At 42.3% G+C, this 64740-nt stretch overlaps 1 protein-coding gene across 3 annotated transcripts; it reads left to right on the top strand.

The window, feature by feature from the left end:
- The first annotated feature begins 7572 nt into the window (after positions 1-7572).
- On the top strand, positions 7573-60370 carry LOC147886405 (ATP-dependent RNA helicase HAS1-like). 3 transcript variants are annotated; one of them, XM_087395336.1, is made up of 14 exons: positions 7575-8264; positions 29394-29579; positions 49237-49422; positions 51313-51396; positions 51584-51625; positions 51715-51786; positions 51957-52055; positions 52259-52459; positions 52682-52720; positions 52887-52991; positions 53080-53148; positions 53335-53460; positions 59874-60086; positions 60211-60367. In XM_087395336.1, exons 1-13 carry the CDS (start codon positions 7656-7658, stop codon positions 60081-60083), a joined length of 2028 nt encoding a protein of 675 aa, XP_087251462.1. In that variant the 5' UTR covers positions 7575-7655; the 3' UTR covers positions 60084-60086; positions 60211-60367. The 3 variants fall into 3 exon arrangements, with proteins under 3 accessions (XP_087251463.1, XP_087251462.1, XP_087251461.1); XM_087395337.1 differs by lacking the exon at positions 60211-60367 and having other exon boundaries at positions 7573-8264; positions 59878-60065; XM_087395335.1 differs by having other exon boundaries at positions 59874-60370.
- The last annotated feature ends 4370 nt before the right edge of the window (positions 60371-64740 follow it).

The following is a 64740-nucleotide window of genomic DNA, read 5'->3' as shown; positions in this document are numbered from 1 at the left end:
GTGACCAGCACTTTAATGGATTCAACATTTTATAATATTTTTTCTTAAAAAGTGTGTGTGAATATCTCAGTACTTCACCACACCATTCAAAATATTACTTTATAATACAATGTTGAGTAGCTTGAATAGCAAAATTTAGATGTGGCTTTAACTTTGCAAATTGTAAGATTCAAGCAAAAGTACATCCTTGCATTACTCAATTAGCATTTTTTACATTTCTAGAAGTTTGTGCAAAGCTTGTTCCACAAATTGAATGGGAACTACTACCTACGACCATAAAACACAACATTAAAACATTCATGTTATGATGGGTAGGAAGGTTTAGGACACACTTCACACTTTTAGATGTCTTGTGTCTAATTGTCATTTTCTTTTTTTTGGCCTATGTTTCAGCAGTACTACAGTACATCTACAATATGCCCAACTTTAGTTGGGTACAATTGTACCTTATCTAGAGCCATCCTCCTCTATTTGTTAATGTAGGTCTAATAAATGTGTGTATTGTCCTCCCCACTATGAGATGGGGTTTGTCAAATCTCGACATAATGACATGAAAAATTTTGAATTATCGAACCAATGAATTTTGCTAAATCATGTGCAAAATTTTTATGGGTTCTTATACACTTTGGTCAATGTGAACAACACAAGGACAAAGAACAAAAACTGCTTTATCCCACTAGATGAACTTGAAGATAGACATAACATAATACCAATAAAAAAATAAATATCAAAATATAAAGAAAGGCTAAAAAGAAACAAATGAAATAAAAAAGACCTAGAACAGCATAATTAAATAATTAAAATTACTCTGACATACAAAGGAAATGGGATGCTCTAAGCACCCCTTTAGAAGCATGGGCTCTGTCACACTTCCCTTGCGTTCATTTAGTGAGATAATTTTTCATGCTTGCTTACCTCTATGCATTCGGGCAATTGCAAAATAGTTTTGCCTTAACATAGAAATGGTTGACACGTGCTATCATTACTTCCTATGTATTGCTTATTGCATGTTCGTTCATCCCTATTGTGTACCATAGCATTGGTTGGTTGTGTCTGCATGCCAGTGATTTGTGTATAAATTCTCATCTGGATCAACTGATTAACTAGATGGGTTACATAAGTAATTCGCTTGACTAACTAGACAAGTTACATGAGGAATTCCTTTGGCTATACACCAAATAGTCTATTGCATGATTTATGAAATTTGGTGTGAGATGGTTTATTTTTCCCTTTTTCTTTTGTCAAGGATTAGCAGGGAAATGGTCTAATTATATGAGTTCATTAGTCTACAGGCTCCAGGGGCTGAGTCTTGTTTTAATCTATGGTCATGGGTGACTTATGTTGTGGTTGGATATAGATATATCCTAATTTCTATTTAACTTTCTTGAGTATGCTTCAATGCTAACTTGTGTTTAATCCATGACCATCTCTTTAACTTATTGTTTTTTGCAATCATGCATTAATTTTCTAATCTCAATTTGTGGGATACTTGTCCGCGCAAAAAAATGATTGCACATAATCACAAAAGGCTAGCTATAAATGTGGTTATCTTTGTCTCATTACAAGGGTGGTGAATTATCATTTGTGTTTTTCCAAATAGAATTATCAGCAGTAATTACTATTCCCATCCTAAGTAAATTATCACTCATCCTATCCTAAGTAACTTATTTGTAGTAATTTCTATTCTCATCCTAAGTAACTTATCACTTGTCGCCATGCCCTCATGGGTTCCTTTTTCCTCTCCCATTGACTTATTGTATTTACTTTATTTTATGAGATCTCTTGGTAGACTATTGGATCATATTCTTGACTGTGATAACAAGCAATAGTAGAGTCAGTGGTTTAGGACACCTCTGCAGTCCCAAGGTGTAAGGTGTGCCATTTCAAACATCACCCTTCACTTGGATGGATGCAAGTAACAATTCCCAACATTGGAGTACGTCTCAATGTAGCCACCAATGAGATCAAGTCTTCATTGCTCTACGTGCTCATCATCACCCCAAAAGGTTATTCGAATCCTACCAAGGTTTTGTGGATCCTACCACTTTCAAAGGAAAATGTACATTGCATCTTTGCTCTACTCTTTCTCCTTGCCACTGAAGGTAGGAGGCTTTAAGTGTTTTAAAATAGTATCGACATCTTTCAATTTGTTGAGCACCTGCAAGACTATGGAAACTACATGATTGACTAGCAGTCCCACCCTAGTGGTAGGACAATCCAATGTTTTAGCTACATGCATAGACTCCAACAATGAAGTCAATATGCTCTTTTGAATTTCATGCAACATAAGTAAGGATGTGGACAGGCATGGCATGCCAAGGAGGCTATATGCTTGGCATCCAATAAACATCCAAGCTCTAAGGCCCCACCAAAGACCACCATAAGAAATACCATTGCTTGAGAGGAAACTTACTACCCCATATTCACCGAAGACAACCCTTTTCACCAAGTAACGAGCTTGTTGAGATGCCATAACTGATTTGCATGCTCTTGAATCCATGCCTGTGGTATTAGGCAAAAGATTAGCAAATGAAAATAAATAATAGCTTTGAAGATCTCCTCTCTCTCTCTCTCTCTCTCTCTCTCTCTGTCTCTTCTCTCTCTCTGTTGTCTCGTGCCACATAGATTTGAAGATCTGTCTCTCCCTCTCTCTATTGTTGTCTCTATGCCAACATAGACTTAGGTAGCAGAGAATGTGTGTGTAGAGTAGTGGCAAAGCTTCGCTTGTAATTGCATAAGGCTAGGAATAATGTCTCTTAGGAATCCTCAACATGCATCTTCAACATATAAGTCCTACACGCAAGTTCTGCATACGATTCCTACATGCAAGTTCTACATGCAAGTTCTATATGCAAGTCCTACATGCAATTCCTACATGCAACTCCTATATGCAACATGCAACTTGCAACTCCTACATGCAACCTTCTATATGCAAGTTCTACATGTAGAGAGAGTATGTCTTACAATTCCTACATGCAGAGAGAGAAGAGCTCTCCAACTTGTATAAATACCCCATAATGGAATGAAGCCCACACTCTTTGGGGCATTGTGTTGAGTTCTACTTCGGTATTCCAAGCAATTGTCTCCAAGTGTCCATGCTTCCTTGCACTCCACGGCCAAAAGCATGCCCTAACCTTGCAGCTCCTCCTCCCCTCTCCCTCTCCTCCTCCCTCCTCCTCCCTTCTCTCCTCCTCCTCCTCCCTCTTCTCCTCCTTCTCCTCTCTCTCCTTCCTCCCCATGCTCTTACACCTTCTTCCTCTCCCACTCCTACACTCCCCCTAAACCCTTAGTCCCTCAACCCCTTGACCTCCATGATCTACGAGGGAGAGAGTTCTCCACCATGTACTCTACGCTAAACCTTGGATCCTCCTTCTAACCCTTAAACCCCTTCCTAAACCCAGGATCCTCTTCTAAACTCTGGAACCTCTTTTTGAACCTTGGAACCTCCTTCTAAACCCCTAAACCTCCCTCTAACCCTTACTCCTCCTAAACCCTTCAACCCCCCATGAAGGCGAAAGCCTTCATTACCCCAACCATGATGATGCACATTCCTTTCACACATGCATGCACTATGTTTACTTACCACACTTAAGCCTATGTCTCTCACCGGAATACAACCCAAGGTCCTAAGCTACACTTATACTTCTACAAACGACCACACTGATATATCTGTAAGGTGACAAAAAGCCTCAAAACCCTGCATATTGAGAATACCCTGCTCTTCCTACGGAAGCTGTGTGAAAGAGCCAACTCTCTCTCTCTCTCTCTTTCTCGCACGCACGCATGTGTGTGTACGTATGTACATACGTATGTATGTATGCATGACTAAGATTCAATCCCTAACTTTGGAGCCAAATTGAGTGCCCAACTTTGTGATTAGACTTTGTCCTTGAAATCTTATTTGCCATTTACCAAGGCCCAAATTTAGGGGGTCAATCTTGGGGCCACGTACTCACAAAGAGCCCTTCTATGGGTTCATGAGACATTGATCGAATGATAAAGGAGCCAAGGATAGGTCCCCTTTTATTTAGAATAGACAACCAAAGAAGTCAAGGGTAGTCCTCTTGACTTCATGACAACCAAAGATAAGTGTCCTTAAATCACAACCATGCTTGACAATTGCATCTTACGGAAGATGTAGTGGATTATGAGCTGATAGAAGGAGTCACATTATCAAAATTGGAGTTCATTGATAGAGGGAGACAAATGCGATAAGGCCTCCTCCACTAAGTTTGGTCTTAATGCAGTATATTATATCGTCCAAGGGGAGATGTCAGATGTGATTTCCACTACCTCATATGACAAAGCCCTAGAGTTGCATGATGATGGTGTTTTAATAATAAACCTCAAGACTATTAAGAGTCCTAGAGGCATCTACATTGAGATCTCCATGGAAGTTCTCTTTCCAAACTAAGGTGGGAGCTTTGAGATAGTGAGGCTATCATGCCCTTCAAAGATGCATTTGAGGGATCTTGAAAGAAAGGTTCATGAGGCATAGTATTGGATTGAACACACTCTTGGATCTTTTAGGAGGTGGGGCTATACGTAGAAGGAGCATAGTAGGTTTAAGTTGGCATCTCGGATTGGAATCTCAAGCCTAAGAACACATTGGATCTTGTCAAAGTTGTGGCAACTATACAACAAACAAGGTAGAAGGGAACATGGTAGCAAGGCTACACTGGCATCCGAGATTGGAGTGTTAAGATTGAGGACAATTGAAGACACATGCCATTTATGGATTGATAGTCAGTCTATATCTACATCAAGCTAGAAGAACGAAAGACAAGCTCTACATCGATCTATATTTACATCAAGCTGGAAGAAGGAAAGACGAGTACTCGTGATGCAACTACAAGCTTAGAATTGATGTTTGAATCACATATTCCTTCCACTACACTAAACTGTTCACATCAAAGAGAGTTCTAAAGGATAGGTTCCATGTCACTTGACAAAAGCATATTTGCAGATGCATTGATAATGAAGATATTTTGTAGGTTGCATTTGCTATCATGTATGTGCTAACCTTTCCTTGCAGGTACTGAAGACCAAAACAGAGAAGTGCATAAGGGATTTCACTAGTTCTTTGCTTGAAGCTTAAGACGACGAAGCTTAAGACAAGCTTGGCCAGCCAAGAGTCACAAGATGTTGGCACAATGCGACACCCACAAACAAGTAATTTGAGTAGAATTAAGTGAAGAACACTCACAAACAAGTAATTTGAGTAGATTTAAGTGAAGAACACTCACAAACAACACAACCATAATGAAGGTGACATCAAAATCAACTCTAGAGAGGCCTCGACACATACATGTAGAAGAGTGTTCAGGGCCAAATAGGTCTCCAAGTTCATAGTCTAGAATCCAAAATCAACCCAAAGGATGAACTCTGAAGCCTAGGCCACATTTGGGATTGGAAATCCATAGAATTGGACCTAGGAGTCCTTGTTCAAAGGCCCAACTCCAGAACTCATATGTGTAAGCCTACAGTTGGCAGATCACATTTTGGCGCTATGTCCAAAGGCTGGTCTCATGAGCCTCATTCGATGACCTTGATTTGGTGCCCAATTTTAACGAGATTAGACTTTGGCATCCAAATTGCAAATAATATTATATTGAGTTTTATAAAATACTATGATATATTTTGTATCATTAAAGCTATATAATTATTATTACATTTATGTATCTTATATTAATTCTATAATTTTATATTTAAATTTTTTAAAAATAAACTTATATGCAACAACACACACATTTGCAATGTTTGTGTGTGCGCACATGTGTGGATATGCACACACACACACACACACACACACACACACATGTACACATACATACATACTTACATACATAAATACATGCATGCATGTAGGCATAAATACATACATATGTATATATAAGTATATGTAGATACATACATAAATACATGCATGCATGTAGGCATACATATATACATACGTATATGTATATATAAGTATATACATACATACATGGATGGAGGCATACACACACACACACGCACGCACGCACATAGAGAGAGAGAGAGAGAGAGAGAGAGAGACGCACACACACATGTATGTATGTATGTACACAAACACACACGCATGGGTGTGCACACGCACACACACATATATGTATGCATGTATATACGTATGTATATAGATAAATAGTAGATAGATAGGTTAGAGAGATAGATAGATAGATAGATAGATAGATAGATAGATAGATACATTCATATACACATACCACACACACACACACACACACACACACACACACACACACACACACACACATATTATGTACATACACATATGTATGTAATGTGTATGTACATATGTACACAAGTATGCATGTGTGTGTGTGTGTGTACAGACGAGTAATTGGATTATAAACATATCTTTGTGTATAGAGCGTTATAATTTCCTATAATTTGAATTGCCATCCAGAATTATCATTCAAAACTGTTCAACCTTGTGTGGAGATTAATGGAAATATGAATTGTCTGAGGTTGCATAGATAAGAGGAAATAGAGAGCATTAGAGGAGGATAAGTGTAGCCTTGCAATTGGAAGTTAATATCTATAATCGTGAAGAAATGGAGGAATGGATTTGTAGATTAAATAAAGCTAATTTCTAAAATTGAGAGGATGATAAGAGGGCATTTAAGAGGTCACTCATTTCCCCTTAAGCTACGTATGCTACCTCCTAAATGTAAATTAAGTTAGTGGAAGATGCTCTAATGGAGGCCAAGGAGCAAGGGGAGCTTTAAGAAGTACAGAGGAGGAATTCACTTGAGGTTATCCAATTGCATGGTGCATGTAACTCTTTTTTATTTGGCTTTGAGGGCATGGAATATAAGGTTTTTGTTTAATATAAGCCTTTCAATGTAATTTGGGCACGTTTGATTTTTGGACTAATGATAAACTTTATGAAAGGATACCTACATTAGCGTCAAGGATACAAAGTCTTTTGTTTTGTACTAGGACAATTTTTTTCTTTCGCACCCTTCCTCCCATGGCCAACTTTGAGATGTCATGGTGTCCGTTGTTACAACAACAAAGGAGCATGCTTGGGGATTCGAATATAGGGAGCCTACTCAGGTGGACGAATGCCTAAACCGCCTTAGCTCCCGATAATCTACAAAAGGGTTGGGTCAAGGATACAAAGTCTTTTGTTTTGTACTAGGACAATTTTTTTCTTTCGCACCCTTCCTCCCATGGCCAACTTTGAGATGTCATGGTGTACGTTGTTACAACAACAAAGGAGCATGCTTGGGGATTCGAATACAGGGAGCCTACTCAGGTGGACGAATGCCTAAACCGCCTTAGCTCCCGATAATCTACAAAAAGGTTGGGTTCACACCAATCGCCTGCCATCTTCCAAAAGGTGGTGTGAAGGGTTGCTGTCTTAATAGGAGCGACAAGCCCCGCTCGGACAATGACACGAAAGATTTGTGTCCGAGCCACCCACCTAATGGCGAACTCCTCCAACCGCTACATGATTGCCGGCAGGAGGCGTGACCTTGAGTTTACGTTCAACATTTGTAAGCGTAAGGCCATGTGTGAAATGGCTTAAACACTCGAAGCTTTAGTATAGAGTGTATAGGTTGATTACAAAGATGGGTCTTTTAGGCTGAACTTCGAAGGTTTAAGCTTTCATGGCGAACCATTCTGGCATTGCCTCCCCTCTTCGGATGCTCAAGCGCAAGAAGAAAAGGCGTAGTACTTCCTCTCAGACTCCCGGAAGCCCACAAACCCCTTCCCAAATCGAGCTCAATCCACATGAGCTCGTTGATGCTGCACACAACGGCGCCGAAGAGCGCATTCAAGATCACGAGGCGAACTTGGTGCAGCCTGAGTTTGATAGCGACGTCGTCAGTAACGGAAAGTCGATTTCCTCGTCGGAGAAGACGGGAAAGAAGGAGAAAAAGAGGAGGAAAGCTCTGGAGAACGGAACCTTTCATAATGGGCAGAGAAACGAATCGGCGAAGAAGAAACGGAAAGCAAGTCAGGATGGTGCAACTTGTGACACGCCGCAGGAACAGGACGATTTGGAAGCTGACAAAATCAACGCTCCTGATGAGAGGGCGGACTCGACCGATGTGGAGACAAAGTCAGCCGACGAGTCTAAAAAGTCAAATTTTCAGTCGAAGGGAGATATTGCTCAGGTTTTAGGAATCATGAGCAGCACTGGATTTGAGACACTGCCCGTGTCTGAACCCACACGAAATGCAATTCAAGATACTGGCTTCAGTCACATGACCGAGGCGAGTTTAAACTTTGATACTCACTCCTCAGTTTAACAATATGATTCAAATCTTAAATAAAACCCAAAAAAAAAACAAAAAACGTTTGCAGGGGGCAGAAATACTTTCAATTTGTGTAGTTCACGAAAAAACGTTGTTGAAGGGGCCAAATTACATTCCCTATGCATTATTTGCTTCTTCTCCTAGCCCATTAAGAGAGAGTGTGATAATGTGGCCATGGTCGCTGTGGCATCACTAAAGCATATGCATATTCACACCCACCCAAAGATAAGTAGGTGTATACATACGCATGTGTACACAGAATTACACATATTTATTTGATGGATTGATTTTTAGGTAGACAGTACGACAAGTTTAGGTCCTAATTTGCATTGCAGTTTACTTTTTAGAAGGTTACCAGTGTGAAAAGGATTTATAATATCGCAAAATTGCCATTTAGTTCGTATGGCATGTACTGTATTCATCACTAGTCTATGGATAAAGGGCTTATGGGCGCTGATGCAAGCAACGATGAATGGAGCAGAAATAATTTGTGAATTGACTGGCAATACACTGTATATGACCTTTCCCATGCTCGAGTGCATGCACGTTTGTGCATTTACAAAACTTTGGTGGTGCAATTGACAGGTTTGCATGTGTGCTATTATACTCTGCATGCTTGTGTTATGACCTGTCCATGGTTCACTTTTGTAAGCCGGTTTATGACTTGTTCTTTCTTGTTCTGCTCCAAAGAAAACTTTGGTGGTGCAATTGACAGGTTTGCATGTGTGCTATTATACCCTGCATGCTTGTGTTATGACCTGTCCATGGTTCAATTTCGTAAGCCAGTTTATGACTTGTTCTTTCTTGTTCTGCTCCAAGGTCTCACTGTGTCGCTTATTTAGATGCTTTTAATTCTAATGACTGAGTTAGCAGAGGAGTTTCTTGGGCAGCTGTCTTTGCATTTGCTTGTGCCCATGATTGCAAGGTCAGAAAGAGGCAGTAGTTTAGGTGAGCGAGTAGCATCTTGAAGTAACAATTTGCAGGGCTAATTGGAGTCCATCCTCATGGACATATAGGGCCCACAAATAGTCTGCTTACAGTACCAACGCCAATCACTGGCCAAATTGGGGCTGAATAGGTTGACTCAGTTGAGGAGGTCAGGCCACTGTGGTCAGGCTGGGGCTGGGTTTTTGTTATATATGGTGAAGGCAGTTATGTGTGTTTGGTGACAGGGCTGACACCGTGAATTCTGAAATGGAAGAGGAACAGGTGGCAGACCCAATGAGATTATAGCCTTCCTCTATAAGGAAGTAGGTGAAACCCTCTGATATTGGCCATCGCGATTCTCTCCATCCCATGATAGATAATCTGCTCCAAAACTGCTTAACAATAGTTAGTGCTTGTTGTATCCGTGCCCGCTGAGTGAAGCTCTGTACCAACAGCCGTGATAGCTGAATCAAATGTATCGGGCATGTTCGTGATGTTTCTAGACCTGAATGATCCTCTGTAGATTGAAACAGGACAGGCATGGCCCTGGAGTTCTCTGTTAACTCCCCCATCATCCCTTGCCTGAGCCCAAAAAGATCACTCCTATGTGTATCCATAAACTAGTGGGAGTGTTGGCGCGTTTGTGTGTAACAAATGATATATTTCCTTGCAAATCTGTCAGGGTGCCATTGCGATTCCAGATGACAGACCCTCGGAGGAAAAAGAGAAAGAATGCTGAGTCATCAGTGGAAGGACTTCTTAAGGATTTATTATTGGAAGAACATGTGAAATGGAAAGAAGCCCTGATGTTTTTAGTCTGCAGGTAGATCTGTGTTACACGAAGCATGGAGAAAATCTTAACAGATTGAAGAAAAACTTGGCAGAATGTTTGAAAAGGAAAATACTTAAGATCATACCAATGTATGCTAGAACACCCGGGTCTAAGCCTTGCACTTTCCCAGACTTTATCTACTCCATACCTGGAATACCCATGGAACCGGACCAGAAATCCTAAAACGAACTGGTAATCAGCCTTAAAACCCTCAAAATGAATCAGTTCTGGTAGAAACGCAGCCTGGATCCTCAATTCGCAGCAGATATTCACCAAGATAGATTTCGAATTTCAAAGATATCAAGGAAAAACAGCATCTGATAGCTTTGTCTGACGAAGAGCAGCAGTCGATTTCTTATGGGAAACAAAATAAACTGAGAGGGAGAGAAACAACAGAGTTTGCTACTTCTGCGCGATACTTTTTGCAAAATTTCACAAGAACTTCGCGATAGAAACTGGAGAACACAAATTGAAATCTGAAAATCAGAATTGCAGCACTTATCTCAAAGGTTCTTTGCGATAGAATAGAGGGAGAGAAGAAGGAGATGCAGCATGCACAACACGAGGGACCAGAAATAAGGGCGGGACCCCCCCGAAGGTCTTTAAAATACTTTGTACAACTAGCTCTGAAAAGAGCATGAAGCAGAGTACAACTCTTGAATGAATCTGGGAGGCCTGGGCCCTTTCTTTTATAGACTAGGCCTAGCAAAAAGCTAGGGCCTGCTTTCTAAAAGCTACTTTTACAAAAAAAAACCAAGCTTTTTAGGCTTTCTTTTTAAATTTGGTGCTTTTAGTGCCTTTTTATCTCGTGGCCCTCTTTTTAAAGAGGTGCCCCCTTGTCCATGCTTTTAGGCCTTGTGGGACATGCTTTTGTGCTTTGCTCCCCACTCTTGGGTACTTTTTGCCCTCTCTTAGGTCCTACACATTGCACAAACAACTTCCAACACTTTAACCCAATAAAGGTTAGCGAAATGCATGCATTCCTAGTTCTTGGACTAATCCTAGTCCCTTGTGGGCGTCCCCACTCTTTTACCAATGCAAAGCAAAAGCAAAAGCAGTAAAACTTATTCTAGTGAACCAAAGTCAGTTCTCGTCAATTTGACATAGACTCTTCTTTATTTCTTGGGAGAAATACCAATTGATGACAACCCATCTTGAGTAGGAGTCAACCATGCTGCCCCACAGCCTGGCCACACAAAGTCTCGACTTGCACAAGAGAGGAAAGCACGAGGATGAAACCCTAATGGGGTGTCCTTCATGAGAGGATACGCTCCGTCACGAGATATTGCAGCTCACCACCCAAGATAGACTAAGTGCCCTAACTAGCCTACAAGGCCAAACCAGGGCTAAGTGGCAACAAACTCCCCTCCATGGTATGGCTGAAGTATCTTAGATATATCTCAGGTATACCTGCAAGCTAAATCATGGTCGCACATGTACGTCCATGACGGATATAGCAGCCTATAATAGTACAGAGAGATCAACATGACATGACGAAAGCTACCTAGTGCAAAGCGTGCCTTTGCCCAAAAAGCTTCAAACTCGGTTGCGATATAGCCTTTGTGAAAAGGTCCACTAAGTTATCCTCTGTAGGAGAATGTAGTTCATACGAAGCACATTAAGGTGCACTATCACTATGTTCGAGAGCGACTATCAACTATAGACATACAATTGCCCTAAATTGCAAATACAAGTGGCCTGTCTGATGAAGGCTGCCTTGTACTCAGCTGCACAACTAGAAGTAGCAATTTGTAGGCTGCTTCTTATTGAACCAAGAAATGCATTAAGAGCATTGGGAACATGTGGGTGTCGAAAATACCAGCCTAGTCACACTGTTTGTGAAAGCATGCATATCCAGTGAAGACTTATCATCTTATAACAATCCCGAATGCTACGTGCCTTTCAAGTCTCGGAAGACACGGTTCACTACTTGCTTATCTGAGACACTGCATACTACAGATCAAGCCTGGTGTGACATAAATAGATAAGGCTGCTGGTAAAGGGTAGCATTAAATGGGTCACTCCCATCCTCGTAGGAGAAACAGAAAAGCCAGGATCCAATGGTGTAGAAAATGGCTTACAATCCTTGAACTGGAAGTGCTGTAAGAGCTATCCAATGTAGTTGGATTGGCTCATCATTATACTGCCCATGGTGTAGAATCTGGCTTACAATCCTCGAACTGGAAGTGCTGTATGAGCTGTCCAATGTAGTTGGATTGGCTCATCATTGTACCCCCCTTAAAACTAGCAAATTGGATGCATTCTCTTTTTGTTTTGGTGCCGGGGGGGGGGGGGGGGGGGGGGAGGGGGTTGAACTAGCAAAGTGGATGCCAAGATCCTATATATCCACATATAAAATAAAAAATAAAAAAAATCTGATTCACTTTCTGGACATAAAGAGTGGCTTCTATGGGGCTGTTTTGAAATCCAAGGCATAACAAAAGTGAATGTATTTTCGCATACCATGCTTGGGGGTGCCTGCTTCAATCCATAAATAATTTTTTTCAGCCAAAGAACCTGATTTCAGAACATTCAACCTCACAGCCTGGAGGTGGGCTGACATAGTCTTCTTCACGTAGAGGAAAGTTGTGTTAATGTCAAGTTGGTGAACCTCCCAACGCGTGTGGGATGCAATGGCTATGACACATCGAATGGTCATGATGAGTGAAGTCAAAGTCATTGCAGTGTTCTTGTGCATAGACTTTCGCAACAAGGTCGGCTGTAGCGGTCTGCGCTGCCATTAGATTTCTGTTTCACCTTGTAAACCCATTTAGTGCTAATGGCAGGCTTGAATGGAATCAAGTTCAGCTCTCATGGCATCCCACCATTCCTTGCTATCAAATGCATCCCTATGGCGCAAGGATTCTTCATTGCAAGTAGTGGCAATCAATGCGACATCAAGCAAATTGCAATTCATCTATTTCTGACCAGCTCTTGTGTGGGCAGCTGTCCTTGAAACTCCAAGAGCCACCTTGGGGCTGTTTTCTACTGTCTAATGACAGCCCTCTCCTCTGCAACGGCATGTTCAATAACATGGTCATCAAGTTGCTGCAAATCAGGTTGGACATTGGCATCGTGAGGAGGCTAAGAACTGCTAGAAGCATTGGGATTTGTACCCCACAAAATCTGATCTGAATCTGTGTTTGACTGGAAGAGGGGCAGCAAGGAATCAAACTCATTGGAGGCATCTACCGATTGCTGTTTTTTATAGTCCAGCCAAGGTAAAGCTGCATTTTCCCCAACACCACATCTTTCTACTGACAATAACCTTGCCTGTGCTAGGCTGATACAGCTTGTATCCTTTGCTTTGTGAGCTGTAGCCAATGAAATGCATTTGACTGCCTTATCTTCCAGCTTATACCTCAGTTGAGAGAGAACAGGGTGCATATGCCAAGGACCCAAACACCCGCATGTGTGAGATCACAAGCGTCCGGCCTGTCTATGCTTTCATTAGGAGAGATGGTCTTGTTAGAAACGAGAGAGTGAGAGAGCAGGAAGCAAGAGAGCTGAACGTAGTACTTGCAATAGAAGAAGTGACTAATACAAGAAGTGGGATGGGTTTTGTCTAAGTGACAAAACCTTATCCTTCACTAACCGTACGGTTAGTGAACTAACTGTGGTTAGGGGAAAAACCTCTAAATGAGGGAAAAGTGCCCCTAACCTACTTATTACATTACATTGGTCACTGCTGAATTATAATAATAATTCTAACACCCCCCTGCAGTGCCAATGTCATGTACAAGGAAATGATCAATCACCAAAAGGAGATAAGTTTAGGGCACTACGAAATGCCTCAAACTTGTCACGTGGAAGTGCTTTGGTGAAGATGCCTGCAATATTGTCATGTGTTGACACATAGATCATACTGATCTCTCCTGCATGCAACTTCTCTCTGGCATAGTGATAGTGAACCTCAATGTGCTTCGTGCGAGCATGAAACACAGGGTTCTTTGCCACTGCTATAGCACTCTGACTATCAGTGAGAATCGGAGAAGGATCCTCCAATGAAAGATGAAGATCAGCAAATAAACGACGCAGCCAAACACATTCAACTGTCGCTGTGAAAGTTGCCTTGTGCTCAGCTTCACATGAGGAGGTAGCCACTGTAGACTGTTTCTTGCTCAACCAAGAAATGCAAGCATGTCCTAGAAAGAAACAATTCCCACTGGTGGACTGTCTAGTATCATAGTCTCTAGCCTAATCTGAGTCACTGTAAGCATGTATCTGCAAGTCACCCCCCCTGGGAAATATCAAGCCAAAAGACTTTGTACCTTGCAAGTAATGGAAGATGCGTTTTACAGCCTGCCAATGCATAATCTTTGGGCTGTGCATATACCTGCTCACCTGAGAAACTGAAAACTGAATATCAGGTCGTGTATTGCAGAGATAAATGAGGCATCCAACAGCCTGACCATAGAGTGTGACATCAATTGATTCACTCGCATCATGCATTGTAAGCTTCAGCCTCGGCTCCATGGGAGTGGACATAGGCTTGCAGTCATGCATGTTGAATCTGTCCAAGAGCTTTTGAACATGCTTGGACTAAGACATAACAATGCCACGTTTCTCTTGAATAAACTGGATCCCCAAAAAGAAATGTAACAAGCCCAAGTCTGACATATCAAATGTAGCTTTCAATTGGGCCTTGAAATCTGCAATTACTTCCTCATTTGATCCGGTGAGCAGCATGTCATCTACATAAAGAATGATGACCAGAATATCCCCCCCATCCTTCTTGATGTAGAGGGTATAAAGAAAATACTTGGAGACAAATAAAACAATACTGAAGACAATCAATGGCTGAAGAAGATATATATATCACAAACGGAACTTAGTACAAGTGAAGAGAAGCTCTGAAACAAACTTCAGTCCTGACAACTGTAGTGGACTTCTGCACTAGCTCCACAAGTTGGAACTGAACCAAATCTGAGACAACAAACTGATGAAGGGGTTGCTGCAGATTTGGAATAGAAACGGAATCTGGAGCGGAAGTTGGAGGTAATCTGATGCAGAAAGAAGAGCAGAACTGAAGCAGAAAGGAAGGCTGTTCTGGAGCAGAAAAGTGGGCAGATCTGGAGCTGAAAAAGGGGACAGATCTGGAGCAGAAAGGAGGACAGATCTGAGCAGAAAGGAGGGGCAGATCTGGGGCAGAAAAGAGGGCAGATCTGGAGCTGTAAAAGGGGACAGATCTGCAGCAGAAAGGAGGACAGATCTGAGCAGAAAGGAGGACAGATCTGAGCAGAAAGAAGGAGCAGATCTGGGGCAGAAAAGAGGGCAGTAGAGGAGGCAGCCAGGAGGCAGAAGTTGAGGCAGCAGAGGAGGCAGCCAGGAGGCAGAAGTGGCTCAGGGTGTGCAGGAACCTCTGGAGCTGGAGAAGAGATAATGTGTCAATACCTAGCCCCCCCCCCCCTTTAAATAGGAAGGGGCAGAAAAAGTCAGTCAACCTGTAGGTTGACCGACCTGGTCAGAGTTGACCGACCAAGTCAATCTGGTCGGCCAGATCTGGTCAGACCAGAAAAACATTTTTTTAAATAATTTTTTATTTTTGTTTCTCCTCTGCACCGGGGCTTTTGACATTTCTTTGGTTGTGGTTTTTGCCTCCGATGCGAGGTTTCTTTGACAGGATTTGGAGAGGCACCAGTGGTGTTTGTACCTGTTTATCTGGTCCTGGAGAATTGGAGATTGCCTGGCTTAACACCCCCTCTCAATGTCCAATGCAGACAGGAGAAGCAAAGAGGTGTTCCATGAGTGATCTATCATCTTCATCAGCCTTTTTTTTTTTTTTTGGTGGGGTTTTCATTTAGATGGAGATGCCTACAGAGTAGGTTTTCATCTTCACTAAATGCCCAGATGATGGTACAAAAAAGAAAGACTTGAAGGAGTGCCCTCGCAGGGGATTTGTTCACTTCCTTAAGTACACAAAGAGAAAAAAAACTGTTAAAGAGGAGGAGGTAAACCAATCCCCAACCGTGAGCAGAGATGCTCAAGAGTAGGGCGATTAACCGGCTTGGTAAGAATTTCAGCATGATTATTGGCAGCTGGAACATAGATCAACCGAATAGTACCTAGTTCCACTTGCTCGCGAGTAAAATGAAAGTGAACACCAACATGTTTGGTGCGGTTGGAAAAAATGGGATTGCCTGCGAGAGCAATGGCACTTTTGTTGTCGACGTAGAGGATCGTGGGTTCAGTACAAGGAAAGTGCAATTCTGCCAAAAACTGTCGGAGATATATGGCCTCTGTGGTACAATCATACAAGGCCCGGTATTCAGCCTCAGTAGAAGAACCAGCAACAGTCTCTTGTTTACGGCTAGACCAAGAAACAGGTGCCGAGCCAAACGAGAAAATATAGCCGCCATGAGAACGACGATTGTCCGGGTCACCAGCCCAGTCAGAATCAGTGTATCCCTGTAGGGTTAGTCCTGGTCTGAAATGTAAACCATAAGAGTAAGTACCACGAATGAACCGCAAGATACGAATACATGCATGCCAATGAGTGAGCTTGGGTTCATTAAAATATTGACTGAGAATAGAGATGGAGTAAGCAAGATCAGGACGAGTGTGAAGGAGCCAGAGGAGTTTGCCAACAACCTGGCGATAGAGATGTTCATCAAAGGGAGGAGACTCCAAGTCTTTTGAGAGCTTTACGGTGGGATCTAAGGGAGTGGCAGCCAGCTTAGGCTCACGAGGAATGATTTGATCAAGGAGTTGAAGAGCATATTTCTGTTGAGAAACAAAAGTACCACCAGAATGTTGTACAACTTCCATGCCTAAAAAATAGGAGAGCCGACCAAGATCAGTCATTTCAAAAGTGATGCTGAGTTGAGTTTTAATGTACTGAAGTGTAGTGGGAGTGGAGCCTAAAAGCAAAAGATCATCGACATAGAGTAAAATAAAGCAGACCCCCTCTGACGAATGATGGATATATAAATTTGGATCAAAGGGAGTAGAATGAAAACCATTAGTTTTGAGGAAGGTGTCTATTCGGTGGAACCATGATCGAGGTGCTTGTTTGAGACCATAAAGAGCTTTGCGGAGACGGAAAACCTTATTTTCATGGCCAGGAGGAGAAAAACCTGGTGGGGGAGTCACATAGACTTCTTCATCAAGGTAGCCATTGAGAAAGGCACTCTTGACATCCATTTGATAGATAGTCCAGTGGTGATGAGCAGCTAAGGCAAGAAGAAGACGAAAGGAAGTTAACCGAGCAGTAGGGGCAAAGGTTTCCTCATAATCGATACCATGTTTTTGGCGGAATCCTTGCACTACTAAGCGGGCTTTGTATTTGTCCAGGGTGCCATCGGCTTTGAGTTTTGTTCGGAAGATCCACTTGGTTCCGATGACCTTTTTGTGAGTGGGTCGATTGACCAAGATCCAGGTCTGATTGCGATCAATACTTTCAAGCTCCTGTTCCATAGCACGATGCCACGCAGGATTTTTAACTGCTTCCTGCTAAGTGGCAGGTTCAGAATGTATGATATAGGCCGTGGTAAAAAAAGAGGCAGTGGCAGTAGAAGAAGTTATTCGAGTAGAGCGGCGCGGACCAGAAGGAGGAAGTTCGACAGGAATAATCCCGGAATCCTTCATAGTTTGACGATACCAGCGTGGCAGTGGGTCGTGAGGAGAAGCAATGGGTGGGGGGAGAGATGTTTCGGGAGGAGAGGAAGGAATTTCGGGTGGAGAATTGTCGGAAGGAACTGGAGTGGAGACGTCATCTGTAGAGAGAATAGAGGAATTTTTAAGCACTGCTCTTTCATCAAAGACCACATCTCGGCGAACCAAAACTTTGTTTGTACGAGGATCAAATAATCGATAAGCTTTGGCTTCTGCCGAGTAGCCAACTAGAAGAAAAAGTTCAGCACGAGGTTCGAGTTTACTGCGAGTATCATTGGGAGTATGAGTGTACGCGCGGCAACCAAAGATTCGAAGATGAGAAATAGAAGGACGATAGCCATAAAAGGCCTCAAAAGGCGTCATGTTCGGGATGGGTTGAGTAGGACAGCGATTAAGGATATAGACAGAAGTATTGACGGCTTCGGGCCAGAGACGTTCAGGCAACTCGGCTGCAAAAAGCATGGAACGGGCCATGTTCATGACAGAACGTTGTCGCCGTTCGACATGAGCATTTTGGGAAGGCGAATTTGGAGATGTAAGATGGCGTTGGATACCATGCTCTTGAAGGAATTGAGTGAATTCATGGGAAATGAATTTACCACCATTATCACTACGAGCAATCCCAATAGACTTGCCTGTTTGGTTCATAACCAAGCGAGCCCAAGTAGCAAAAAAAGAAAAAGTGTCGGATTTCTCTTTCATGAAAAACACCCATTGATAGCGAGAGTAATCATCCACAATTAAAAAGAAATAATGTGAACCATTGAGGGACGGAACAGGAGATTTGCCACTAATATCGAGATGAATTAGACGCAAAATCTCACTGGCTCGAGAAGTGGAATGAGAAGGAAAAGGAGTGCGGCTTTGTTTACCTAATTGACAGGGATGACAAATATCTTTAGCGCGCGATAATTTAGGTAGGCCATCAACTAGATGATCCCGAGACATTTCATATAAATAGTCATAGGACAAATGTCCCAGACGATAATGCCATAATCGTTCTGTGTCAGTTGGATCTTTTAGGGTAGCATTACCGTAAAGCCGATGAAACTCAGAACCGCAAGGGGAGGGAGTCGCAAGAAATTGATTTATAAAGTACAGACCATTAGGTTGAGCATCACCTCGAGCTAGAAGGAGTCCCGAGGACTCATCTATGATGTCAACATGCATCTTTGTAAATAGCACTGTGCGACCAAGGAGGCAAAGTTGATGAACAGAAAGAAGATTGACCCCTAATTGGGGCACATAAAACACTTGATCCAATTGAGCAAGTTTGGGACCTTTGTCAGTATCAAAAGTTATTGAACCAACACCATGAATAGTAGCAACAGAGTTATTGCCACAACGAACTCCCCCTGTTGCCGGTTGGCGAGAAATGAAGAGATCAGGATGAGGGGTCATATGATGAGTGGCTCCACTATCCACAATCCAAGAAGATTTAGAGTCACATGAAAGAGTATGAAAAGCTGACCCAGATAAGGAAGAGGAGGAGTCAAGCTCGGTGATATGGATCAAGGCTTGAGAAGTGAAGTCTAGAGAATCTCCGGTGGACCAGTTAGACAGACCTTCAGGAGTTATAAAGGGAGGAGAAGGAGTGAAGTGATTAGTGACATGGCCCTGGGGTCTCCAGAGACCAGTGTTCGAAGGAGGAGGAGGAGGACCACCCCTAGGACGCCAACGAGGTGGCTGAGGAGTCGTGGTAGGGGGCTGTGGAGTCCAACGGGGTGGTTGAGGAGTCGTGGTAGGGAGCTGAGGAGTCCAACGGGGTGGTTGAGGAGTCATTGTGGGAGGCTGAGGAAGAAGGCCTTTGGCTTTGGAGCGACATTCATCGTCAATATGCCCAACTCTTTGGCAATGCTGACAAAATCTATTCTTTTTGGGAAGGGAGTGCCAGGCGGGTTTACTACTAGAAGGGTTAGGAGTAGGAGAGGGCTTTCCGGAGCTAGGTTGATCTTTTGGAATCCCGGAGAGAAGAGCCCCCTCTGAAGCAGGAATGCTATGTTTTTGGTGGACCTGAGAGTAAAGACGAGCATAACGCAAAAGTTGACATTCAAACTCATAAAAAGTAGGAAGAGAAGGTTGAGAAATGATTTGTTGCATAAAACTGAAATACTTGGGCGGAAGTTTATTTAAAAAGAAAGTAACTTGGTCATCCTCAGATTTGGGAGGACCAGTTGTGGCAAATTCAGCAACTAACCGCCGGTAATCGGCTAGTTTAACCTTGAGATCATCGTCAGCAAGAATCTGGAATTGTTGGAGATCATGGTCAAGATTGATACGACGAGTACGATCTCGAGCTGCATAGCGGTCAGTGAGATGTGCCCATCGCTCAGAGGCAAGATCAAAATGCTGTAATTGAGAGTGAAATTCAGGTAAAAGACCTTGCATAATTTCAACAATGGCAGTGGCATTACGATGTCGCCACGAACGAACTACCTGAGGAGGATAAACATGAGGATCAGGTGGCGATTCGGTACCTTGAACGAGTTCCCATAGGTCTTGAGAATCAAGCACATGGCGCATAAGATTGGACCATGTGGTATAATTAGACCCGTTAAAACGAGTCATATCAGTGAAAGCATGTTTGGCTGTTGCAGAGACAAGGTGAGGGGAAGAAATAGAATGATAGGGAGAAGCAACCGGAGGAGGCAGAAGAGAATTGGGAATAGTAGCAGAGTGAGAAGAAGGGAGAGGTGGCATCATCGGAGGAATAAAGGAATTTGAAAAAGGTCCTGAGGGGGAGGGATGAATATGAGAGGCGGGATAAGACATGAGAGGTGAAAAAGAGGCAGCGGGAGAGATAGAGGGAAATAAACTATAGGAATCCAGTGGCATGGGAGAAGGAGGAGGATGAGAAACCACTGGAGGAAAGATGGCAGCGGAAGAGATGAGAGGGAAGGGAGGGAGGGAGGGATGTGAACCGAAAGCAAACTCATTGTCAGACGCATTTCTTCCTTCTCGTCTGCGAGTGTTCACATGCATGTATGGATCTGTGTCCTCGTGATTACTTGTTCCTATGCCTTGCATAAGAGGAGGAGTTGCACTAAGGGAATAGGGCATAATACCTTGCACTGATTCTTGTGGAATAGGCACTGTTGAATAATCCAATGTTCTCATGCCGGCCTGTCCTCTTTCGTCAGGGGATACTTGTTCTTCGTTGGCACCGAACTTGAGATGTTGCTCAGCTTCTTCTGAGTTGAATAGAGGTCCTTGTTGACGTATTGGAGAGAACCGTGGAGAGGTAGAGGCACGAGGTGTGCGGGTACCTGCTTCAAGTTCCTTCCATTTCTGGAATTCAGCAAATTCTTTAAAGAGTTTGGAGAGGTATTCATCACCTTCAATCCTAGCAGACTCTCTCTCGACATATGTCGAAGGTGATGGTTGAATAGAGGTTGATTCAGGCTGAGATCGCTTTGGAGAAGAGGGAGAAGACATCTTCAGGTGATGATTTATCTTCCAAGCTTTCCAGATCAAGGCTCAGGTGTCGATTGGCACACCTGGCTCTGATACCATATAAAGAAAATACTTGGAGACAAATAAAACAATACTGAAGACAATCAATGGCTGAAGAAGATATATATATCACAAACGGAACTTAGTACAAGTGAAGAGAAGCTCTGAAACAAACTTCAGTCCTGACAACTGTAGTGGACTTCTGCACTAGCTCCACAAGTTGGAACTGAACCAAATCTGAGACAACAAACTGATGAAGGGGTTGCTGCAGATTTGGAATAGAAAGAACGGAATCTGGAGCGGAAGTTGGAGGTAATCTGATGCAGAAAGAAGAGCAGAACTGAAGCAGAAAGGAAGGCTGTTCTGGAGCAGAAAAGTGGGCAGATCTGGAGCTGAAAAAGGGGACAGATCTGGAGCAGAAAGGAGGACAGATCTGAGCAGAAAGGAGGGGCAGATCTGGGGCAGAAAAGAGGGCAGATCTGGAGCTGTAAAAGGGGACAGATCTGCAGCAGAAAGGAGGACAGATCTGAGCAGAAAGGAGGACAGATCTGAGCAGAAAGAAGGAGCAGATCTGGGGCAGAAAAGAGGGCAGCAGAGGAGGCAGCCAGGAGGCAGAAGTTGAGGCAGCAGAGGAGGCAGCCAGGAGGCAGAAGTGGCTCAGGGTGTGCAGGAACCTCTGGAGCTGGAGAAGAGATAATGTGTCAATACCTAGCCCCCCCCCCCCTTTAAATAGGAAGGGGCAGAAAAAGTCAGTCAACCTGTAGGTTGACCGACCTGGTCAGAGTTGACCGACCAGGTCAATCTGGTCGGCCAGATCTGGTCAGACCAAAAAAACATTTTTTTAAATAATTTTTTATTTTTGTTTCTCCTCTGCACCGGGGCTTTTGACATTTCTTTGGTTGTGGTTTTTGCCTCCGATGCGAGGTTTCTTTGACAGGATTTGGAGAGGCACCAGTGGTGTTTGTACCTGTTTATCTGGTCCTGGAGAATTGGAGATTGCCTGGCTTAACAGAGGGTGCTCTCAGTTGGACTATTGTGCAACCCCTTGCTGGTCAGAAAGGCATCAATTTTGGCATACCATGCACGTGGGGCTTGTTTCAGCCCATACAAAGCTTTATTCAGCTTGCATACCTGTAGTGCATTTTCTGAAATTTGAAAGCCCGGAGGTTGTTTGACATAAACCTCTTCCAACAAGTCTTCATTAAGGAAAGCTGTTTTAATGTCCAACTGATGAACATTCCATTCAAAATTTGCAGCCATGGCTATAACTGACCTGATGGTTGTCATCCTGGATGTAGGAGCAAAAGTCTCCTCATAATCTATGCCCTTTTTCTAAGCATATCCTTTTGCAACCAGCCTTGCCTTGTACCGATCAATGGACCCATGTGGTTTTCTTTTGACTTTGAAAACCCTCCGTGTACCTATGGCATTCTTACCTGGTGGCAAATCCACAACTTCCCAAGTCTGATTTTTATGAATGGACTGCAATTCATCGTGCATGACATACATTATCTTTTGCTTCTTCAAATGTCTCAGGCTCCTCCTCATCAAGAAGAGTACCTGCATAAGCTGATTCAACTGAATGAGCTCCTTCCATGTGCCTTACTGCACTACGAGTTCTGCCAGGCAATGAAGCTTCAAGCCTACTCTCCCTGAGAGTTTGAAGCAACCAATGCGGGACTGTTTTGGCTGCGTGTATCTCTTGAATTTCTTGCCTGACAACTTCATCCACACCCTGAGGTTGTACCAATTCAGCTGGGGGCTGAATCTGTACTTGTGGAGTTGGCGGAGGTTATTGTAAATTCTGATTTTCAGCGTGGGAACCAAATGCTATAGGAAGCATCCCCTCAAACACATCATCTGAAGAGGCCGGAATCTGAAATTCAGCATTTGTATATGCAGAATTTTCAGAGAATATGACATCTCTACTGACCAAAATCTTGCGTGTAGCAGGATTGTAGAGATGATAGCCTTTGCTTTGTGAACTATATCCCACAAAAATGCATTTTAGTGCCTTATCTGACGACAACTTGTGTCTGAACTCCATAGGCACGTGGGCATATGCAACACAACCAAAAACTCTGAAGTGGTCCACTGAAGGCTTTCTCCCATGCCATGCCTCATAGGGAGTGATTATCTTCAAAGCCTTTGTAGGAGCCCGATTTAAAATATAGTTGGCACACATGAGACCTTCCAGCCAAAACCTGTGAGGCAACTTCTTACTTGTGAGCATGCATCTATCCATTTCCATGGTGGTGCGATTTGTGCGATTCTTCCGCTCAGCTTTGCGATTCTGTTGAGGTATAAGCCTCACTGTAAGCTGATGCATAATGCCTTTTTCTTTCAGAAATGTCTCAAATTCAGGAGACATGTATTCCCCCCCTCGATCTGTGCGAAGTGTTTGCACCTTGAGTCTTGTCTCATTTTCAACCATAGCCACAAAGTGTTTGAAATGCATAAACACTTCTGATTTTGCCTTGAGACCATAGATCCAAGTGTAATTGGTAAAGTCATCTATGAATGTAACAAAATAGAGATAACCCCCAGGTGTCCTCATGGGATCGCAGACATCATTGTGAATAAGTTGCAATTTTCTTGTAGCTTTCACTGCACCATCCTTCTTGAAGGGAAGCCTATGCATTTTGCCAAGAATGCAACCTTCACATGCATGAGGAGGAGGCGACTCCAAAGGAGGTAATGCATCAACCATATCATGCCTCTGAAGTGTCATTAAGCTGCCATAGCTCATGTGCCCATACCTGGCATGCCATAACTCCACATTGTGCATTGCAGCAGTGGGAGTGCTAACTGATAATGCAAGATGGGATCTTTTTTTATATAAATCAAGTTGAAAAAGACCCCGATACAAAGTGCTAGACAACCTTAAAGCATATTCATTTTCTTTGTCTCTGACTGCACACTTGTCATCATCAAAAACAACCTGAAATCCTCCTCTATTGAGTGAGGACACTGAAAGCAAATTCTTCTTTATACCTGGCACATAGAGTACATCTGATATTCTGAAATCTGTGCCATCAGTGGATGTGAGAATAATGTCTCCCACTCCACATACTGAATGAGAAGAATTATTTGTACAAGTTACCTTCTTCTTGGTGGGTGAAGAATGCAAAGTTACAAACAGATTTTTCTTGGAGATGTGCTTTGAAGCACCACTATCAAAATACCAAGTATGTAGTGTCTCATCAACACTGAAAGAGCATTCATCCTTTGAAGGATCGTAACTGCAAGTCAAAAAAGCATATGGGTCATCATCATTAGTGGCTGTAGTATCTGAACTACCCACTAAAAAATCTGAAGTGCAAGTCAAAAAGGCATAGTGCTCTTCAATCAAGTTGGCTGCAACATCTCCTCCATCATGACAATGTGGACCTGATGCATCTGATACAGCCGTACCGGAATCCCTTTTCTTTTCTTTGGCTATGCGCTTCTTGCACTCTCCAATATAATGACCTGGCTTCTTGCAATAATGACAGATGCCCTTCTTTTTCTGCTTGTTTGTATCACCCTGTGCCTTATAAGAAGGCTGTCCAGAATCAGCTTTATGCTGATGTGTGGGCTGATGGGCATGTGGCTTATGCTGCCCTTTACCCTTGGGCTTGAACTTAGAGAGCATAGCATGCTCGCCAGCCCGGGTTGCCATATTTTTGCGTGTTTGTTCCTCCTGCAACATAAGTCCTACCAACTCGTGAAAGAAGAGAGGATTGCTGCCCCCCCTCAATGACAAATTCAGTGAGGTGTGGAAACCGAGATAGGACTCAGGAAGAGAGTTTAGAGTGGCGGAGATCATCTCTGGACTTCATCAATGTTAAGCAATTGTTCCCTGAGATCCTAAAGCTTCGTGAGGTGAGAATTCATGGAATCTCCCTCCTCCATATGTGTATGGGAAAGTTTTCGCTTCAGAAAGGAAACCCTGGCATCGTTCCTTGCTGCAAGCATACTCTCCAGTATTACCCAAGCTGCCATAGATGTCTTGCATGATGGAATATGAGGTATAATGAACCTCTTGACAGAAAGAGAAATTACTGAAAGAGCTTGTGCATCTCTAGAGTCCCATCTTTTCTGCTCTGCTGTGGGAGCTCCTGGAGTGGCTGCTCCAATTACCTGTGCTGTATTTGTACCTCCACCCCTGCCTCCAGCTGTAGGAGTGACAGGTATAGGCATTGTATCTAGTCTTTCTTCATCTCCATTGACATAATCCCAAAGATTTCTGCCAACTAAGATATTGCGAACCATGAAACTCCACAAGGAGTAGTTGGTGCCATCCAACTTATCCTCTTGTGTGAGAACCCCGAACACCTCATTTGAGTTGTTCTGTGCCATTTTTGCCAGATAAACTCAGAAATACAGCAAACTGAACAAGTAAAATTCCTTCCTGGGATGTAAGATGCACAAGTAAAATCTGCAAAGAAAAATGTGCCCACAATGACAAATGCTGTCACAGCGTGTCAAAGGCTCAAAATGCACCACCATGCTTTGCTCAATGCCCAAAAATCTGCAAATAGAATCTGCAAAAGGTGGCAAAAGTCTGCAATTCGACTCGTAATGAGTCCAAAACTGTCTGCAAACTTCCAAAATGCCCTTTTACTTGCAAAATTGCAACCCGAATGCAAAAGCCCCAAACTTTTGCAAGAAATTGCACCTGAAAGGTGGAAATGAACTAAAAGCCCCAAATTTCTGCAATTCTCAGCAACAAATGCAAAAGCCCCAAATTTTGGACAACCTGCAACCCAAATGCAATGTCTGTCCACAAATACGGAATGCCCCAAATTCTTGCAAGATCTTAGCCAAACAATGGCTGTTTGCAAACAATGCCTGCCAAAAAACAAAATTGCTAGAGTACCTGCAAGGATAGAGCTTGCACAGAAGGTTCTGCAATAGAAGTGTACGGAAGCTTTCAACTTGTACGGAACTGACAGTACGGATTTCGTACAAGATACGGACTGAGTACGGCCAACTGTACGAAGTACGGACAAGTTGACGCAGATGTACGGAATGGTGGCAGCGTACGGAATGCAGGACTGTACGGGCGCAGGAGCTGTACGGTATAGATCTGTACGGCGCAGACAGTGTACGGATTGTATGAATGAAATGATACCTATAGTACGGAAGTCCGTACGTCGCACGACGAATGTACGGCGGGACTTCAGTACGGATGTACGGTGCGGGACAGTACATATGTGCGACGGTACAGAATGTACGGAATGGTGATGTAGGTACGACGGTGCACGACGCTGTACGGGATTAGTCCGTACAGACTGTACGGATGGACTGTACGGACGACGATCTGCTGACGACGAGTTGTACGGACGACGATCTGCTGACGAAGAGCAAGGAGCAGGGTAGCTGGGCAGGAAGCTTCCGGGCAAGGAAGCTAGGAGCAAGGTCTTGCTGCTCTGATACCAAATGTTAGAAACGAGAGAGTGAGAGAGCAGGAAGCAAGAGAGCTGAACGTAGTACTTGCAATAGAAGAAGTGACTAATACAAGAAGTGGGATGGGTTTTGTCTAAGTGACAAAACCTTATCCTTCACTAACCGTAGTTAGTGAACTAACTGTGGTTAGGGAGAAAAACCTCTAAATGAGGGAAAAGTGCCCCTAACCTACTTATTACATTACATTGGTCACTGCTGAATTATAATAATAATTCTAACAGGTCTTCGATGCCCGTGTGGGTGCTATGTTAAGCACATAGTTGGTGCACATAATTACCTCGAATCAAAACTTGTTGGGCAAAGACTTTCCCTTAAGCATGCAGCTGGCCATTTCCATCAATGTCCTATTCTTCCACTTTGTGACTTCATTCTGTTGCAGAGTGTATGGCACTATGCACTAATGTATTATTCCCCGGGCTGCTAAGAAATCTGAAAATTCATGCGACATATACTCAACCCCCCTTTGTAGTGCCAAACTTGTTTCCACTCTCGTTTTTAGCCATGGTAAGAAAGTGAAATACCCCAAGGAAGGGCCCGTGTCGTTCATATGCATCGAGATGGTACAACCCTCTGGAAAGTGTGCTAGTAAGTACTATGCAGTCATCGTGCTAGTTGTCATCCACAACACAACGATAATTGTCAAAAATAACCCTGAAGCTATTTGCGGAGATGGCTGAGAAAGCAGGTTTTTTTGATATTTGGAACATTGAGATAATGTGCACTATTCGAATAGGAACTGGTCACCTCCCAATTGTGAGCCCCTGTATGAGGAGTGCATTGGGGGGGTGGACCATAGAGTAGTAATAGGCATGGGGCTGCCACATGGGCAGCACAGAGCTGTCATGTTTGCAGCAGAGAGAATATGGAAGTATATGGCAGAGGAGATCCACCATGGAGGGCAGAGATGCTGTCCACACATGGAGAGGATGGAAATGCACAGGAAAAACAGGTTTGGCAAAGGTTTTAGACCCTATGGGCAGGTTTGGGGCAAAGGCTAAATGGTGGGACTTCCTGGGCCAATGGCTGGAAGTCATGTGGCCAGGCAGGGTCAATCAGAACAAGGAACTGAGCCCTGGGGGGCTATTTATAGCCTCCCCAAGCCAGTTGGCTGGTAGGGGCAGGCTGAGTCGGCCAGGAAGAGGCCCTTGGGTCGGTCAAGTTGGCTGGGCCTTGAGCCCTATAAAAGGATGCCATTTGGGCCTCATAATATATCACTTGGAGCAGCTCTCAGGACAGTAGATAGGAGCTGCAGTCGGGTAACCTTGGGCCTACATTCAGGAGGAGAAGGTGACCCAGAAGAGCTGCAGACTGAGCTAGATTGGTAGCCCTCCTAGGCCGAGTTTCTGGACAGCAAGGTGGAAGAGATCCTTTGGACAGAGTCTAGATATGCTTAGTGGAGCACGTGGGCTCATAGATCTAGAGGTGCTAGGCATATAGTAGGAGAACACTTTTGGTATTGTATCTTGTTCAGTTTGTGGACGGACGGAAATATATAAGAGTTGCTTCTATATTGTCTTTGAGCGCAATCTATTTGCTATTCTGCACACACACGAATGGTTGTTAAGTACACACATGGTTATGAAGCTTGATTGAAACACTTCCGTGTGTAATTCCTGGGCTAATCTATCAGTCTTCCGTTGCGGGATGCCCTCTGGTGGGATTTCATTCTCTAAGATGCACTTGGCCAATGCCTTTCATGGAATAAGATGCATTGTTTGCACAAGTGACAATCCCCGGGGCCCTTAGATGCATCACTCAGGGACTGAAATGGATTTTTGCAGGATGTAATGTGCTTGGAAGCACTTACTTAAAGAACCAATTGGACATAGAACCGATAAAGCTGTATCATGCTTTGATGGATTTTACAGATGCCCACTCATCGTGAGCTATAAGGCCATCAACTTGGATCCGTTGTACTTTCTCTCCTAGGCTTTTCTTCTTGCAAAAGCAGAGGCACCAGCTTTTTAAAAGTCACCAGTGCCAACCGTTGTTAGAAATCGACCAACAGAGGGTACACACAGCGGAAGACTGATAGAATAGCCTAGGAGCTCAGTGTGTGTGTGGGGAGTGGAATCACAAACTTCTTAAACTTATGTGCCTCAAAATAGATGTGCAAATCAGGAAATAGACAGTAGACATAGCCAGATATACAATCCACCAAAACAATATATTTCTGTCCAAAACTATGGACACAACAAAAGAGAGAGATCCAGAGTCCCACCAAGTGTGGTCCTCTGATCTTACCAAAGGTCTTTCTCTATCTGCTAGTCTCTAGAACCCTGAGTCCGCGTGCTCCATCTCGAGCATATAAAGACTCTCCGTCCAGATCACAACACCTTGAGAGAGAGCCTAGGTCTCAGCCCTGTGAGCTCAGTCTGCAGCAGCACTCCTTCTCACCTTCACCTCCTTGATGAGGCCCAAGGGAGTGGCTTATGGCTGCTCCTATCTTATAATAGGTGTACATTTCACCCCATCCCATCCACCATATCTTGAGTAAACTTTTTCATGATACAATCACACATCCTCATCATTTACGAAGACTTTCTCAAAATCATTAATGACTTATCACACACTCTTGAATTTTCCAATTTTGGATCAGCTTCCAGATTTCTGATACACTCGCATAAGGCTTTCCAAAAACCCCATCTCATATTGAATCAAATTAAAAGTCAAGTTATAATTTTGCTCAATAAAATTGTGCTTCCGCAAACATGCTTACTGACAATTGTTTTGAGTAAGACTGAGATTCATTCTTTAATGTTTTTGATTCATTCTTAAATGTTTTGAGTTTGGTTTCTTCTCTTTTGCAGATACAGGCAAGGTCGATTCCGCCACTTCTCACAGGAAAGGATGTCCTTGGAGCTGCCAGAACTGGCTCTGGGAAGACACTTGCATTCCTTATACCAGCAGTAGAGCTTCTTTATCATGCACATTTTATGCCACGTAATGGCACAGGCGTGGTTATTATTTCTCCCACGCGAGAACTGGCTATGCAGGCAGGTGTTCAATGTTACTTTTCTGATGCTATGTAGAAATGTATTTTTTTGCTATTTGTGAGATTGTGCAGCTAATTTCTTGTGGACACCACACCTGGTTTTATGGGAGTTATAATATTTTTTTCATTTCCCAATCGTTTAGATTGATATGCCTCGTCCATTTTCAGTGTTAAGTATTCCAACTTCAGTTCCTTTTCTTTGGACCATGTATTTCCTTTTCCTCTGTTTTTAGTTAGGACATGAGAGTGGCCAGTGGTATTGATGGTAGATTGAATTCAACCATAAGCTCTATGGATTCATGCCTTGTCCATTTGCAGTGTTACACATTCCAACTTCGTTTCTTTTTCTTGAATCTTGTATTGATTTTAAAGAAGATCTGCAGTGCCATGCAAGACCATGTTGTGTTCTGTTGGCATGGAGTCGAAAACTCAGATCTTACCCTCCTTGGTTTATTTACCAAAGAGATTGTGGAGCTAGGAAGTACAAAAGCTGCTAACAAAGAGGGTGGCATCTATGTTCAGGGCTCAGCCACAGGGGCTTTAAGGTCATGGTAGTACAGCATTAAGTGACAGCAAACTGCAGATAGCAAAAGAAGACGATGAAATATTAGGGATGCTAAACAAGGTATGCATTTACTTGTGAAGGAAAGGAATCTTACAGGAAGCCCTTGCTGGGCTAGGGTCACAAGGGAATGAAAAGACAACCACAAATCCTTAATAATCATTTTTAGTTTCGACTTTGAGGAATGGATAAAATTTGAAGTGAAAGGAAATTGGATGGTCTATCCTACAAAATCTCGACTAGATCTAGAAAATGTCTTTTGCCGTGGTGTGAATTCCTTTCTCCCTATATCCTCTAATTACAAGAAAGATAAAGTCCTTTAAATGCAAATAACAAATGATTAGCTCTATCGAATTCCCTGCACTTTAGAAAATCCATGATTTCCTTTTTTTGGTTGGCTACTTCAAGAGGATCTGATAGGGCTCTTGCGGATATTTTGAATGTCAGTTTGGTTTAGAAATTTGTTCTAGACAATGTGCTATCTGGAAATGATAGTAGGAACTTATTCTGATTTATTAGCTTAGCAGCAGGTTATTGCAACTGCAGTTTCATCCCTTAATATTAGTAGCTAATTTAGCATCTTGGGGATTGAATTTAGGCTGAGCTGTGCTCACCCATATTCAAGTGCTTTTAGTGTGATCCTGTGATATGCTTGGACTACGATCAGAGATCTACTATATAGATATATATGTATATATATATATAAAAGATTTCAGCAGGGCTTGGTTCAGAGGATGTCGTGTGTGTGTACATACATATGTTCATACATGTTTGTATATAATACTTACATGTATCTATTTGAAAGAGAGAGAGAGAGAGAGGTGTATTAACGTCTTCAAGAGACCTCGCGGGTCTATGAGACAAGATACAAGATATATGTAATCCATACAAGCCGCTGTGGGCTATGAAGCAAAGGGCTTACTAAGGCCCTTGCTGAGTGCTAAGTGCTAAAAATGCAAAAAGCTAGTACAAAATATAGTAGGGAAAAAGAGCAATCAACTTCTCTAAACAAGAGCTCCAAGTACATGTAAGACCTCGTGGGCCTTTGGGACAAAGTACACCAGAGAAAAGATAGTTCATACAAGCCTCACGGGGCTGAAGCCAAAAGCAAAGGGTACGCTAAGGCCCTTATGCTGCGATACGGAGCTCAAAAGCTCAAACAAAGAAACTCAAATATAAGCTCAAATGTGAGCTGAGGTCTAAGACTCAGAAATCGAAACCCGGCACCGTGGTAGCTCTTTGATGTGCTGTAAAGATCTCCCTGATCTGCATGTGTCAGGCTATCTCTCGCTGTGGAGGAGAGCGTGGTCTCCTCGATTGCTGGATCTGATGTCGTCATGTGCACGGATTGGTATCTGACGTGTATTGAGGTACACAAGACTAGCTCAGGTAGCCTGGGGAGGCTTAGGGCTAGGCAGGCTTGATTCTCGGGTTGAGTGGCAAGGGTACGAACCAGATAGAGGTCTCCGCTATTTTGGCGCATTGGGCCCGAGTCTATAAAAGGGGCCTAGAGGTTCAGTCTTCAGCGAGCCGAAGGGAGCAAGTCTAGTTCCCTAGTGCTAGGTTTGATCTTGGATTGAGTTGCGGACGCGCACCTACATCTTAGCGTAGCCCAAGGTCCAGCAGCAAGTGGTATGAGACACCAGGCTGGTCAAGATGTGGTTGGGAGTTAGTGCCAATAGCTCAGCTCGTGGCTCGGAGGGGACAGCTCCTGATTTGGGATCGTATCTCGTAGGTGTCATGGTTGTTGGGTGGTGAGCAGCCTACTCAGATTCCTCATGTTTTCGTGTGTTCTTGTGTTTGCTTGCAGGTCAGAGGTTTCAGGAGTGCTAGGGTCGTGTCTGATGTGCAATGTCAAGGGTGATGCCTCGTCTCTAGCGATCTCCTCTGAGGAGAGTTGAGATAAGTCGGACCTCGATCGTGCGTGCTCTGGCTCCACTCCATGTCTGTCTATGTGGCCCTCGCTTGGTGGTGTCATGTTTGCTCTCTTCCTTGATCCATACTGTCCTCATATCAGCTATCTCCTCCTCTACTACTCCACTGTGCCTTGGAGCTGAAATCAAACGCATAGAAGTCCGTAACCTGCCTTTGTGCTTGGTCTGCCTCAGTATCTTATGGCGTGGTCATCTCCTGTTGCTCTTTCATCTGTCGCAATAGGATCTCTCTGTGTCGTTGCATCTCCATCTGTTGGGATATCTCAAGGTGTATGCCCATAAGCACAGTTAGGTGGTGGAAAGCCACATAGGATGATTGAGAGAATCTAGGAGCAGATTGAGGAGATGATTGTGGAGCTCTGAAGTCATCAGTGATGTCAGTGAGCATGTAAGAGGTGCCTACATAAGGACCTCACTCTTCTTCATTCTATATGCAAGTATTCTGAATTTGTGTCCACTCTACTCTTTCCTTTCAGTTTACCAACATGGTATCAGAGCCATTTGATCCCCCTTGATCCCATTTCTGCCACATCATCATCTTCTTCTCCACCTTCTTCTTCACCATCTCTTCCTCTTCTTCCCAAAACTTGCTTAAGCCTATTCTCCTCCATTTCTCTGCCATTCTTCACGCCCTTCCTGCTGGAGATACACCTCGAAGGGGCGAACCCCTGGCTGCAAGGAATTGAAGAATCACTGCCTCTGCTCGTCGCCATTTCACGCAGATCGTCGACCCTTCTTCCTGCGTTTTCTCTGAGAATTCTCCATGCTTCTCTAATTCCTTTCAGAGGGAGCTTCTCCATACCTAGAGCTATCCTGTGCTGAAATCTAAGCAGCAATGGCTGCATATTCAAGCTGAAAACAGAGAAAAACCAGTCGAAAATGGAGAGACAAGCTATGGCGCCTTGACGCGATTTTGCGCCCCTTCTCCTCAGTGGACCTTCTGTGGTATATAAGCTTTCTTTTGCCTCAGAAACCCCCTTTTTCTTTGCTCTGGAGAGTGAGATTCAAGCCCTCCAAGTTCAGTCTTTTGATTTTGACAGTTTTGACAAGTTTTTGAGACTGATGCTACATAAGATGCTACTCTAGCATTTCTGAGTTTTTGAAGTTTTCAATAACATTAGTACAACTGTGGCTTCAGCTTTACTTTGAGTTGCTATACCTGGTTTTGATTGGAAAGCTTTCATTTTAGCTACCTCTATGAAGCATGTAAGAAAAAGCCATCATTGATTGAAAATTTGGTCACTAGTCTTTGCTACATTAAATGCTTATATTTGGAAGCCTTTCAGTTGTTATTCTAGCCTTGTAAGAGAGAAGACACTGCCCAATACCTGGGTTAGACCCTCTCATGGCTACCATATTGAATATAGATAAGTTCAATGGAAAGGGCTTCCACACATGGCAGATGAAGGTGAAATTTGCATTGATGAGGGAAAACCTCTGGGGACTTGTCAAACCGACTTCAACTTCTTCTTCTACAGCCTCCAATGCTGGAGAATCCTCAGCTCCGACACTCCCTGCAAGGGATCCCGCTAGAGAGGAGAAAGCATATGGTATCATTGCTCTTGCTTTAGGAGATGATTATATTCATCACATCTCTGACTTAGAGTCTCCTTCAGAAGCTTGGCAGAAGCTTGACATGATTTTTGGTGCTAGCTCTCACATCTCATAATTATCACTTAAAATCTCTTTCTTTGAATTAAAGATGGTTAGTGGCACTGCTTTGGCTGCCCATGTCAATTTCATGCGGAGTCTTATGACTCAACTTGCTTCTATCAACTCTCCCATCGCTACAGATGATGCTATGGCAGTGTTGCCTAAGAGTATGCCTGAAGATTATGATCATATTGTTACCACTTTGAAAAATCTTCCTAATCCTAATCTTGAGGGTATTATCTCTGCTCTCCAAGAAGAAGAAAGGCACATGGAGCTCAGGAAAGGCAATGACACAGCTTATGCTATAAAAATCCAGAAGGGTAAGTTTTCACCTTGCAATCATTGTGGGAAGACAAATCACCTTTCAAAGAACTGCTTCAAAATCAATCCATGCAAACACTGTGGCAAAAACAATCATCATGAGAAGTTTTGCAGAGCCAAAGCAACTTCAAAGACAGAAAATGCCAATCTACTTTCAGTTGATGTGCCTCCACAAGATGAGGCATCCTTTGAAGATTATGCATTTTAAATCATCTCTATGTATGCTCCAGATCTCTCTTTTTATGTTGAGTCAAGGTACTCAGCCTGGATAGTCCTCCAAAATGAATGAAATAAACTATTGTGTTTTGTGTGTTTTGTAAACACCTCTGGTCACCTTATGATGTAGGCCATGTGTATGTTTGCTCCATGGTACCTCCTGCAGACATTGTGTGCATGTACATGCAGGGGAGATAACCATTGGAAGGTCTTTTTGTATCCCTTTTTGTGTACCTTACATCCATGGGAACCCTTGCTAGCTTGAGATCCTAGCCATTGATAGATCCATGACCACCATGAGATGGCATGAGACACCTTGTGCTAGCTGTATCCTTGACATAGCCTGAGGCATTCCCTTGAGGGGGGGTTTGTTGGGATATCTCAAGGTGTATGCCTCAGGCACACCTTGGTTTCTATGTGTGAGTGCTAGAGGCACAGTTAGGTGCCCATAAGCACAGTTAGGTGGTGGAAAGCCACATAGGATGATTGAGAGAATCTAGGAGCAGATTGAGGAGATGATTGTGGAGCTCTGAAGTCATCAGTGATGTCAGTGAGCATGTAAGAGGTGCCTACATAAGGACCTCACTCTTCTTCATTCTATATGCAAGTATTTTGAATTTGTGTCTGCTCTACTCTTTCCTTTCAGTTTACCAAACACCATCAAGTATAGCCCAATACGAATCTGGTCGTGGTAGTGGATCAGTCGTGAGAGTGGATCGAAGCCATGGCCCTCCTGGAATAGGTAGTGGTATGGTCACATAGAAAATGCTTCTTTGTCTCGACCTCCCTCATCGCGCACAATCTACAAGTCCGTTGCTCTTTGGGTATACTTGCAGCTCTCCCTGCCTCAATCCTCAACTGATGTGATGAGACTCGCGTTTGTCTAATAGCAATTCTCAGTGCGTGTGAGACACCTCTGTCCTCGAGGTACTGGGGCTTGATGATGAGTCCATCCTCCGATACTCTCAGGAAATGATCGTGATAGAATTGGATCTTAGTGGGGAACTCCTAGCCCCCCCCTCCCAAGTCCGAGATGTATAGAGCTGGAGGAGGTCTAATCGTATGATATTGTTAATCTCGTCTCATGGGATCGATTGTGGCGGTGCATCCATGGTAGACTGAAATGGGGGGAGCCGGTCCATCTAAATACCGTGTCTGGCAAACCATGCAGATACGAGTGCATACAACGATGTGCTGCCCCTGCTCTCTGCTAATTGTCTGGATGACTCTAGTGCAATCTCCAACTGGGTATCTCCCAAACTCTATGCAGAATAGTCACTATCTGAAAGATGGCATCGATCTGAAGCTGTGTCATAGTGAACTCTGCTTGTATGATCTGACGTGGGACTGAGGGCTTACTCCGAATCATCCTAGATCCCATGGTCACTTGTAGCCTCTCAAGATCACCCCCCCAGAATGGTGCTGCATACATAGCAGCTGGCCTCACTAGGGTGTTGAAAAGCCAGCCCTTCGTCGGTGGATCTTGAAAGTGAGCTTGGAAGGATTGTCTCTAGTCGGGTTAGAGCACCCTGTCCTCATATGAGTCGTACTGTGGCTGCGTGGGTCATTGTGAAGATTGGTCTTGTGAAAACTGCCCCCAAGTATGTGTAGGATTGCACTATCTCCACTGACTCCCCTTGGTAAGTGAAGCTCTATCGACGAAGTACTGCTCGTGAGGTGTTGAAGATCATAACCTTGGTCTACCCAAGGTTAACTGTCCAGTCTTTCTCTTTGCAAAACACCTCGAGGGCCTCCAAGGGTCTCTGTAGTCCCTCTGCTAAAGATGATGTGAGGACTATGTCATCCGCATATAGTAGTATCTGTGTCATCAAATCAGCAATCGTAATCCCTCGCCGTCTAGGCGGTCTATGAAGGGTGTGATCTCATCAATGTAGAGTTTGAAAAGGGTCGGTGAAAGGGGGATCCCTGCTTCACCCCGATTGTGCTCTCAACCCAATGTGATAGGCCTCTTGGGGCGCAAACTCTCCCTCTAACAGACTCGCACAAGCTCATCACCCCCCAAATAAGGATCTCTGGAATTTGCATCTCCCATAGCCTCTTGATCATGCGGGATGGTGGGATAGTGTCGAAGGCCTTTCAAAAGTCTACAAAGCAAGCGTAGACTTTCTTATGTCTCGACTTCGTCGCCTGTTGAAACCGGCCTTCAATAAAATAAAGGGCAGTAAACTACGAAAATAACCAGTCAACATTGTTACATCAACAATTCAGCAAATATACAACCAGCAGATTGGGAGTTAGAATGCTCCTGCTGATGAACAAGTACACGGATTGGCCCCAAACCTTGGCGCCCCTTTTGTAATTGAGAGGCCCAGAATTCCAGGCTACCTAAAGGATGCATTCCACATCCCATTAGGCATCCACATACCCTGCATAGCCTTTATTGTTCACTACGCTCACCACTCTTGACAGAAGGTCTCCATCCCTAACCCAAGAAGCTTGCACACAGCCTGGAATTGTCACTAGTAACAACATTTGGCCACACAGTTCCCAATAGCTGTCACTAGTGCCCAATTAGCCACCTATTTGTTCAAAGAAGAAAAAGAAAGCATACAAGAGCTTTCTCCATTGTTTAGGACCACCACTACCTATAGTCTCTCACCCTATGGGCATCATACATCTTGATACATCACCCTGTTTCCCATAAGTGAACTTGCATCACAACACAACAAACACTATGGCAGTCACACTTGTACCATCCCTCTCTGGGTTCTAGGGATACTTTCCATCCCAAGCATCTTGCCTACTCAGCAATGAGGCTGTACCAAAGTGTGCCATCTGCCTAGCAACCACTGCCTGCATGTGACCTATCTCCTAGAGAAACCAAAAACACATTCCTACACGGAACATGTTACCTGCCAAAGCCAGCAAATAGGATACACAATGAATTCGATCGCACTTGCATTCAATGCATTTCCCTCCTCTCAGGAGGTATCAATATCCCAAGCAATGACCGTGCTGGGTTCTACTCACACCCCAATGGCAATAGGCATCCATCTCTGTCCATACACCTGCATGAGGCTTGGAGTGGTTACTAGCAGCCCGTACGGGGTCACTCAATTCCCCTCACTACCACAGGTGTCCATGGACTCACTGAAATACCCAAGCATTGGGCAAGTGCATAATTGATCAGCCCACAACCTCGGAAGCAAGAACCTGAAATGCAAGCATCCAATGTAGACCACCCTGCCAACTAGGCTTCTCTAAAACACTGCTCACAAGCTCAGCTAGGATAAAGAGAAGACAACCAGCCAAGTGTGGCCAATCAGAGAGAGTGGTAGTTCCCAATGTCCATAGGGTCCCCTGCTTTGTGTATTGGTACAATAGTAGTAGTGCTCCAAGCAGCTGGGAAGCCATGACAAACCGCATGGTTGAACATCCATGCTAGAACTAGAGCCAGGATCTCCTGCCCATGTGTGAAGTGCTCAGTCCGTAGTCCCTCATGATCATGTGCTCTCCGGTTATGGAGCCAACGGAGCACAACGGGTGCGTTCTGTGCAGTGAACAAATGACAAGTAGTGGGCCTGGGCATAGAGGACATATCAGGTAGTGCGTGCATAGGGACATCATAGAGAGAGCATGCGTATCTCTCTCCAATACTAGACTTCACATCTATAGAGTTGGTTACCGAGTCATTTTGCATTAGGGAGAATCACTGGCTTGCTGCCATATTAGTTCTTAGGTATATCAAAAGGTACTAAGGGATACAACGTCATGTACAATGCAAGAGATGTGCTTAGTGGTTTTCTATGACTTAGATTGGAAGGATATTTCGACATTGGCAGGTCTACTTCTTGGTACTATTTTACATTGGGAGGTAGCTGTCTCTCAAGGTGGAGCAAGTAGCAACCTACAATTGCACTCTCTTTGACAGAGGTAGTTTCAGGCTGCTTGCATTGCAACATGCTGGGCAGGATGATTCCTAAACTGTCACAATTAGAGTGTAGAGCCATTGCAATTGTAAAAAATAAGCATTGCTTTGCTTGCTAAATATGTCTACCTTTAGCTCATTTTTCTTCTCTTTCATTTTCTCTTTTATTTTCATTGTAGAAATTTGAACTTTAGATCAACAAAAATATGATTTTGTACAATTGGATATATTCTAGTCTTACAAAGGTAAATGTGTGTGTGTGTGTGTGTGTACATATACATATAGATATATATCCATATCTATGTGTGTGTGTATGTGTGTGTGTGTGTGCGTGCGCGTGGTGTGGGTGTGTGTGTGTCTCTCTCTACACACACATACACACACACACACACACACACATATAATATGTATATATATATATAAATGTGTATGTGTGTGTGTGTGTGTGTGTGTGTGTGTGTGTATAAAATAAGTATATACATGTGTGTGTGTGTGTGTAGAGAGAGAGAGAGAGAGAGAGAGAGAGAGAGAGAGAGATGTATATGTCTACAAATACATATACATATATATATATATATATGTGTGTGTGTGTGTGTGTGTGTGTGTGTGTGTGTGTGTGTGTATATGTATTTGTAGACATATATATGTGTGTGTTTTTTTTTTGTGTGGTGAAACTAAGAACATTATATTATGAAACATCCATTTTACAATGCTCGAGAAATGAGCCAATGCCCTATCCATCAAAAACAGGAAAAGAAAAGCTGAATGCAAGAAACATCCAAATCCTCCTCATGCAAGGCATCATATAAGGATTGCCACAATGAGGCCCGGAAGAACTCATAAGGGTGCTGAAGAGATGAATTTAGAAACGCATGATTTCGCCAAAGCTATAAGGCACAGTATTTGATCCAATGAAAGAAAAGAGAATACTGGGACAAAGAAGCTGATATTCTGCCAAACATCCAGAAAAACCTCGAGAACCTGTGTGCTGGAAATCTGAGAGAGAAAAAATAGGAGATCTTGTCCAGAAGGTCTCTGGAATATGAACAAAACCACAATAAGTGCTGAATATTCTCAGGAGTATGATGACATCTTGGACAAAGAGGAGAGGCAATCCTTCTTTGAGCCAATTTCACTCCCACTGGAAAAATACTAATGTAGTAAAGAGAGGTAAAACTGGACATAAGCTAAAACAATGGACTGGACAGGAAGCCAAACATGCAAAGGCCAAGTGGAGATCTTCCAATATTCTAATTTGTCCTGAATTTTGTTGAATACCCAAGACATTTGTTGCTTATTTCTGATTTTCCAGCCAATTGGATAACCCAAATGTCTTACTATGTTCTCCGAATGAATAATCTGACCTGGCCAAAGGAGAGCATGCCAGTCACAATGCTTGAGAGGCAAGAGTTTTGATTTCTGAAAATTAATATTTAGACCAGCTGCCAACCCAAAATCAGAAAGGGTATCCATCAATAAGCGAAGCTCCAGAGGACAATTCTTTGGCATGAAGAAAGAATCATTTGCATAAGCCTGTGCAATGAAAGGCCGTGAGCTAGGAATCTGAAGCCCCACTAGCTGTCCAGTATCAACAGATGATCCATATAAAGAAGCAAAGGATGTGAAGCAATAGCATAGAGCAGAGCACTGAGAGGGCATCCCTGTCGAACAAACCGTCCCAAAGTCCAAGACTCAGACAAATGATTCCCTATAAAGCATTGAGCAGTGGAATCTGAGTAAAGCCAATAAATGACATTAACTAGCTTTGGCCCAAAACCAAGTCCAGACATGGTTTGAGAGACATAATCCCACTGTACGGTATCAAATGCCTTTGCCACATCCACCTGCATGACCAAAACATCTTGAGCTGGATATTTAGCATATTCCATTGCGATGAGAGTATTGGAGATATTATCATGTATATTCCTTCTTGGAACAAAACCATATTGCCTGGGATGAAGACCATCATGAAGAATATCCTTTATCCTATGAACCAACATTTTAGCAATAAGTTTATATATAATAGGCATCAAAGTGATGGGCCTCCAGTCAGCCATAGTCTCACATAGGAGTTTTTTGGGCACAAGCTTGACCAGACCATGCTTCCAAGGTGAAGGAAGATGTTGATGCTGCCAGGCTACATTAATGAGCTTCAAGATTAGACCCTTCAATTCAGTCTAGAAGGCTACAAAAAATTCAACCGTCAAACCATCCCAGCCAGGGGATTTATGTTTACCTGAATGTTTGAGAGCATCATCCAATTCAATGTCTGAAAAAGACACTTCCAGTAATGAAGCTTTTGGCAAAGAAACAATAGGAGAGACAAGATCAATAAATTTGCTCCGAGCCAATTCAACCTGAGGAGTAGAAGAAGATGGCTGAGAAAAAAGAAGCTGAAAATGATCCAGACATTGTTTTTCTTGCTGAGATAAAGTCTGGGTCCAAATACCATCTGATTTTTTGACTCTCATGATAGATTGACTTTGTCTATATGCATGTAAATTCCAAAAAAAAGATTTTGAGGAACAGCCCTTATCTAGCATAGGCTTAACTCTAGCCCTTGTCTGCCATTTGGAAAGCTTGCATTTATCATTGGCATCAATTATGGAAGAAGCACAAGACAATGAACTCTGTTCAGAAGCAGAAACACACACACACACACACACACACACATTTTTTTCTTTTTTGTGTGGGAAGAAATCTTTTATTGTTGTAAAATAATTACATTCATAGTTACTTCGAAAATGGAGTAACTACTACTCAACTGAAGATCTCAGTATAAGCTGTATATACATCCTGATCAATCAAACGAGTCTGAACGCAATCATAGAATGATTGCTGCAGAGATCGTTTGAAAAAAACAAAAGATGAAAATAGTGGATCACCAAAGACTCTATGATTTCTGTCCATCCATAAAGTCCATAGTGCCCAGTAGTGTACCCATATAAAAAATAAGTCAAAACCCTGCCTCGCTGGATGAAAACCAAACAACCAGAAAAACCTGCCAAAAGTAACAGTAGGAAATCTCGCTTGAAGCCTTTGTCGGATGAGAGCGATGAAGTCACAAGTATGTGGACAGAACCAAAAGATGTGAAGCACAGATTCAGTAGAGTGCAGGCATCTGTGACAAACAGCCGGAGCAATATGTCTACGTGCGAGTAACTGGCCAGATTGAAAAATGCCAAGCAGGACTCGCCAAAGGAAAAGCTGTTGCCGAAGAGGAACTTTGTAATGCCAAAGGAGACGCAGCCGTTTTCTCCACCACTTTAGTGGGCGATCCATATGCCAAACAGTATTTGCTTTGTCAGAAATCCAAGGCGGAAGTAATAACACTTTATACAGAGATGACACTGTGATATGTGAGAGCTTCAAGGGACGGGCTGAAGAGGAAGAAGAGTGTAAAATCCAATCCTTAAGCCTATTCTGAAGTTCCAAACGAGGTACCGGCAAGAACGGTTGAAGCATTGCTGAAATCCTATGCCATAAAGGACGATAATGAGCTCCCAAACCGTATTTGCTAGCATCCATAGAAAAGGATAAAAGTGTGCCATCATCCTGAAGTACATCCGCCACAGAAGAAATGCCTTTGAAAGAGAGAAAATAAGAACATCTGGGTTCTTGTATGGACAAAGAAGGATGGAATACTTTAGACCAATAAATATTCTCAGCCCTCAAAGAATTTCCCGACAGAGAATCTCGGCCATTCCATTCCAAGTGGGATAAAATATGTTTCCAATCAAGAAGCATGCGAGAGACAAAAGGACAGCCTTTGATCTTGCCTTGGATAGAGCCAAATAGGAAATCCCACTGAGTAGGCTGCCAGTGCCCAAAGGCAGAAGTATGAATATGTAATAAGAGAGAGCGGATCATGAAAGCCCAAGGCTGATCTCCTTGCATAAACTGCAACATCATTTTTCCTCTGTGAGCAAGTAAATGCATTTAAATATTGAGAATGTTCAGACCCCCGTGCATCTTTGGAGAACAAAGACGATGCATAGAGAGTAATCTGAGACTTTTCTCGCCATTTTTTGAACACCAGAAAATTTCCATGATAGCTGACATAAAGGAAACCAGATCTGCCTTAGTGAACATAATGAGAGGCAGATAAAATTGTATGTATGCTATCAAAATGGATTGTGTGATTCGCAAACGAACATGTAATGGCCAAGTTGCAAGCTTCCAATATTCAAGTTTTGCCCTCAACTTTGTTAGCACCCAATCAGTTTGTTGGGAACGGGTGAGTCCCCAACCTAGAGGATAGCCAAGATGTTGAATCAATTGAGAAGCGGGGACAATTTCCCCAGGCCACAAAAGAGTGTGCCATTCATGAGCATGCAATGGCAACAATTTTGATTTCTGTAAATTGACCCAAAGACCAGCAGCCAATCCATATGTAGAAAGAGCCTGCATAATCATGGACAGATCACTCTGAGTATTTTGTGGGGTAAAGAAAGAATCATCAGCATATGCTTGAGCGATCATGCTATGACTGCCAGGAATCTCCAAACCATGCAACTGGTCAGTGTCCAAAAGGTGGTCCAGATATTGAAGCATTGGATGAGTGGCTATGGCAAAAAGTAAAGCACTTAGGGGACATCCTTGCCTAATAGAACAGCCAAGAGTCCACGATGTAGAAATATCCCCTGAAAGTATGCAGGCAGCTTTACTATCTTGATATAGCCAAGTGATAACTTGCTGCATTTTTGTGCCAAATCCCAATCCCTGCATGGTCGATGAAATAAAATCCCACTTAACAGTATCAAAGGCTTTGGCAATATCAACTTGCAATAACAAAACATCCTGCTGTGTGTATTTGGCATATTCAATTCCAACATAGGCATTAGCAATGTTATGTATGATATACCTATGCGGGACAAAGCCATATTGGGCAGGATGCAACCCATCATGTAAAAATCCTTTTAGCCGATCGACATTCATTTTGGTAGTAACTTTGTAAATGACTGGCATAAGGGTGATAGGTCTCCAGTCGGCCAAAGATTCACAAATTTGCTTTTTTGGAAGGAGTTTAACAAGACCTCTCTTCCATGTGTCTGGCATTTTCTGATTTTGCCACGCAGCATTCACCATCTGTAGCAATGTATGCTTCAAAAGAGGCTAATATTCTAGAAAAAACTCAACTGTAAGACCATCCCATCCTGGAGATTTCCATCTGCCACAGGATTTGATTGCATCTGACAATTCCCTCTCAGTAAAAGGTTCCTCCAATTCCAGAGCTTGAGTAGTGGAAATAATAGGAGAAACATGCTGTAAGAGTAAATTTCGTGCAACCAAAACTTGCTGTGAGGGAGGAACTACAGAACCAAACTACTGAGAAAAATGATGCACACAAACAGAAGCAAGCTGTGACCGTGAGGTGGTCCATGATCCATCAGGCATAAGCACCGTGCAAATTTCTGTTTTTAATCTCCTCTGATGCAAACTTTTGAAAAATTGTTTGGAAGAGCAGCCTTTATCTGTAAAGGCTCTTTGTCTTGCTCTAGTCTCCCATTTAGCCAGTTTCCAGTGATCATTAAGTTTAAGACAATGTCTAGCTTGGCATAGTGTTGTTTGCTCATGCAGGGACAACGAACGAAGATGGCTGAGTTCAGTGAGGTCCTGACAAGTGAATTTGGCCTGAGCAATAGTTTCCCTCAGAGTCTTCACGTAAGACTTGCCATAACCTCTAATCACAACTTGCATTTTGGAAACAAAAGAATCCCATACATCATCAATATGAGTATGGCTGCAAGAAGACAGAGAATGAGATGCTTCAGTAACCATGGCCTTGAAAGCAGCATGTTGCAAATAGCTATTGTTTACGATCAGATGTCGCCTTTGTGGCAATCTATCATCTGGCATATCATGAAAGGATAACCGCAACCATAGAGGTGCATGATCTGAATGCACAAAGGCATAGTCAATCCACATTTTGCATGTAACATCACCATTTTGTTGCGGAGCTACACTATACCATCGATCCAGACGTGCCTGATAAGAAGAAAGGGCATTATGTTGGAAGGTGTATCCAGGTGACAAATGCTGCAATTCCTTCCAAAGGTCAACCAAATCAAGATGCATCAGTAATTGAGACCATGCATGCGTTTCAGGGGTTAACATATGAGTATGTCTGGAGGTATTGTCACCCTGTTGTGGAGCATTATTGAAATCCCCACATATAAAGGCATGATATCTCTATTGATATTTTTGCATGGTATCCCAAATTCCAGTTCTTTCTCTAGAGGATTGAGGTGCATAAACAGAAGCAAATTCAAACACCTCTCCTCGAATGATGCATTGAAGAACACGCCATCTGCCTTTATTGTCATTTAAAGCAATAATTGGTTGAAGCTCATGTTTGATCAGAAAGACTACCCCTGAGAAAGAGTGCTCCCCAGCATAGAAAATATCATAGCCACAGTAGTGTCCTGTCTTTCCTGCATAGAGATGTTGGTTGTGTTCTTGTAATGCCACTATGTCAGGCTGAAATCTATTGATATACAGCCACACAGATTTCCATTTCCTATTGTCACACATTCCCTGGACATTGAGTGTAAAACATTTGATATGAGCAGTCATATTTACAGATATTTATAGTAAAATAAACACTATGTACAACAGCAAACTTCATGATGTCAGCCTTGCATTTCTATCTCAGGGTCAAGGCCTCTCCCCTGAGAAGAAGTATCCACCTGAGGAGTAGACAGCAAAGCAGCAACCTCTTCTTCAGGGAAGAGTGTTCTGCTAGTTGTCACTGCAGCCCATGTGATCCCAATTCCTGTATTGACCTCTGGGGTGTTTCCATTAGAAGACGCACCATTCCAAGTGCGAGGGGGTGAGAGGACACTGTGAAGCCATGTGTCTAAATTTTTTGCAGTCAAAACAAGCCCCTGCAAATAATCCCCATTTCAGTTTATAAAAAGCACTTCCCATGTCTACATTATTCACCGTGATTGAATAAGAGTTTGGTGTGGGATTATCAGTATCCCAGAGAATGCAAAATCGATTCGAGTTGCCATTTGGCCGTGGTGGGCAAACCACTTTGCCTAAAGATGCTGCAATTTTAGGCAAGAGTGAAGCCATGCATTGTGGGAAGTCTACAACTTCAACCCAGACCGGACATCTGTATCGGATTAAAGCCTGAAAATCCCTTGTGGGAGACCATGGCAATACGTGCACCATTTGCTGCCCAAAAAAGAGGGGCGAATGTTCCAAAAGCATTTGTCTGTGTATCTCATTCACCATAATGACCTCATAAAAACCCCTGGCTGCATAGTGTACCTTGCGAACAAACGAGCCAGCCAGTGTGCGAGTCAACCAGTTGCCTATCTCTGCAGCAGGTGGCATCCGGCCCGGAAAAAATAAAATGAGTGCATTTTTAGCATATTCTCTGACTGGATCCACAATTTCATCCACTTCAACCATGAGGTCAACCGATGGAACCGAGTCTTTCCACTCTTTCCTCGTGTCTGCAAATCCTTCATGCATGACATCATAGACCAGTTGGGCCTCAAGAGTATCATGTACCGGGTCATACTGACCCTTAGCCTGCTTTTGCTTCTTGCAGTGAACCGAACGCTCCTTTTGAAAAGTTTTTTCATAGGAATATTCAGCCATAGCTTTGTAAAAAGTGGAACCCAGAAAGGATGTACCTGTAAAGTGATAGTGGAGGAAAAAAACCCCAGTCCCAAAAAAAACCCACAAGAAGCCCACAGAGAAGAGGAAAAGAGTATATTTGTAAGGAGAAAGAGGGGAAAGAGGGATGTAGAGGTCGAGAGAAGATAAAAACAGTTTTGTAGAGGAAAAGGAGAGAAAAAACCAGTAAAAATTCTCAGATGAATTATATTTCAGAGGAAAAGGGAAGATTTTGGCGATGGGAAAGGTGCACCAGACCCAAAGACTCAAGGGGAGAGAAACGAGAGTAAAAGCCTTCAAAATCAGTATGTAGATGTAGTCCACAAGCAAATGTAGTAGATGTAGTCCGCAAGCAAATGTAGCAGATGTATAGATGTAGATGTAGTCCACACACACTTTTTTTTTTGGGTAATATCGAGTGCAGTATATTTATATGCTCATAAATTTACATGATGGGAGGTCTCCGAAATGGAGAGTATCCCAAAGATCATAAACATAAAAAGAAAATGGAGAGTATCCCAAAGATCATAAACATAAAAAGAAAAGCTCTATGCAAGAAGCATCCATATCACCCTCATGGCAGGCACCATATAAGGATTGCCGCAATGAGGCTCGCAAAGATTCATATGACTTGTGGATCTGACGACCCAAGTATGCCAAATTATGCTCACTCCAGATTGTCCAAAGAGCCCAATATCGCACCCAAGAGAGAAATAGTGAGTATTGAGACAAAGACTTCATAAATCTGCCAAAGAGCCAGAAATGTTTCCCAAATCTGTGACTCGAGAAACGGATCCGAAGATAATCTGAAATTCTCCTGAGGAGGATCCTAGTACACGGGCAGTGCCAAAGCAAATGAAGAATAGTCTCTGAAGGAGCTTGGCATCTTAAACATGTGGATGGTGCAATGCGACGTTTAGCAAGTGTGACCCCCACTGACAATGTACCTCTCGAAAGAAAAAGTCTTTGCTTCAATGGCATTTTACACTTCCATAACATCCCGAGATTCTTCCCCCACCATGAGAGGGGCTTCCTTATATGCCACAGAGAATTAGCATATTGCTGAATCCATGGAGCAGGCTGAAGAAGGCTATAGGCTTTGATGGAGGTTAAGGCAAGAAGAGGAACAAGATGAGTGCATGTAGCATAGGGTTGCAATTGCCAATCCGTAAGCCTGTCTGTGTCTGCCACAGGAGGAACAGGTAGAAAAGGATGTAATAAATCAGCAATTTTCTTCCATATAGACCTATGATGCATTCCCAATGCATAGGAAGCAGTGGCCTGAGGAAAAGATAAGACATATCCCTAATTATCTACCACATTATGTATGTATCTAATTCTCAATTTCATGAGATTGTATGCCCGAACAGGTTCCTGTAAAGCGAGTGGAGTGTCAAAAATGGCCACTCCAATGAATACTTTCTTTCCTCATTGAGTTTGTCCCCGAGCAATTATCAGGAGCCCATTTGACCTTAGAAAGTACTTGTTTCCAGTCAAGTATCAAGGTAGTAGAGAAAGGACAGCCATGTATCTTCCTTACAAATCTGCCAATGACAACCTCCCAATGATCAGTCTTGCAAGCACATGATATCTTATATTGAGGACATTAAGTCCACCATGCATCCTAGGGGAGCACACCATTTCCATCTTCATCAGTCTCAATGCTTTCACATCAGTTTTTGTCCTCCATAACATCTCCATAGCTTGAGACATAAAGGCTGAAATATCCCTGGAGGACCAATGCAGCAAAGGCAAATAGAACTGGACATAGGACATTACAATAGACTGTACTATTTTGAGCCTGACATGAAGAGGCCAAGTAGAAATCTTCCAGTATTCTAGTTTATGTTGAAGTCTTTGGAAGATCCATTTTAGTTGCTGCTTCCTGGTGATATGCCATCCTATGGGATATCCCAAATGCTTGACTACGTAGTCCACACACACACACACACACACACACACACACACACACACACACACGTGTGTGTGTGTGTGTAACATGGAGTGTGCCTCTACTTCATGGGGAGAATAATGAACGTGTCTATGTTGAGAGCGTGGTCCACTGCAGCAGTTGGTAATGATAAAATTGAATCTTTTGTCTCTCTAGGCAAGGGTTTTTACTATGCTCATTGCACTGCTGAGGACACAGTGTATCAATTGGTTAATATGGCAGGGGTACATGGTGCTGATGCTATGCCTTGGGATCCGTTATTTGACATAGCCAAAAATCTCATGAGTTTTTGTCTTGTTTGGGTCACTTTGAAGGCTTTGCCGATACTCTTCTCCCACATATTTCCTCCCTTCCAGCCCTTTTAGGGAGAGTCTTGCATCCTCTCAAGCGGGATTTCTTGGTCATGAGTAGGGACATCCGAATTTGCATTCTGTGGGATATGGAGCAACCTATACCCTCATGTTTGGATATTGATTATGGCTTGGCGCATCCATTTTGCATTCCTTTACATTTTGCATCCTTTAGATATGGTATAGTGGGAAAAGTCTGTAGAATACGAATAATAATTGAACAGATCAAGCTCTAAATTTAGGATAGGTTGGTTCAGTAAGGGACCTAGGACTCTTGCCTAGATCCAAGGCCCTAGGGCCAGTTAGACAGGTAAGCAGGCAGCTGCTAAGTTTGGCCAGCTGGCCAATTGACAAAAAATGGGTGATTTGAGCGGATGGTGTCATCGGTCAATTGTGAATCTGACATGTGGATGTAGCAAGCGGGCCCTTTTGATCAACTGGCTGGCTGACAGACATTAAATTGCGAGCTGGTCAGGCCAGATTTTGGGGCAAAGGTGTGGGGGTGGGGGCGGGGAAGGGTGCAGGGGAGGAAGCTGGTCAACAGGGCAAGGTCTAGGAGTAGGGCCGGGGAAGCCTATTTGAAGTTTAGTCTTTAGTGCGGCTGGTCCACTCTTATTGGGCTTGTCAAGGGCTTTAAGCATGCGTGCACCTCCTGCCCAGTCTGAATCCGGCAGGGCTTTCCGTCTACCTTCAGTTCTAAATTGTTATCAGTTGCTCTTTTCATTTTGTGCTCTTGTGCACAGCAGGGAAGTCCTCTACCTCCAGCTCTGCAATCTTTTCCCGTCTCTTTCCAATTTCGTGCAGCTTCGATGTCCTTGTCCACGGATTTTGAAACATCCAATTTTTATTCACTTGGTTGGTGTTTAATGGTTCTGTCATGGGCAAGGGATAGGTTTATTGTTAAGACTTGCAGGTAGTTGATATATGAGCATTGAGTAACTTCATGGGCTGGGAGGCCCACACAATGTTTTTCCCAAAGACGTGCTCCAGTGGTGCCATAGTCAATCATTTTTATAAAAAGCCTGACCTCGTTTTTTAAAGTAATTGAATTGTATGGCTTATTCCTTGATCTTATGGTTGTTTTTTCTGTGATGAATGCAAATCTTACTTACTCACAATCGCTAATTCTATCATCTATGTAATACAACAGATTTATGGAGTTGCAAGAGATCTTATGAAGTACCATAAACAAACTCATGGAATAGTGATGGGAGGTGCTAATCGACGGACAGAAGCAGAGCGGCTTACCAAAGGGGTGAATCTTTTGGTTGCCACTCCTGGTAGGCTTTTGGATCATCTGCAGAACACGAAAGGGTTTCTGTATAAGAATTTACAGGTGAGGAAGTTTGACCAATATTTATGTATGTTGACACAACTTTTCTACTGCCTCGCAGTTTTATGGTGAAGGAATGCGAAGTGTTGTTTGTTGACTAGTGTTATGATCTGATTGCTAATAATTGGTTCATTTTATGTAGACGGCTGGGACTGGGTGCAATGAAAATTTGCTATAGCCAATTCTAGATAATGTGAAGATCCCATGTATGTACTATGACTAAGCTTCGAATATTAAATTCCTGTGCACTTACATTCAGTAGAAAAGCATTTATTGTTTTCAGCAATGTGGTATATCAGACAAGAAAATTACGTTTAGAGCCTGCATGTGAGAGCATGCACATGTGGGTGGATGTGTACAGGTAAGTGATGCCTAGCATGTGGCACAATTTGAGCTGTTTTATTGATGGATAATAGGAGAGCGGATGTTTTGAATTGTAATTTCTAATGTCACTGGATGTGTTATCCATGTTGTTACTTTCTTTTGTGCTTAGTGGGAGTTCTATTCGCATTAGTGGTACCTTTGCCTAATGAACTACCTTCTCTCAACCAGGGCTTTAGGTCAATGACAAGGATTGTTCATTCATGTTGTTATACTCTGCTTCTTTTATTTATTGTCGTCATGGCTAGTTTTAATTACAGGGTTGGAACTTGGAACTAGTCTGGTGTACAAAATGAGTTTTGAAAAATATTATTGTCAGAATGTTCATGCTAGAAATACTGGAACAATAGGAGAATAATATTTGTTACAGCAAGAGTGGGAACGTTTGCTATTTGATTTAAAACTTGGTTCTAGTCTTCATTGTGGCCTTTTCTTGCTTCCTTGAAAATTTAGAACCTCGGCATATTCATTACGCGTATAGTATCAAAGTGGACCTAAGCCTATGTATGCGACATGTTTTGTTTCACTGTACCACTACCAACAGCCGTGCTCCCTTTCATTGTGTGCACAATTGCTATGGGAGTGCTCAGCAGCTAATTCATACCATATATGTTGAGTTCAAAGCGCTGATGCTCCACGAGTGTGCTTTTTCCTAAGAGGACACTTGTTTGATGCCTCCCAATAAGGTTTTAGGTTGTTATTAATATACAACATGGGCCTTTTCAAGTTGACTATTGCAATGATAAGTCACTTTCATTATTTATTACGGCATTCTATACATATCCACATTCTGTATGTGTTCATGAGAAGATCAAGGCAGTGGGTATGAGTTGTTAGAGCGGAACAGGGCAGTATTATGAGTTGTTGCATTTACCACTATAATCTCATAACTGTGATCTTTTGTGTTTAAGTTTCCGATGCTTAGTTTGAGAAGCAAATCTAACTTGTCGTGGTATATAGCGACAACTCATAGTAAGTTTACAGTGCTGAGATAATCAAATGCATTCTTCATTTTTAAATTCTATGCATCTAGATCCCTCTGGAACATATCTTTGACAAGCAGCAAAGGGACCCTGTAGTCTATATAGAAGCAACTAGAAAAGTGTGGCATTATTAGCATAACCTGTCGTAAGATGATGGTCTCAAGAGTTGCATCTTGGATGATAAGAATTTGGAATAAACTTGTATAGGTACTCTTCCTGAGTGTGAGAGCCTTCATCATGATTGTGTCTGCCTCGGAGTATTGACAGACTCTCATTTTGAAGACCATTTTATTTAGTTGTGCTCACATCATGCATGTGTGGATATTTGTGCATGTTGTCATACGGTTATACAATAATCTACAGCCCCCTGTTGGGTGTTGGTGAAGTTGGTGATGATGCCATATTAGATATTATCTGCTGAGCTTAGGGTTAATGTTCTTTAGCCTTTTAGATGCCTTTTGTTGTGATTGTTGCATGTTCTTGGATTTCTCTAAATTTATACAATTTAATTTAATGCCTGACCTTGCAGTGCTTGGTCATTGATGAGGCTGATCGCATTTTGGAAATCGGATTTGAGGAAGAGATGAGACAAATAATCAAATTTCTACCCAAGGCAAGAAGGGGTTTATGATGGGTTGATTTTTGGTCCAAGTTGACATGCAACATATGATGAGGGTGTTTGGTAATGATGATTAGTTTAAAGCCTTAATTGTAATTGACATAGCAGGGTTAAAACTTGAAAGCCTGTTCTGGTTATGACATATGTTTACCGACATGTCACCTATTTTTTGGTTTTACAGGAACGGCAAACTGTTCTTTTTTCAGCCACCCAAACCACTAAGGTGAGTCATCTGCAATCAGCAGCTGAAAATCGCAACTTGTTACGAAGCTCTGAACTTATAAATGGGGATCCCTAGTTTATTCTCTGTAGGTGGAAGATCTAGCCCGTGTATCTTTCAAGAAGGCTCCATTGTATATTGGTGTGGATGATGGCAGATCTAAGGTGTGTGGAATTTGTCCTTCTGACTCTTGTGCATGTTCACTTTAAGCTGGACAAGTCGTGCGCTCTTGTAATCAACTGATGATATGGAGCTTTTGCTAGCTTATTGCAAGCTAATGAATGAATGAACACGAAAATTTTAAATGAATGATGAATGGATGTTTTTGGTCCAGGCCACTGTGGAAGGATTAGAGCAGGGCTATTGTGTTGTCCCAAGTGCCAAACGTTTTCTCCTCCTTTTCACTTTCCTCAAGAAAAATTTGAAGAAAAAGGTGAGTTGTCATAAGCAAGTGTGTGTCTGTTAACACATTACTTTCCCAAAGATATTGTTCAGGTTTGAAAAGATAGTGGGTGCGCATTACATGTTATTTCTTTTTCTATATGTACGCTCTTGTATGTTTCTTATTATGCTATATGTATAATTTTTTGAAGCTACTTATAAGTGTGTTTTTTATGACTGTTTGGCTATGATTAGATTATGGTGTTCTTTTCATCTTGCAACTCTGTGAAGTTCCACAGTGAACTTCTTAATTACATAGACATTCCATGCCTGGAGATACATGGGAAACAGAAGCAACAGAAACGTTCTACCACATACTTCGAGTTCTGTAATGCTGAGAAAGGCATTCTACTTTGCACCGACGTTGCTGCCCGAGGGCTTGATATTCCTGCTGTGGTAGGATTTCAGACCATGGAAGTTGGAAGCTTATCATACTGTGGCCGTTTGTTTTCTTGATTATCTTTGAATTGTGACAGCTTGCGGCCTAACGAGGATGTTTGACATGAATTCATGTACATAGTGCTGATGTATTGTGCTGTTGAATCTGGCACTTAGTTATGTTTTGTTTTGTTTATGTTCAAGTTAAGCCTTAAATGGTTTTTCTACTGTTATTTTCAGGATTGGATTATTCAGTATGACCCTCCTGATGATCCTAAGGTAACACAAATCACACTATTTGTGGGATTGTTCATTTGGCTGAGCTGCGATCAGTCTTAATAAAGCATCCTCTAGTATTTTTAAGCCAGTGCAGTGTTCATGGAATGACACACAAATTTCTGTGTGGAGATGGTTTCTCTGTGTCATGTTCCTCTCTTGATTGCAGGAATATATACACAGAGTGGGCCGTACAGCTAGAGGTGAAGGTGGAAGGGGTCACGCTCTGTTGTTTCTCATTCCTGAAGAGCTGGGTTTCCTAACGTACCTGAAGGTGTGTAAAGCTCTCAGGGCCTGTTACACTTGAATAACCACTGTGGAATTGTCATTTTAGTGACTGCCATTTGTCGACATGTGCTCAGGGTGCAAAGGTGCCACTAAATGAGTATGAGTTCCCGGAAAACAAAGTTGCAAATGTGCAATCACAATTGGTATGCCCTCCTGAGCTTGCATCTTTTTTGCTTTAGTGGCATGTTTTGTCTTCTGTTCAGATTCCAAACATGATTTCATTTGTAGGTAAATATTACATATCCTTGATGTTAACTTTGGGTTGCTTTCTGTACTTCATCAGTCAACGTTCAAGCATGCAATAACAAGGTACTTCTTTTCTTTGGCAGGAGAAACTGATTGAGAAGAACTATTATCTTCACCAATCGGCCCGTGATGCTTATAGGTCATATCTTTTGGCATATAATTCTCATGCTATGAAAGATATATTCAACGTTCATCGTCTTGATCTTCAGGTATGTTCTTTGATATGTTTTTCTTGCAAGGTTCAAGCAGAGCAGGTATATCTTATATCATTTGAGAATATTCATGGAATGCATTTAGCAATGTCTGTGGGTGTGTGGTTATATACTACTTGAACAACGTTTTATTGAAGAGCTTATTTCAAGCTCAAGCTAGACAGGACGTTCACAGGATGACTCTTACCTCATCTGTACTCAGTAGGGTGCTAGTGTTGCCTCATGGTAAGGGCATTTTTGTGTCGATTGTCGTAGTAATGTTTATGATGAGTTAGTGAAACCACCCTTTTTTAATGGAGGGGAGAAGCATAGGAATGAGATACCCTTTATACCGTTCTCTGAAACTGGCAAGATTTCCATAGATTGAAATCTATTCTCATGAGCTGCAAGTCATCAAGGCAAGTTTGTCTCTTAGTAGCAAAGCATATAATTGGTGGACGTGATATCAATGGAGTTCCTAGTACTTGATTGGAGTTGAAGATATTTTTCTCAGGGAATTTCTTCCAGAGAATGTCTTTGGAGACATGGGATTCTTGGAGTATGGGAAATTTTCATTGAATTGTATTCTGCCAGGTATCAGAAGACCTCGTTGAGTTTCATAGAATTAGGGGTTTCATACATGGTTTTTGAGATTTTTACAAGGTAGAAGTTCATAGAGATGTCCCGAAAACCTTGGATTAGGCTATTAGATTTGCTCAGATCTATGAGGAATTTGTAGGAAAGTCCGAAATCAAAGTTGAAAGTCGTGGTCAAATTGGTAAAACTTCTTTTAAACAAAAGGCAAATTTTAGGTCTTCAGGTCCTAAAAAAGTACAAAAAGGCTCTGAGGGCAAGAGGCTTATGTTACCTCCTTACGAGTCATAGTTCAAAGAAACGTTTCGATACTTAGAAACGTGAAACATTTCAAGATGTTTTGAAACGTTTCAAAAACATAGGGGGCATTTCAAACATTCAGTTTGTATATTTGGGTCTTAATAAATGCAAATTTTATGCCCTACATACATATAATATGCTGAAACTATTCAAACTAAGCTAAAAAATGACAAAATGCGTTCATGCAATGCCTAAAATGCCCAATGATTTTGGAAGTACTCTAGTGTGTAAGTTGTTACTAGCTAGTTGTTACAGAAGACTAGAAATAACTTAAATGAGAGTTCGAGCTTTGAACTTTAAAAATTAGTAATATAGACACTAGAATGTACAAAGTTTAAATTTTTACTGAAAGATTAACTAAAGCTTAACTAAAGTTACTGAAATATTAATATCTTTGATTTAGGTTAGTACAGGTATAGGTATTCCACGTTTCATTGGTAATGAAACGTTTTGAAACGTTTCGTTACTAAATGAAACGTGTTTCATTGTGACTATGTTACGAGTATAGAAAGATAGTGAAGGATTGACTATGCTTTAAGTGTTCAAATTGATAAAAATTGTTTCCGTTTTAAAAGTAGTCGATTCTAAAGAACCTTTCTTACTTGAAACTGATGCAACTGGTAGAGTTTTGTGTATTGGGTTGGTGGGTTGGTCCAAGGTGGACGATTGGTTGCTTTTGAAAGCAAGAAACTAGACTCAACTCAGAAAAATTAGTCACGAGAGAGAACTCTATGTATCATTCATGCTTTGAAAACATGGAGACACTATTTCTACAATGCTACAGAATGTGGTAGGTCACCAAAGCCAAAGCATTGAGTTGGACCATGGTAAATGAATTGAGTTTTACCAACTTCATCAATTCCTCAACTCCTTGAAGGGAATATGAATGTGATCACCTTTATTCTGAAATCCAAAAGTGGTTAGTGAAAGGGGCCCAATGGGGTTTCACATGTTGATGATGATCATCCTATAGTTTCAACACCGATAGTTAGCATCAAATGGTGGTGAAAATTGTAATGCTTCCAAGATGAAATTGTGTCTATTGTTGGTGAAGCATAGTTGGGGTTGAGTAGGGACATAAGTATATCATAGTAGACTCTATAAGAGTAGAATTTGTATCCTAGATAATAAAGACTCTAGGTGCCAATTCTCAATAAGTGTCATGATATTTTGAGTGTGGGACGTTCGGCATTCACAAGACTAATGTTCTTTTTGAAAGGCAGTTTTTCCAAGACTATGTTGTTAAGTGCTAGAAGTGCCAAGCTAATGTGGTGTGCTACGTCCGTTACATATTCCAACTGACAAATGGAAAGGTATCGTTGTTGACTTTATTATTGATTTACCAAGAACACATAGAGATCATGAATCTATGTGATAGTTGATTGATTGACCAAGATGGCCCATGTCAATTCAACTAGGAAAAACGTGAAAACTCCCGAGCCGGCCTTTTTGATTGTCGAAGGAGTTTTTAGGTTATATGATTTGCTACTGGTATTGTTAGTAACCAGCATTTGATAGCCATTTTTATAAGGTTTTCTTTCAAAGGTTATATGATTTGCTACTGGTATTGTTAGTAACCAGCATTTGATAGCCATTTTTATAAGGTTTTCTTTCAAAGGTTGGAAACTAAGTTGAATATGAGGGTGCTCTTTTATCCGTAATCGGGGATTTGTATGTGTGAGAAAATGTTTTTATTCTATGGTCTATACCCACTATTGGGCGTTGTGGGGATGTCATAGTAGCTAGTCCCTGTTATGCGTGATGGCATTTATGGTTTTCAATCTTATGAGTGACTATCGTGAGATTGAAACTGCACTATGTTGTGTTTTTTAGAGGATGAGTGTGGGAATGTTCTTGGATTCATCTAGGTATATGGCTAGGCAAAATGGGTCAATTAAATCTTGGAAGAAACGTTGTGTGCTTTTGTTAGTAAATGACAAACAAATTGGGAAGAGTATCTTCCGATTTTAGAGATCGCCTACAATAGAGCAAAGCATTTGATTATAGGCTATAGCCCATTTATGCTAATGTATGGATTCCAGCCTATAGCTCAGCTATTTTAGGGCTTGAGAGAGAAAAGGTACAAGCAGCCAAAGACTTTCTCCAAGAGATGCATGAGATGTTGATGCATGCCTAGGAAAGTTTTAAGAATGCTAAAGGTAGAGCTAGAAGTTCAAAGTGGAATTTGAAGAAGGTGAAAGTTTATGTGAGAGCAATTGAGTCCTATAAAATCCTAAAGGTTGGTGAGTGGCAAAAGTTGTCTTTCAGATATTGTGGTCCGTTTACATTATTTTAGAGGGTTGGTGACTGTGTTTACGATTTCAGCCTTGCCACAGAAGGATGTAGAGTGCATCCGATTGTTCATGTTAATCGTTTGAAAGAGTGATTGCGTGAAGGTGATCTAATAGGAGAAGAGCTTCTCATAGATTTAATTGAACCCCTAGTGTCTCCACATGAGCTAGAAAGAATTTTTGAGCTATACAGTTATTCAAGAATATTTAGTAAATTGGAAAGACTATTCAACAGAAAATGCTATATGGGAAAGTGTAAGCAAATTCAAAAAGTGATTTCCTAATATGGTTTCCGAGGACATCAACACTTCGTAAGGGAAAAAATGTTACATCAATAATAGTGTTGTGTGGCATTGCCCTAGGGGTGCCTTGGGTTAGGAAGTCAGAATGTGGTCATTGGTTAGTGGGGTTAAACAGGAGTCCTAGGTCCTAGGTCCTAAGTGGACTATTGCATATATAGGAGGTGTTTTCAAAGGCTACAATGATGCATACAAGAGAGTGCGGTTTAGAATAGGGTCTTTGGTGCGATTTTGGATGCTTATATTGACACATACAAAGCTAAGCTTGCATGCATGTTAGTTCATGGCTTAAACTTGTACTTAATGGTTGCGATAATTGCAAGAGAAGGATTGGAGCCTAGAAGACGAGGGTGGCCCTTGAGGATGAGGTGTTGAGGATTCATCTCAGCATCATGCTAACACGAAAGAGTGCTAAAAATGCAAGGGTTGGACACCTTGACCTTAAGCCTAAAGCGTTTTGTATATATGCATTCGTTTCAACTTGTATATTGTATAGCTAGTCATTTGTGGCTACATGTTATTGATGGGATTGTGTGTGTGTATATAGATAGATAGATAGATAGATCGACTGACATACCGATTGAGAGAGAGAGAGAGAGAGAGAGAGAGAGAGAGAGAGAGAAAGTCAGTCCGAGGATTGAGAGAGAGAGAGAGAGAGAGAGAGAGAGAGAAAGTCAGTCCTCGGAAGACCAGACAGGCCTATGGGACAGAGTACATCAAAAGAAGAAACTCATACAAGCCTTTGTGGGCTGAAGCAAAGGGTGTGCTAGGGCCCTTGCTAAGGCATCTTAAAACTCAACTTTGAAAACTGAAATCTCAAAATCTGAAACCCGATGCTGTGGTGGCTCTTCGGTGGGCTGCAAAGATATCCCTCATTTGCGTTAGTTGAGCTGTCTCTCGCTGTGGCAGAGGACGTGACCTCTGTATTCAATGGGCTATGTCAAGAGTGACGCCTCGTCTGTGGTGGTCTCGATCGTGCGTGCTCTGGTCACTCCCTGTGTTGTGTGTGGTCTCCGCATCCCTCGCTCCACAACATCGCGTAATCTCTCCCTATTGATCCACACTGCCCTCATGTCAACTGCCTTTTCCTCCTCCATTAGCTGCATTAAATGCATAGAAGTCCGTGCAATGTCATTGTGCTCGGTCTACCTCAGCCTCCTGCGGCATGGTCCCCTCTTGTTGCTCTCTGATCTGTTGCAATAGTGTCTAGCTATGTCGTCACATCTCAATCAGATAGAGTCCAATGTAGACCTAGTCATGGAAGTGGATGAATCGTGAGAGTAGACTAAAGCCGTGCCCCTCTTGAAAGAGGCAGTGGTATCATCCCTGGTTCTCATAGTAGGCTCTGTAAACACATAATAAATGCTTTTCTGTCTCGACCTCCCCCAACGTGCATAACCTGCAGATCTGCTGCTCTCTAGGTATGCCGGCAGCTCTCCTTGCCTCAATCCTCAGCTGATGGGATGATACCCGCATTTGTCCAATGGCAATAGTCAATGCATGTGAGACTCCTTTGTCCTCGAGGTACTAGGGTTGGATGATGAGTCCATCCTTCAATACTCTCAAGATGTGGTCATGATAGAATTGGATCTTGGTGGAAGCTCCTGGTGCCCCCCCTCCCAATCCGAGACGTATGGAGCTAGAAGAGATCTAACCGTATGATACGATTAATCTTATCTCGTGGGATCAGCTCGGATGTGCACTGATGCTTTACTGAAAGGGGAGAAGCTGGTCCATTTGAATATCGTGACTGGCAAACCATGTGATACATTTGCTTACCATACTGTACTAACCCTGCTCTTTGCTAGTCATCTAGATGACTCTAGTGTCAGCCTCGGCAGTCTCTAGTGGGGTAAGGCTCGAACTCTGTTGAGGAATGTCAATGTCTGGAAAATGACATCAACTTGGAGAACGGTCACGGCGAACTCTGCCTGTCCTATCTGATGGGGTATTGAGGGCTTACTTTGAAGCATCCTAGATCCCATAATCACTTGTAGCTGCTCAAATCTCCTCCACTTTGTTGCCGAGAGATCATTCCCTCAAAAAGGTGCTGCATACATGGCAGTTGGCCTCACTAGGGCCAGCCCTTCGTTGGCAGATCTTGAAAGTGTGCCTGAAAGCACTGCCTCTCTAGTCGGCTAAGGCTCCTTGTCCTTGTGTGAGTCGTGCCTTGGCTCATTGTGAAAACTGGAATGCTCCCAAATATGTGTTAGACTGCACTATCTTCATTGGATCACCTCGCTATGACGGTGACGTACTACGCCTGAGGTGTTGAAGATCATAACCTTGGTCTTGCCAAGGTTAACTGTCAAGTCTCTCTCTCTCTCTGTGCAAAACACCTCTAGGGCCTCGGTATGTCTCTATAGTCCCTCTGCTAAAGATGATATGAGGACTATCATCCGCATATAGCAGTATCTGTATCATCAAATCAGCCAGCAGTGATCCCTCGCTTCCTAGGCGGCCCATAAAGGATGTGATCTCATCAAAGTAGAGCCCAAAGAGAGTCGGTGAAAGGGGGCATCCCTGTTTCACTCTGATCATGCTCTCAGCCCAATCTGATATGCCTCCTGGGGCACGAATTCTCCCTCTGACGAACTTGTATACACTGAAGTCTCCTGATCATATACGAAAGCGTGGGACAGTGTCAGAGGTCTTCCTGAAGTCTACAAAGCAGGTGTAAAGAGTTAGACTCTCTAGGATCTCGATCTCGCTGCCTCAATGCTAGCCTGCAGGGTGAAGATGTGGTCCAGGGTGGAGTGTTGTCTCCGGAATCCTGCCCGTCCTAGAGCCTGCTGCTCATGTGCCTCTATGTAGCCACTGATCTCCCTTTCTAGTATTGACCTGTAAATCTTAGCCAAAGTGTGGCCAATCATGAGAGAGAGAGAGAGAGAGAGAGAGAGAGAGAGAGAGAGAGAGTTTATGTTGTTATTGTTGGTATTGTGCACAGGCAGTGGCAACATCATTTGGATTCAGCTGTCCGCCAAAGGTAAATCTGCTTATTGACAGTAGTGCAGCCAAATTCCGAAAGAAAGGTATGAAGGGAGCAACAGGAGGGAAAGGTCGGTTGGAGGGTAGGAGCAGCGGTCATGGTTTCAGCTCAAACAATCCATATGGGAAGAGGACTGAAGGAGACAAAAGGCAGCTAGTTCACATATGATAGGTAGCTGATGTATCTTTGTTATTTGGGTTAGAAGCAGGCACTTGATTGAAGATGATAATGTATCTGATGTTTATTTGGGTTCAGTTTCATGCTCATTTCATGTTTGCTTCTGTACTGGTTTCAGAGCTGAAACAAACCTCGTTCAAGTACATAATATTTTCTGGAGGGGATGGAGAATAAATAGAATGAGAGTCCATAGAGTTTCAAGTAGGCGGTCGTGGTGTATCTCCAAATTTGGGAGATAGTGATATGCACACTGAGTTTCGAGGCTCCAATTCCATTGCATGTTCTTTAAATATTAGATTGTTAATTTGTTAATTTGTTTTTGTTCTGTTTTTTTCTGGGGGAGAGTAGTTTTCCTAATTTTGTGTACTATATATAGTCTTACAATAAGTGATAACTGGGTAGGCATAACTCAAGCAACTAGTAATACCAATGGTGGGAGAACAAAGATAGGAGAGGAGTTTTCCTAATTTCGTGTACTATAGTCTTACAGTAAGTGATAACTGGGTAGACATAACTCAAGCAACGAGTGATACCAACAGTGGGAGAACAAAGATGCTTAAGTTCTGTAAGCTGAATAGTAAAAAGCCCTGCAAAAAATAGGGTTACTATGGTATCAGAATCGTGACTATATAGCGTAAAGAAAACCCCAAAGTTGGCCCTCTTTATGGAACCTGAGCCTATCTATAAATAGAAGGGGTGATAGGCCTGTGAACATTTCTTTGGTTCAGTACATGTGATAGCCAATTCTTTTTTGGAATTGGCATTTATGACCTTTCCCCAAGGCTTCCACACATCTCTTACACATCTCTTACATGGTTGGCGAAACTGTAAGCACTCCATAAGACGGTGCTTCTCTTACTGCTTCCTCATGAGGTTATATTTCTATTAGGTGACATGCTATCATAGGAGGTCCATATTTCAATGGCAATACCAATTGGTGGTTGCCTTTGTTAAGAACCACTTCCTCTTTTGGGGGCATAAAGTGTAGGCTTGGAAACATTAGAATTCCTTAGGGAAGCTTTTAAAGGTTGTGTGGGATATCCTTCTTATGATCTATGCATGGGCTTCCCTAAATATTCAAGAAAAGATTTGAACCCTTTATCCCACGGGTGAGCCCTACCACCAAGCTATAGAGTACTATAAGTGCTCCCTTTTGTTATAATAATATTATAAGTGCTCCCTCATCCCCCTCTCCCTTTGGGATGTCGTATCCTCTTTAATGCCCTTCCCCCTCCCAATCTCAAGTCCCACCCTCTTTAACGCCCATCCCCATCCCTCGTCCCCCTTTATTTAATTGAATCCCCCCGCGTGAGAACAATTAATCCCCCTCTCCCTCCCCTTGCCCCCTTTATCCCTAATATTTGGCCATATACCATTCCCTCCCATCATGCAAGACTAATTAATTAATAGGTGGTTTTTATTGACTGGGGGGTCCTATTATTTTGTTCAGAGGCTAAAACATTTCACTAATTCTCGAGATTGGGTTTACGACAATAGAAAATAAAACATCAAACAAAGTTAAGGGTTTTTTTCAATCTTGCCTTTTGGTTTAGTTGCATTAGTTACAACATTTCTTTCATTGCCTTTTTAGCAACTTTTGATAACACTACATGGAAGGATCCAATGCTCATCTAAGCTCTCTCAATACTATTACAAAATATAATCCATGATTTTCAACATTAAAGTTACAAATCTTTAGAATTGATTAATATTACCTATACTAGTATCCGAAATATACGTGAGTTAAGACATGGGTTCTTGAAAAGAGTATTTTTTAGGTGTGTTTTAATCTAGAAAATTCACATAAATGTACATACATAATTGATCCAATGCTCATCTAAGCTCTCCCCAACACTATTATAAAATACAATCCATGATTTTCAACATTAAAGTTACAAATCTTTAGAATTGATTAATATTACCTATACCAGTACTCGAAATATACTCGAGTTAGACATGGGTTCTTGAAAAGAGTATTTTTTAGATGTGTTTTAATCTAGAAAATTCACATAATACATAATTGATTTTTTAGAACTTAAGATTTAGAGTGCTAGGAATCTAGACTAACATGTAAGTGAAGTTATAATATTATCCCTAAGATGTAAGTTTTATGTAGGGATTTCCACTACACTCCTTGAGTAGCAACTTACTAAGATTGCACCTCATTCCACCTCCTCTATTGCCTATCTTAATGCGTCATGATTAGGTCTTTGGCATTGATTCAATTTTTAGCATTTGTGTTATATCGTAATAGGTAAGATACATCATGAAGCAATCTATGAACATATGTTAAATGGAGATCCATGTTTGTAAATGATTTCATGTTATTCTTGCATAAGCTTATGAGCCGTACTTACATTCGCACATAAGACTATAGCAAGTCCCCAAAAGTCCACTAGAGGCCCCAACCACAAGGATGACTTTGAAAGCCATTGTGTTACGGATTCAAGGATTCTCTTAGACAATCTTATAAATAAAATAAATTAAGCCATGGAGAAACATAGGTTAATTAATGCATAGATAAATTAAGCCATAGAGAAACATAGATTAATTAATCCATAATAAATTAAGCCATAGAGGAACATAGGTTAATTAAGCCTCCATGGAGAAACATAGGTTAGTTAATTAATTGAAATGGTAGGAGAGGTGAATAAACAATCTTGAGAAACATAGGTCAACTAATTATATGAAATGGTAGGAGAGGTGAATAGTATGAGATTTCATTACTTCTTGAAGCTCAAATTTACCTTTTAATGTTTATGATATTATGCAAAGCTCTTGTGAACTTATTGCCTATTGTTGCTCTTTGTACAAACCTCTTTTGTACAATTCTTTATGTAGCCTATGGCTATTTGCTTTAGCCTTGTTCCCTCCTAGTGGCTTGAATACTCCAATGAGGTTTTTGCAACTTGGTACATTGTTTTCTATCAGCATTTTGTTGTATACGATTGTCATCTTGATTGTAATGCATATGAAATTCAATGTATGCTCCTAGCCCCTCTCTCTTACTGGAGTAGTCAAAATGCTATTAATAGGTTATTGACCTTTGCTCCCCACCCCCTGCATGCCCCATGCAGGGGGTGGATATGAAAAATCTCACCTTGGATGGAATGTTTTGCTATCAAGAGGTAAAGGGGTTGAAAAACAAATTGCTATTCAAGGACCACATCACTTGAGAAAGACCTGTTTTTGTGATCAAGCATTTTATTTGGGATTTCCTATAAATATTCCTCACAACCACTATCAAAATGAAAATTTCCTTTATGATCTCATAGTTCTCCTCAGCTGGTGCACCTTATTTATCTCCTCATAACCAATGATGCTAAATATGATAAATTTCAGTGTGAGTTCTTGACTCAACTTCTAGTCTTCCATCGATATAAGTCAACATTGCATCACAAATGTCGAGAATAGATTGAATTAATTTTGTAGCATGCTACATGATTAATTACTTTGTTGAATGTCAATCACATGCATCAAAATTTGCATTTCTCTTTAATGTCATATTATGAGTAGCACTAGAGAAGATCAGATAGAGAGGTTAAGAACCTTCATTACTATACGGCCATTGTTGTGTTGGTGTTATAGCTACACACTAGTATTTTTGCTATTATGACACTATCATTATGGCCCTTAAACAATGTCGATAAACAAAGCAAGTAGGACTCACGTTGCCTTGCTAGAGCTAGACTAAAATACAGGGTCCCTTTGTCTTGTAGTTTGCATGCCCCATATCTTATAAAGTTACCGAATGTGCTAGAGCCATACTAAAAGCCATGTCCACTTTGGCTTGGAACTTTCATGTCTCATATCTCAGAAGGAATGGCATTTATCATATAAGCATCCTTTACATGTAAACTCTTAATTCTTTTTCCTAAAACATTTGCAATCGTAGCATTTACATCCTTGATGTGGCTTCACGAGTGTGAAAGGTAGCGGCTTTGAAAGAGGAGTTTAGGGTGGTCGCATGGGAAATGATAGTGAAAGGGGTTGAATAGGAGAAAGGGTTTGGGATTTGAATGGGAAGAGAAGTATAATGTTGAAGAATAAGAGAAGTGGTTTTTGAATGGGAAGAGGGGTTTAGGGCTCCAAATTTTCTATGAGTAGGGGAGAGGGTTCAATTTTTGAGCAAGGGGGAGCCCAAATAAGAGAAGAGGAATAAAGGAGAGAGAGCAAAGAAAGAGGGAATAGGTGAGGCTACCTTTTTGATTCCATGTCTCTTCTCTCTTTCTCACAAGCCCCTTTTATCCTTCTATCCCTCCCATCTTCCCCTTTTCCCTTCTCACTTCTTCCCCCCTTCCCTTGTAGACGTGACCATGTGGCCATGAGAGAGGTGGATTAACCCTTTCCCCCTAAGGTGTATGGCTCCCTTTATCACAGTCACGTGGTTTTGAGGGGGCTAGGAGAAAGGGGAGTAGGTTAAACCTTGCTTAATCATAACATGGTTGTAAGAGGGGGAGAGCTAGGTTATAGGGGAAGGGTTAGAACATTAATCCCCTCCTTCACAACCACACACAACTATGATCATGTGGCGTATGAGGGAGAGGATGAAATCATGAGAGAGAGAGAGAGAGAGAGAGAGAGAGAGAGAGAGAGAGAGAGAGATCCTTTACTTGGGAGCTTTAATACATTATGGGGTTTCAAACCT

This window comes from Dipteris shenzhenensis, chromosome 24, assembly GCF_047967505.1.
Source record: "Dipteris shenzhenensis isolate YYH24624 ecotype China chromosome 24, Dip_SZ_1.0, whole genome shotgun sequence".
NCBI classification, from domain to species: domain Eukaryota; kingdom Viridiplantae; phylum Streptophyta; class Polypodiopsida; order Gleicheniales; family Dipteridaceae; genus Dipteris; species Dipteris shenzhenensis.
This window is presented reverse-complemented; position numbering and strand designations above follow the sequence as displayed.

Bases quoted from the DNA above. Each gene is read 5' to 3' on its own strand.
- LOC147886405 (XM_087395335.1), top strand. From the start codon at position 7,656: ATGGCGAACCATTCTGGCATTGCCTCCCCTCTTCGGATGCTCAAGCGC. The intron at 8,265-29,393 runs GCGAGTTTAAAC...TCTCTTTTGCAG, and splicing joins GCTTCAGTCACATGACCGAG to ATACAGGCAAGGTCGATTCC. The intron at 52,721-52,886 runs GTAACACAAATC...TCTTGATTGCAG, and splicing joins ACCCTCCTGATGATCCTAAG to GAATATATACACAGAGTGGG.